This window comes from Giraffa tippelskirchi, chromosome 1 (genome assembly GCF_054371585.1).
Source record: "Giraffa tippelskirchi isolate mGirTip1 chromosome 1, T2T-mGirTip1v1.2.pri, whole genome shotgun sequence".
Classification (NCBI taxonomy): Eukaryota; Metazoa; Chordata; class Mammalia; order Artiodactyla; family Giraffidae; genus Giraffa; species Giraffa tippelskirchi.
This window is the reverse complement of record NC_137275.1, coordinates 175,836,806-175,908,894: the sequence shown is the minus strand read 5'-3', so window position 1 is coordinate 175,908,894 and position 72,089 is coordinate 175,836,806. Positions and strand designations below refer to the sequence as shown.

At 37.5% G+C, this 72,089-nt stretch overlaps 1 long non-coding RNA gene and 1 pseudogene across 2 annotated transcripts; both read left to right on the top strand.

Moving 5' to 3' along the window:
* Nucleotides 1-36,220: 36,220 nt before the first annotated feature.
* On the top strand, nucleotides 36,221-36,626 carry LOC145512857 (large ribosomal subunit protein eL36 pseudogene; annotated as a pseudogene). The gene has a single exon (XR_014058860.1). The product of XR_014058860.1 is annotated as a large ribosomal subunit protein eL36 pseudogene (transcript).
* Nucleotides 36,627-52,483: 15,857 nt separating this feature from the next.
* LOC145512887 (uncharacterized) lies at nucleotides 52,484-61,592 on the top strand. The gene is made up of 3 exons (XR_014058897.1): nucleotides 52,484-52,711; nucleotides 57,433-57,966; nucleotides 58,800-61,592. It is a non-coding gene; the product is annotated as an uncharacterized LOC145512887 (long non-coding RNA).
* The last annotated feature ends 10,497 nt before the right edge of the window (nucleotides 61,593-72,089 follow it).

The following is a 72,089-nucleotide window of genomic DNA, read 5'->3' as shown; positions in this document are numbered from 1 at the left end:
AGTCCTGAATATTCATTGGAAGAACTAATGCTGAAACTGAAACTCCAATACTTTGGCCACCTGATGAGAAGAGCTGACTCATTGGGAAAGACCTTGATGCTGGGAAAGATTGATGCAGGAGAAAGGGACGACAAAGGATGAGATGGGTGGATGGCATTACTGACTCCATGGACATGAGTTTGTGCAAGCTCTGGGAGTTGGTGATGAACAGGGAAGCCTTGTGTGCTGCAGTCCATGGGGTCACAAAGAGTCAGACATGACTGAGCAACTGAACTGAACTGGACAGCAGAAACTAACACAACATTGTAAATCAAAAGTGAAAGTGAAAGTCACTCAGTCATGTCCGATTCTTTGTGACCCCATGGACTGAATACTACAGTGGGTAGCCTTTCCTTTCTCCAGGGGATCTTCCCAACCCAAGGATCGAACCCAGGTCTCCTGCATTGCAGGCAGATTCTTTACCAGCTGAGCCACAAGGGAAACCCAAGAATGCTGGAGTGGGTAGCCTATCCCTTCTCCAGCAGATCTTCCCAACCCAGGAATCGAACCAGGGTCTCCTGCATTGCAGGTGGATTCTTTACCACCTGAGCTGTCAGGGAAGGGAAGTTGTAAATCAACTATAAATAATATAAAAACAAAAATTGATTTTAAAAAATATTCATTGCATCTCTATGAAAAAGGAATTTATTATCCCCATTTTACAGAGAAGAAAATGGAAACAGAGAAAGATTAAGTAACTTGTCCAATATCATATATCTAAAAAGCACTAGATCTGAAACTTGAACTCCTACAATATGGGTTCATAATATGTATTAGATCCCTTTAGCTCTATGTAAAAATTGGAAGCAGTGACAGATTTTATTTTCTTAGGCTCTAAAATCACTGCAGATGGTGACTGCAGCCATGAAATTAAAAGATGCTAGCTCCTTGGAAGGAAAATTATGACAAACCTAGACAGCATATTAAAAAGCAAAGACACTACTTTGCCAATAAAGGTCCATATAGTCAAAGCTATGGTTTTTCCAGTAGTTGTGTATAGATGTGAGAGTTGGACCATATAAAAGGCTGAGCACCAAAGAATTGATGCTCTCCAACTGTGGTGCCGGAGAAATCCCTTGAGAGTCCCTTGGACTGCAAGGAGATCAAATCAGTCAGTCCTAAAGGAAATCAACCCAGAATATTCGTTGGAAGTACTGATGTTGAAGCTCCCATACCTTGGCCACCTGATGTGAAGAGCTGACTCATTGGTAAAGACCCTGATGCTGGGAGAGACTGAAAGCAAAAGGAAAAGGGGGCAACAGAGGATGAAATGGTTACATAGCATCACTGACTCAATTGATATGAATTTGAGTAAACTCCACAAGATGGTAGAGGACAGAGGAGACCGGCATGCTGCAGTCCATGGGATCTTAAAGAGTCTGACACAACTTAGCAACTGAACAACAACAAGCTGTATGTAATATGATAGTTTCCCAAATACTGCAAGCCATACACACTGAATGTTGGTCTCCAGGCTTTCCTCTTTGGCTTTGTAAACCTGCTTCCCCACCATCTTTGTCTTTTAGTCTGATTAAGTCCCTTCTTGTTAAGTTCTTTCTCTGACATTATTTTCCAAATATGAGCTTATTTGTGTATATACTTATTTATGTATATACTTTACTTATTTGTGTATATACTATACTTTCCCATTACTCTAGATATTTATGTTAAGTTTCCCAATTTGTAAAATCCCAAATGAAAAAAATAAAACATGTCTATGGGCTGAATGTGCCTCATGGTCTGTGTGTATGCAAACTGTAATATAATGGAATCAATTTAACTTCACTTCATGAGATGTTATAGTGTCACAATTCATTTGACAGTAAATAAAAAAGGGGAAGTTATGCAATTAAAAAACAGTAATAATACTATTACTATCACTTCATAGAATGGGGCTATTTGAACAAACAAGAACTATCTAGAGAACACATTACTTGAAATATTGCCTCAGAAAACCCATGGAAAGCAGACAGTTAAGTGCCTTAAAAAGTGTAAGAAAGAATGGCAGAACAAACAGAAGGTAGATCATGTTGATAACCAACTCAAAATATTCCAGTGGCTTCCAAATATAGTTAGAATAAAATCCAAACTCCCAATCACAGTCTTTAAGATTGTGCAGGGTCTTCCTTCATATCATTCTTACTACTAATCTCTACACTATGGCCGGGCAGACTTCCTTTTTTATTTTAACATATTAAAATCCTATATATCATATATATAACATCAGGGCTTCCCTGATAGCTCAGTAAGTAAAGAATCTGCCTGCACTGCAGGAGACCCCGGTTCGATTCCTGGGTCGGGAAGATCCCCTGGAGAAGGCTACCCACTCCAGTATTCTGGCCTGGAAAATTCCATGGACCGTGTAGTAAATGGGGTCGCAAAAAGTCGGACATGTGACTGATCGACTTTCACTTTCACTTCAAAATCCTACTTCAGAATTTTGGGATTGTAATTCCCTTTGCCCCGGAAAATCTCTTCTTCTAAATCTTCAGCCTAAGTCACTTCCTTGAACAGGCTTTCCCTGACTACTCTATATAATTAGTTCTGCCAATCTCACTACCCACACTACAATACATACCCACTTCATTTTTTAGGACTTGTATGTACTAGCTATAAAATATCTTATTTATTTATTGGTTTACTTGTATATTTTCTATCTTCTCCGATTAAACAGTATACAAATAGCAGAAAACTTGTCTTCTATCCCCAACAATAATTGACACTTAGGAAGCACTTGGTTAATGTTTTCGAACAAATGTTGAAAGAATAAAGGACTCTAAAATATGTGCCAATTGTGCCACATCATTGAGGCATAGGTTCACATATGCATGGAGCCACCACAGAAAACTACCCTTCATCCCTCTAGGGATAATTTCTTTCTCCTTATTGCTCAAAGTAAGGTGGGTTATGGGTTACTGTAGCCAAAGTTCCTTGGAATGCTTGCCTAATTAGCTAGAGAGATGAGATATTGAGAGACAAGTTCTAATAGATACTCTGAGTGAACTCAGTTGAGAGCCTCTAGATGCATTATTGATTATGCATGCATTCAGACTCTTGCTGTTTGCACATCAGCACTTGCATCAGGGAATCAACTCTGGGTAGGTCTACCTAAAAATCATCTGAACAGAAATCATTTATTCAAGCAATTTAAAATAAGTATGGTCATGAGATTACTGCAAAAAGGGGATATTTACTTAGTACAGCACTGGCATTCCATTAAACTTTGTATTCATGAGATCACCCTTAGATATAAAACATTAGAAAACTAGGGGGCTTATTTCATTAGGAACTGATGTTTCTCTTGCATGTCAGTGCACAGTAGATAATTTGAATGAAAATATGTTGGCTAAAAAAACAGTGAGGTAATAGCAGCTTTTAATCTGGAAAATTTGCCAATCTTGATAGCATCAAATGTACATAGTATATTAGGTAAAGTTCTTATCTCTCTATTTAAATTCTTTATTAAAAACTTTCCCACACAATCTGAAGAGAAATCTGAACAAAGAAGTAAGATATTAAAATGTCTTCTCTGCTCTTAAACTCACAAACAGACCTCCTACCCTGCTGGATTAAGTTACTGTTCTGGCCATTTGACGATGCATGATCTCCTCTGAAAGTAAGTGTTTCTAAAATAACTCTACAGGGTATGAGCCCTAGATTTTACTCCTTTTCTAGAGTGTAATTTTTGAAAACATTTTATGACCTTGGATTTGCCCATACAAATGGAGATCCTCTACCATCAATCTATGAAACCCATTTCATGAAATGTCATCTGTTACTTCCTAATGATCAAATCCAGAAACCCTTATTTCATCCCCTTCTTTGTGTTCATAACCAACCCCCTCTCTGCTTTACCCTTCTGAGATCCAGTACATTCTAACTGACCCTTACTCCAAATCTTCACTCAACCTCCAGTGCTCATGTTTTGCTTCCATATCTGCTCTTTAACCTTGCAACCATTTTAATTAATATAATGTGGGTGAACAAATATAAAAAACAAGGAAATAATCATTCCCTTATACAGAAAAGCCTCTGTATCTATATTTGGGTTTTATGTCATTTATATTTCAGTGTGGTGCCCTAAATTTTACATAGCACAGCTGCATTTGTTAACTGATTTTATCCTACTGTCATAGTATCTAGACAGTTGCATAGTTTTATTAGTCAGAGTTCTCCAAAGAAATAGAACCAATATAGTGTGTGTGTGACTGTGTGTGTGTGTGTTGTGTATCTGTGTATGAGAGAGACTGATTAATTGATTCATTGATTGATTAATTGACTGAACGATTTTAAGGAACCAGTTCATTCAATTATGGACACTGGTAAGACAAAAATCTGCAGTGCAGGCCAGTAGGCTGAAGATCTGGCAAAGAGTTGATGCTACAGTCTCATGTCTAAGGCAATCAAGAGTTAGAATTTGTTCTTCTTTGGGGGACCTCAATCTTTTTTCTTAAGGCTTTCAGCTGACTAGATGAAGGCTATCCATACTATGAAGGGTAATATGCTTTACTCAGAGCCTACTGATTTTAAATGGTAATCACATCTAAAATATTAATATACCTCCACAGTAACATTTAGAATACTGTTTGACCAAAACCTGGGTACCATGGCCTAGCCAAGTTGACACATAAAATTAACCATCACAAAATTATTCACTATCATTCAGTGTTAAAAAGAAAAGAGCTATCAAGCCATTAAAATCATGAAAGAATCTTATTAGTAATTAACATTATTACTAAGCTTTATTGCTCCAACTTTACAGATAAGGAAATGGGCTTTTGTTAGTATTATTTAGCCAAAATTACTAGCTACCGTATGTTAGTGCTCACACTAGAAACCACATCTCATTACTCCTCATCACGTGTACATTCCAATAATCACACTGCCTCTAACATTATTGCAGTAGTTTTCAATTTTGTGGGAATAAGATTTACATTTCTTCCAATAAGAGATCTAGAATCCACACAATATTTAGCTCTCACTTCATGGCCAAAACTCCACAACTGCCCGATGTCAAGAGCGTAGAATTCCCTTTAAGGAGGTGAGAACTGATAGATATTATCATAATGTGAGCCTTCAAGGGTAAGCTAAAACATCAAGTTTGGAATGTCCCTCTAGAGGCTACACCAAAATTCACAAAAGTTATTTCACCTCTCAACAAGAATTTCCAGATTCCTGAAGTACTTTTCAGCACAAAGAGATAGACAACACTTTATCAAAAATAGACCTTAATGTGAAAGACAATGGCAAAAGAATGAGGAGACAAGCTACAGACTGGGAGGAATACTTACAAAAGACATATCTGAAAAAAAAACTGTTATCCAAAGTATACAAAGAACTCTTAAAACTCAGCAATAAGAAAACAAAGAATCTGATTAAAAAATGATCCAAAGACCTTACAGTCACCTCACCAAAAAAGATAGAGACATGGCAAATTGACATTTGAAAAGATGCCCAACATCATATGTCATTAGACAAATGCTAACCAAAACTATAATGAGATACCACTACATACCAACCAGAATGGCCAAAACCCAGAACACTGATAACACCAACTGGGAAGCATGTGGAGAAACTCTTAGTGGAAACACAAAATGTTACAGCCATTATGGAAGAGAGTTTGCAGTTTCTTATAAAACTAAACATACTTTCTTATAAAGCTAAACATCTCATCCAGTAATCATGCTCTTTGATATTTACCCAAAGGAATTTAAAATTTTACTTCAATTCAGTCACTCAGTCGTGTTCAACTCTTTCGACCCCATGGACTGCATATGCCAGGCTTCCCTGCCCTTTACTATCCCCCAAACTTTGCTCAAACTCATGTCCATTGAGGCAGTGGTGACATTGAACCATCTCATCCTCTGTCGTCCCCTTCTCCTCCTGCCCACAGCCTTTCCCAGCATCAGGGTCTTTTCCAATGAGTCAGTTCTTCACATCAGGTGGCCAAAGTGTTGGAGCTTCAGCTTCAGCATCACTCCTTCCACTGAGTATTCAGGATTGATTTCCTTTAGGATTGGCTGGTTTGATCTCTTTGCAGTCCAAGGGACTCTCAAGAGTCTTCTCCAACACCACAGTTCAAAAGCATTAAATCTTCAGTGCTCAGCTTTCTTTATGGTCCAACTTTCACATCCATACATGACTACTGGGAAAACCATAACTTTGACTAGACGGACCTTTGTCAGCAAAGTAATGTCACTGCTTTTTAATATGCTGTCTAGGTTTGTCATAGCTTTTCTTCCTAGGAACAAGCATCTTTTAATTTCACAGTTGCAGTCACCATCTGCAGTGATTTTGGAGCCCAAAATCTACACAAAAATCTTCACTTAGATGATTATAGCAGCTCATTCTAATTTCCAAAACTTAGATGCAACCGAGATGTCCCCTTCAGTGGGTGAATGGATAAATCAACTATGTACATCCAGACAATGGAATATTTCAGTGCTGAACAGAAATAGGCTATCAAGTCATGAAAAGACATGGAAGAAGCTTAAATGCATATTACTAAGTGTAAGAAGTCAATCCAAAAAGGCTACCTACTATATGATTTAAACCATATGACGTTCTGGAAAAAAACAAAGCTACAGTAAAAACATCACCAGCTGCCAGGGATTAGTGGGGGAAAAGAAATGAATAGGTGAAACACAGAGCACTTTTAGGGCAATGAAATACTTTTTAACGATACTATATACAGTTGAACAGATATAAGTACAATTAATAGAATGAAATACTTTAGACTTATAAAAATAATAATCCTTCCTGCACCTAGATCTACACAAAAATTGATCTAATATTGCTGAAAATTTAAGTCCAAATGGTTTCTAAAGTACTTCTTGTTTATCTAACCTGTATTTCTAGAAGGCTACCAAAACAACAAAGAAAACACCTCCGTGCCTTGCATGGGAAAAGTGACACAGGGAAAATGTATATGAAAACTCTCAGGGGGAGTCTAAGGGACACTCTGGCTGATGGTGAAGACACAGAGCTAGAGGTATTTACAGGAAAGAAAAGAAGGTGAGGACATGCAAATCACATCCCTGGGAGAATTCAATGTGAGTTCAATAAAACATAAGCTGGACTTGAGAGTAAACCAGGCAAATCTACCCAATGAGGAAGGGAATGAATTTCTAGGGGTTTGAACAGGGGAGAAAAAGAAGAGAACATTCTAAAAGAATTAGAATGAGAACAAGAAGACAGGCCATTGCTTCAAGGAAGTCTAAATGAAGGGTTCCCCATATTTAGAGCCATTAAGAACTACATTGGCAGACTTTCATGGAATCAAAAAATTGGCAGGATGGGAGAAGAAGGATTTGCCAGATTAATATACCAACCACTGACTAGAAATCTGTCTATGTTAATTAAGCATACTTATATACATGTATTGTAAGAGTGTCTGTCCAATATATCAGATAATCCTAGGACAGCTGGAAGAGGGAAATATAACAGACCTACCATATTCCATAATATAGTGATATCTGGATAGTATATCAGTCCACCAACATAAGTATTTCATTCCCATCCCAGTAGATGCTAAACCATAAATAACATCTTTGTTTTTAAGAGCTTTAGCTAAAAAGAACTAAAAGTATAGCAAATATAGATGCTACTACATAGAGAGCATACCTTCACAGCCTTGTCTAACTCAATGAAACTAAGCCATGCCGTGTGGGGCCACCCAAGACAGACGGGTCATGGTGGAGAGGTCTGACAGAATGTGGTCCACTGGAGAAGGGAATGGCAAACCACTTCAGTATTCTTGCCTTGGGAACCCCATGAACAGTATGAGAAGGCAAAAAGATAAGACATTGAAAGACGAACTCCTCAGGTCAGTAGGTGCCCAATATGCTACTGGAGATCAGTGGAGAAATAACTACAGAAAGAAGGAAGGGATGGACACAAAACAAAAACAACACCCTGTTGTGGAGGGGACTGGTGATAGAAGCAAGGTCCAATGCTGTAAAGAGCAATATTGCATAGGAACTTGGAATGTTAGGTCCATGAATCAAGGCAAATTGGAAGTGGTCAAACAGGAGATGACAAGAGTGAACATCGACAGTCTAGGAATCAGCAAACTAAGATGGACTGGAATGGGTGAATTTAACTCAGATGACCATTATATCTACTCCTGTGGGCAGGAATCCCTTAGACAAAATAGAGCAGCCATCATGGTCAACAAAAGAGTCCAAAATGCAGTACTTGGATGCAATCTCAAAAATGACAGAATGATCTCTGTTCATTTCCAAGGTAAACCATTCAATATCACAGTAATCCAAGTCTATGCCCCGACCAGTAACGCCAAAGAAGCTGAAGTTGAACGGTTCTATGAAGACCTACAAGACCTTCTAGAACTAACACCCAAAACAGATGTTCTTTTCATTACAGGAGACTGGAATGCAAAAGTAGGAAGTCAAGAAACATCTGAAGTAACAGGCAAATTTGGCCTTGGAGTACAGAATAACAGGGCAAAGGCTAATAGAGTTCTGCCAAGAAAATGCACTGGTCGTAGCAAACACCCTCTTCCAACAACACAAGTGAAGACTCTACACATGGACATCACCAGATGGTCAGCACCGTAATCAGACTGATTATATTCTTTGCAGCCAAAGATGGAGAAGTTCTATACAGTCAGCAAAAACAAGACTAGGAGCAGACTGTGGCTCAGATCATGAACTCCTTCTTGACAAATTCAGACTTCAATTGAAGAAAGTAGGGAAAACCACTAGACCATTCAGATATGACCTAAATCAAATCCCTTATGTTTATACAGTGGAAGTGAGAAATAGATTTAAGGGACTAGATCTGATGGACAGAGTGCCTGAAGAACTATGGACAGAGGTTCGTGACATTGTACAGGAGACAGGGATTAAGACCATACCCATGGAAAAAAAATGCAGAAAAGCAAAATGGCTGTCTGATGAGGCCTTACAGATAGCTGTGAAAAGAGGGGAAGCGAAAAGCAAAGGAGAAAAGGAAAGATATTCCCATGTGAATGCAGAGTTCCAAAGAATAGCAAGGAGAGATAAGAAAGCCTTTCTCAGTGATCAGTGCAAAGAAACAGAGGAAAACAATACAATGGGAAAGACTAGAGATCTCTTCAAGAAAATCAGAGATACTAAGGGAACATTTCATGCAAAGATAGGCTCGATAAAGGACAGAAATGGTATGGACCTAACAGAAGCAGAAGATATTAAGAAGAGGTGGCAAGAACACACAGCAAAACTGTACAAAAAAGATCTTCATGACCCAGATAATCATGATGGTGTGATGACTCACCTAGAGCCAGACATCCTGGAATGGGAAGTGAAGTGGGCCATAAAAACCATCACTATGAACAAAGCTAGTGGAGGTGATGGAATTCAAGTTGAGCTATTTCAAATCCTGAAAGATGATGCTGTGAAAGTGCTGCACTCAATATGCCAGCAAATTTGGAAAACTCAGTAGTGGCCACAGGACTGGAAAAGGTCAGTTTTCATTCCAATCCCAAAGAAAGGCAATGCCAAAGATTGCTCAAACTACCGCACAATTGCACTCATCTCACACGCTAGTAAAGTAATGCTCAAAACTCTCCAAACCTGGCTTCAGCAATATGTGAACCGTGAACTTCTAGATGTTCAAGCTGGATTTAGGAAAGGCAGAAGAACCAGACACCAAATTGCCAACATCCGCTGGATCATCAAAAAAGCAAGAGAGTTCCAGAAAAATATCTACTTCTGCTTTATTGACTATGCCAAATCCTTTGACTGTGTGGATCACAATAAACTGTGGAAAATTCTGAAAGAGATGGGAATACCAGACAACCTGACCTGCCTCTTGAGAAACCTGTATGCAGGTCAGGAAGGAACAGTTAGAACTGGACATGGAACAATAGACTGGTTCCAAATAGGAAAAGGAGTACGTCAAGGCTGTATATTGTCACCCTGCTGATTTAACTTATATGCAGAGTACATCATGAGAAATGCTGGGCTGGAAGAAGTACAAGCTGGAATCAAGATTGCCAGGAGAAATATCAACAACCTCAGATATGCAAATGACACTACTCTTATGGCAGAAAGTGAAGAAGAACTAAAGAGCCTCTTGATGAAAGTGAAAGAGGAGAGTGAAAAAGTTGGATTAAAGTTCAACATTGAGAAAACTAAGATCATGGCATCTGGTCCCATCACTTCATGGGAAATAGATGGGGAAACAGTGGAAACAGTGTCAGATTTTATTTTGGGGGGCTCCAAAATCACTGCAGATTGTGATTGCAGCCATGAAATTAAAAGACACTTACTCCTTGGAAGGAAAGTTATGACCAACCTAGACAGCATATTAAAAAGCAGAGACATTATTTTGCCAACAAATGTCTGTCTAATCAAGGCTATGGTTTTTCAGTGGTCATGTATGGATGTGAGAGTTGGACTGTAAAGAAAGCTGAGTGCTGAAGAATTGATGCTTTTGAACTGTGGTGTTGGAGAAGACTCTTGAGATTCCTTTGGACTGCAAGGAGATCCAACCAGTCCATCCTAAAGGAGATCAGTCCTGGGTGTTCATTGGAAGGACTGATGTTGAAGCTGAAACTCCAATACTTTGGCCACCTCATGCAAAGAGTTGACTCATTGGAAAAGACCCTGATGCTGAGGATTGGGGGCAGGAGGAGAAGGGGATGACAGAGGATGAGAAGGCTGGATGCAATCACCGACACGATGGACGTGAGTTTGGGTAAACTTCAGGAGTTGGTGATGGATAGGGAGGCCTGGCGTGCTGAGATTCATGGGGTCACAAAGAGTTGGACATGACTGAGTGACTGAACTGAACTGAACTGAACTGATATTCCTCCTAAGCAGAGTATATAAAGCTAGGATTTTTCTTTTTCGAAAAGTAAAAGAAGAAGAAGTGAAAGTTGCTCAGTCATGTCCAACTCTTTGCAACCCCATGGACTATACAGTCCATGGATTCTCCGAGCCAGAATACTGGAGTGAGTAGCCTTTCCCTTCTCCAGAGAATCTTCCCAACCCAGCGATCGAACCCAGGTCTCCCACATTGCAGGCGGATAAAGTAAGGTATGGAGAAAACTACTGAGTGAAGTATCCAACTGAGGTTACATGTTTCTTCCTCCTCCCTCTTGAGAATCTATTAAAATTATACTGAAGGAATATCAGAGGTATAAATCTATAATAGAAAATAAGAGGTTCTGGGGGAGTGAATTTCAACAAATACCTAAGATAGAGAAATAAAAGAATGTCACTAAGTGAAATAGGAAGGAGAAAGCTGCAAACTAAAAATATTTGTGGAAGGAATTTCAGTGTGGAAGGAGTCAACTCCTGGAATTATTGTGAAATAACAAATCAGTAGATAAGTGAATGAAACCTTAAAAAACTTTCACTTAAACCTTAAAGCGAAAATACTGGTTTAATGAAAGGTTTATACATGTGAATGGTCAACCCCTCATTCTTCTTTGACAGCTTCACACAGGGCCATAAACTTCCCATCTACTCATATGAGAGCTAAGCCTGCAGGTTTACAAGTATTCCCTGTATACACAAAGCTCACAGAGGACTCACCTATTCCCTTAATCACATGAGGAGAGTGAAAAAACTGGCTTGAAACTCAACATTCAAAAAACTAAGATCATGGCATCCAGTCCCATCATTTCAAGGCAAATAGATGGGGAAAAAGTGGAAACAGTGACAGATTTTATTTTCATGGGTTCCAAAATCACTGTGGATGGTGACTACAGCCATGAAATTAAAAGGCACTTACTCGCTCCTTGGAAGGAAAGCTAGTTGTTGTTGTTCAGTTGCCCAGTCATGTCCAACTCGTTGCGATCCCATGGAAAGCAGCACACCAGGCCTCTCTGTCCCTCACCACCTCCCAAAGTTTGCCCAAGTTCATGTCCATTGCATCAGTGATGCATCCAGTCATCTCATCCTCTGACGCTCTCTTCTCCCTCAGCCCTCAATCCTTCCCAATATCAGGGACTTTTCCAATGAGTCAGCTCTTCATATCAGATGACCAAAATACTGAAGCTGAAGCTTCAGCATCAGTCCTTTCAATGAGTATTCAGGGTTGATTTACCTTAAGATTGACTGGTTTGATCTCCTTGCTATCCAAGGGACTTTCAGGAGTCTTCTCCAGCACCACAGTTCAAATTCAGTTCAGGTCAGTCGCTCAGTTGTGTCTGACTCTCTGTGACGCCACGAACCGCGGCATGCCAGGCCTCCCTGTCCATCACCAACTCCCAGAGTTTACTCAAACTCATGTCCATCGTGTCGGTGATTCCATCCAGCCATCTCATCCTCTGTCATCCCCTTCTCCTCCTGCCCCCAATCCTCAGCATCAGGGTCTTTTCCAATGAGTCAACTCTTCACATGAGGTGGCCAAAGTATTGGAGTTTCAGCTTCAACATCAGTCCTTCCAATGAACACCCAGGACTGATCTCCTTTAGGATGGACTGGTTGGATCTCCTTGCAGTCCAAGGGACTCTCAAGAGTCTTCTCCAACACCATAGTTCAAAAGCATCAATTCTTCGGTGCTCAGCTTTCTTCACCATCCAACTCTCACATCCATACATGACCACTGAAAAACCATAGCCTTGACTAGATGGACCTTTGTTGGCAAAGTAATATCTCTGCTTTTTAATATGCTGTCTAAGTTGGTCATAATTTTCCTTCCAAGGAGTAAGTGTCTTTTAATTTCATGGCTGCAATCACCATCTGCAGTGATTATGGAGCCCACAATTAGAAGCACAATTAGAGCACCACAGTTAGAAGACATCAATTCTTTGGCACTTGGCCTTCTTTACAGTCCAGCTCTCACAATTGTACATACCACTGGGAGGACCATAGCCTTGACTATACAGACCTTTGTCAACAGAGTAATGTTTCTGCTTTTCAACACGCCGTGTAGAAATTAAAAAGCAGAGACATCACTTTGCCAAAAAAAAGATTCATATAGTCAAAGCCATGGTTTTTCCAGTAGTCCTGTATGAATGTGAAAGTTGGACCACAAAGAAGTCTGAGTGCTAAAGAAATGATGCTTTTGAACTGTGATGCTGGGAGAGACCAAAGGACAGAGGAGCCTGGCGTGCTGCAGTCCATAGGGTGGCAAATTCAGACACAATTTAGCAACTGAACAACAATAGGAATACATGAACCAACAATCAGAAATCAGAGGTCATCAGGAGAAAACTAACTACATGAAAAAGACCAAAGTAAAGAAACAGAAAAACTGAACCTAAAAGAAACTGATTTTTAAAAAATTTTAATTTGTCATAAATATATTCCAAAACGTTCAAGAAGATGTAATCTACAAAAGGACACAATGTGAATAAAAAGACTCAGAAAAAACACTTAAAAATTAAAAGCATTATTATTAAAAATTCAACTATAAATTTAAAAGATAAAGCTGAGGAAATCTTTAAGAATGTGGAACAAAAGCGAGTTGTTGTTGCTCAGTCATGTCCAACTCTTTGCAACCCCACAGACTGCACCACACCAGGTTTCCCTGTCCTTCACTGTCTCCCAGAGCTGGTTTAAACTCATGTCCATTGAGTAAGTGACGCTATCCAAACATCTTGTCCTCTGTCATCCCCTTCTCCTCCTGCTTTCAATCTTTCCCGGCATCAGGGTCTTTTCTAATGAGTTGGCTATTGATTTCAGCTCCAACAGTATTCACCAAAGTATGGGAGCTTCAGCTTCAGCAATAGTCCTTCTAATGAATATTCAGGATTGATTTCCTTTAGGATTGACTGGTTTGAGTCCAAGGGACTCTCAAGAGTCTTCTCCAACACCACAGTTCAAAAGCATCAATTCATCAGTGCTCAGCCTTCTTTATGGTCCAACTCTCATATCCATACATGACTACTGGAAAAACCATAGATTTGACTATACCGATCTTTGTTGGCAAAGTAATGTCTCTGCTTTTTAACAATGCTCTCTAGGTTTGTCATAGCTTTTCTGCCAAGGAGGAAGTGTCTTTTAATTTCATTGCTGCAATCACCATCTGCACTGATTTTGGAGCCCAAGAAAATAGTCTCTCACTGTTTGCATTGTTTCCCCATCTATTTGCCATGAAGTGATGGGACCGGATGCCATGATCTTCATTTTTTGAATGTTGTTTTAAGTCAGCTTTTTCACTCTCCTCTTTCACTTTCATCAAGAGGCTCTTTAGTTCTTCGCTTTCTGCCATAAGGGTGATGTCATTTGCAAATCTGAGGTTATTGATATTTCTCCCAGCAATCTTGATTCTGGCTTGTGCTTCATCCAGCCCAGCATTTTGCATGATGTATTCTGCATATAAGTTAAATAAGCAGGGTGACAATATAATATATAGCCTTGACGTACTCCTTTCCCTATTTGGAACCAGTCTGTTGTTCCATATCCGATTCTAATTGTTGTTTGTTGATCTGCCTACAGGTTTTACAGGAGGCGGGTAGAGAAGAGATTTAAAAAACACTTAGAGAGACTCAATCTAAGAAGTCAAACATTTTACCTACAGAAATTCTAAAGAGAACAGAAAAAAACAAAGGGACAACTATTGTAAAAAACTTCTGAGAGCTTGAAGTAAAAAATTTATATTTAAAATTTAAAGGGATCTCACAAATATTAACCAGAGAAGGCAATGGCACCCCACTCCAGTACTCTTGCCTGGAAAATCCCATGGACGGAGGAGCCTGGTAGGCTACAGTCCATGGGGTCGCTCAGAGTCGGACATGACTGAGCGACTTCACTTTCACTTTTCCCTTTCATGCACTGGAGAAGGAAATGGCAACCCACTCCAGTATTCTTGCCTGGAGAATCCCAGGGACGGCGGAGCCTGGTGGGCTGCCGTCTATGGGGTCGCACAGAGTCGGACACGACTGAAACGACTTAGCAGCAGCACAAATATTAATAGAAGATCCATGCTAAAACATATTTTTTGTGAAATTTCAGAACAAAAAGAACAGAGAAATCTAATATCTGAGAAGAAAAGGGAAAGAGAAAATAAAGAACCTATAATGGAACAAGAGAGTTGCTGCCACCACATTTCTCACTGGAAGTAATAGAAGCCAGAAGACAGTTGTGCAAGATTTTCAAAACACTGAAGGAAAATATTTTGATCTTGGAAAACTACACCCTGACAAATTCTCAGGTAAATGTAAAAGGAAAATAAATCCATTTTCTGACACATAAGGCCTCCGGAAATTTACTTGTATTCTGCAGAAGTAGTTTGAAGATAGCCCCTAACAAAACAAGAGTGAAAGCCAAGAAAGCTGTAAGATACAAAGAGTAAACAAAAACCCAAAAATACATGAAATGAAGTCCCAGAATGACAGCATACAAAGTGATATGTGAAAATTATAACCAGAATAATCTGGACCCAGAGACATCTTCAAGGGGAAAAAAAGGGCATGGATTATAAACATTAGAAAAAGTGAATAAAAAGCTATAAACTATTATAGATATAGTAAAGTAAGCATTTATTTCTTAAGGGGGAGATGGCAATCATAAGCCCCAGAAAAAACATACAAGAAAGAAAAGGTCTTGTATAAAACAAATTAAAACATAATATAATAATTGAGCAAATGATGGAGTCTAAGAAATGTCTCTTTTTATCAATTTCATTTTTTATGTTGAGTGATGACACTGGAATTCTAGAGAATGAAATATAATCATAGTACATATTGGCTCTCTAGTGAATAATATTTATATAATAAAGAGCAATATGTGTAATGGTCAAGAGAATTGTGATAGATTGTGAAAATGGCCACAATTAAATATGTTTCTCTGTAAGCACACTAGTTGTTTTGAGCAGCTCCCAACAATATATGGAGTCTATTCCCTTTCCCCTTGAATTTGGGCTGATTGTATGACTTCTTTCGCCAATAGAATGCAGCAGAAGTGACCGTGTGCCATTTCCAGGCCTAGGCCTTGCCTTCCTCTGTTTCCCTCTCTTTCTCTCTCTCCCTGAACACCACCAACTGTCATGTGAACAAGACCAGACTAGCCTGCTAAGTGATGAAACACACATAGCCTGATCCTTCTGGCCCTAACCTACATCCATCTAACTCCCAAAAGCAGGGCTACTGTACTGACCACAGATGCTGAAACGAAGAAGCCAAACACGAAACAACTGCAAGGTTAAGTGCACCACAAATCTTTGGCCCACAGAATCTTAAGGTAAAGAAATAGATGCTGTTTTAATTAAGTCACTAAAATTTTAGTGTGGTTTGGTATGTGGCAAAATCGAATTCTAGCAGAAATGTATTCTAACTCAAGAGTACATAAATGCAAATCCTGGCTCCACTACTTTTAGCTATGTGATTTTGAGCAAGTTAGTTAACCTCCTATTGCATCAGTTTCCATATCTGTAAAATATGTGTAAAGTATATTACCTCATGGTGTTGTTTGAGTATTAATATATGCAAATATATGTAAAGAATTTTGAATTATATGTAAAGCAATTTAGAATGGTACTTAGCACATTGTAAGTACTCAATTAATATTAGTTATTATACTTCTTTATTTTAATGGTGTTTATTCATTTTCAACATCTGGTATTACCCACAAAGTATAGATGATTTAATACTAGTTATAAAATGGTATAAAAATATTAATGGTCATGTCAAAATGGAGCTATCAGAAGCCAGGAGACAGAAAGAGGAAAGGACAAGTGGAAGGACAGGTAGGGGGTTAATATAATCATCATATAAAGCAAGAAGTCAAGAGATACTGTCTAAAATTAACAAAACGAAGAACTAAAACAAAAATAAACAGAGATCATATGAAAATGGGTGACTTTATACAGACAACAAAATGAGAAGCTTTGAATAATGATATAATTATCAAAAATTAAGAAAACATGGAAAAATGAAGGTGGGAGATGGAATAAGGGAGCTCAGTCATCATATATCATCTATTATCTGTCATACAAGAATAATACAGGTTAAATATAAAAACTGAAGAATTTATCATCAACACATGTTTACTTAGAAACGTAAAATGAAAAACAGAATGCTTCTGCAAGAGATGAAACACACAGCCTGATCCTTCTGGCCCAGGATAGGAAAAGGTAGAACAGCAAAAATAATTCCATCCTATTAATTTTCTTAGCTATGTACACATAGTTTTGAAATTTTTCTTTTTCATAATAGCAAACTACAAAGAAGATTCTCCAAGCCATCTGTACTTCTCAATTTTAGGTTACAGTGTGTTTTAAAAACAAACTCTGGTAAACTTTTACAATAAAAACCCAAAAGGATGAAAACTTTACTAAATCAACTTAAGAAATACCCGCATTAGTAAACAACTTAAACCTTTGCTTACTAAGAATTCAGAAAGTTAAAATTTTGGATTCTAAGTGTAGTGTGTTTCATGTCAAAAAAAAAAATAAAAGAAGGGAAAAATCTTCTCTACCTCATACTTATATTACCTCCACCTCATTTCTTGGAACCTGAGTGATTTCTCTTCTCCCATTGGCCTCTCTTACATCCCATGGATGCCTCTGTCCTCACCCCCAGATCTTCCTGTATGTTATAGTGAAAAGAGTATCAACTTGGAAAAGCTGTCTGAATTAAGTTCCAATTCTGCTACTTCTGCTTTGCATGGCTACTATCAGGCTATTTCTCCTAACGAAAAAGCTATACCATCCTCACTGGCTATCTTTCAAAATTAAATAAAATAGCGTATTTGGAATGAATGTTTATACAGAAGCACTACGTTGCACACACTAATTAAATACATAGGCATTCCCAATTGGGGAAGAACAACGAAGAGGGTGCAATAACACAAACAGAAAAAAATTGTTGAAACTCCAGCTTCTATCCTTTCCTTTACCTTCTAAGCCCTTTTAAGTCAGGAACTTAGGGAGATTCTGGAACGTTTCTTGCTGTAGTTGCCAGTGCCACTAGACACTGGCATCTGCAAACCCTTTCTAAACGTGTTTCATAGACAGCTTTATCTCTGCAACAAAGTTCATGCACAGAGATGAAAAAGGATGATTTTCTTCCAAAGTATTTTTGAAATTATTCATAAAAAAGATTAAAAGTACTAAGAGATATAACATTCACTCTAAAACAAAAGGTTCATGAGCAGAAATCCACTTTAATTCTAGTATAGTAAAAGAAATGGACAATAATCCCTTATGCAAGAGCAGTAAAACACTATTTGCCTAGCCTATTGGAATGGTGGTTGACAGCCTAAGTAGAGATGCTCAGGTTCATAATAACAGGAGTCCCTGAGGTATTGTGATTACAAAAATCACTATTTTCATTCTTTTATGTGGGAAAAATCCACAAATTTAGAATCACTAAAGTATCTAGAAGAAATACCATGTACATAATAAAAAAGCCTGGTGTTATAACTTGGATACTTCTAAGGCCCACTTCCAGGGCTGCTATGTAGAACCAGAAGCAATAAAGATGATTTTGAGGGATCATGCTATAGGGTCTTATAGAAGTTCCACACTCAAAATGAAATCAATAAAGAGATACTTTGAAAATCATTCCTCAGTGGTCTGTGTTTTCCCAAAGACCGTGGTTATCGTGGATAACCACCAGACTCTTGTCATACAGCTTATTCCCCCATATACCATTTAAATTTCAAATAATGTTACCAGTCACAATTTATCTTGCTTTCCCTAGCCATAACATGTTTTTATTTTCTTTTATCTCATACTAAAGTAGTGACAAGAAATTTCCACTAAAAGGATATCATTTTATTTGCACTTTTCAGTCTTTAGGGGAAAAAAATGATATCAGCTATCTTTCACAGAAAAGCACAGTATTATCACTTGCCATTAAAGAAACAATCTATTGCTCAGGATCAAATGATGCATACAGAGAGAAATAACTGTAGAATTGTCATATTTTCTCTCAAAAAGACTAAATATAGGTAAAGGAACACAAAGCACGCTATTTTGGCAAACACACATGCCTAAAGTGAGCTTCTCTTACCCACAACAGTAAAGGCAAATTTAAATTCTTTGGGTTCTATGTGTCAAAACATGTAAAAAATTACAATAAAAAGAAAAATCACTGGGAACCCAAAAAGTTATAATAAATTAAATATACAAGAATTATCATTTTGTCAGAATTACATGAATATTTGCACTTAAATGTAAATAAGAGAGGCAGGAATTGCAGAATGGTGAAGTAAGGAGCTCAAGAGACCCACTTCTCAGCAAGTTAACTAGTAAAAATTATAAAAAGCAATTATATGAAGGTTCTGAAAATTGTCCTCAGGGCATAAAGCAAATGGAGAAATAGTCATTTAAGAAAATATATTAAGTCTTACTAAGAACAGCAAGAGTCTATGGGGTCTGAGCCACAACTCACTCCATCATGCACTCACCCAACCCTTCACCTCCAGGTTACAAGGACCCCTCACCTCCTAGGCTGACTCTAGGCATGTCCTGCCAAGAAGACAGAGACATTCTCTCCCCCACCTCCTTGTCTGAGGCTACAGTTTTCATGCCAAGTAGGCTTCTGGTTATTCTCATGCCCCTCAGCCCTGTGTTGCAGAAGCTCTTTTTCAGGTGACACAGCCAAGAAAACCAGGTCATTCTTTCCACCAGCTCCCATCCTAAGGCTAGACTCTATTCTAGGCAGGCCAAGGATACTGGGACAAAAACTGCCCCACCCCAGTTCACTTGTATGATGGAGATTCCATTTAATAATACCAAAGGTTGCTATCCCTCCTCACCTGTAAAAGGGGTAAATGGAAGGAATCACTCTGGAGAGGCAAGTCCCCAGCTGTAACTCTAGTCCAGTAGCTCTGGGGTTCTGGCCAGGTGGAAAGGCCGACCATAAGGTTAAAGAGCCCTGCTTGAAGGAACTGACTTTATTTAAAAGAAAACACATCTCCATACCTAGGATGTGAATATTTTTCAATAAGACTTTATTCATAAAAACAAGTGGTAGTAGAAGTAAAACCCAATATTCAAACATATCTAGTACATTAGATGTACAAGTGTACAACTTGTACACTAATGTTTGTTCAGTTCAGTTCAGTTCACTCAGTCGTGTCTGACTCTTTGCGACCCCATGGACTCATGTCCATTGAGTCAGTGATACCATCCAACCATCTCATCCTCTGTCATCCCCTTCTCCCACCTTCAATCTTTCCCAGCATCAAGGTCTTTTCAAATGAGTCAGTTCTTCGCATCAGGTGGCCAAAGTATTGGAGTTTCAGCTTCAGCATCAATCCTTCCAATGAATATTCAGGACTGATTTCCTTTAGGATGGACTGGTGGATCTCCTTGCTATCCAAGGAACTCTCAAGAGTCTTCTTCAATACCACAGTTCAAAAGCATCAATTCTTCAGCACCCAGCTTTCTTTACAGTCCAACTCTCACATGCATACATGACTACTGGCAAAACCATAGCGTTGACTAGATGGACTTTGTCAGCCAAGTAATGTCTCCATTTTTTAATACACTGTCTAGGTTGGTCATAGCTTTTCTTCCAAGAAGCAAGCGTCTTTTAATTTCATAGCTGCAGTCATCATCTGCAGTGGTTTTGGAGCCCAAGAAAATAAACTTTCTGTTCCCATTGTTTCCCCATCTATTTGCCATGAAGTGATGGGACGGATGCCATGATCTTCGTTTTTTGAATGTTGAGTTTTAAGCCAGTCTTTTCACTCTCCTCTTTCACTTTCATCAAGAGGCTCTTTAGTTCTTCACTTTCTGCCATAAGGGTGGTGTCATCTGCATATCTGAGGTTATTGATATTTCTCCCGGCAATCTTGATTCCAGCTTGTGCTTCATCCAGCCCAGCACTTCACATGATGTACTCTGCATATAAGTTAAATAGCAGGGTGACAATATACAGCCTTGACGTACTCCTTTCCCAATGTGGAACCAGTCCATTGTTCCATGTCCTGTTCTGTTGCTTCTTCACCTGCATACAGATTTCTCAGGAGGCAGATAAGGTAGTCTGGTATTCCCATCACTTTAAGGATTTTCCGCAGTCTGTCGTGATCCACACAGTCAAAGGCTTTAGCGTAGTCAATAAAGCAGAAGTAGATGTTTTTCTGGAATCTCTTGTTTTTTCTATGATCTAATGGATGCTGGCAATTTGATGTCTGGTTCCTCTGCCTTTCCTAAATCCAGCTTGAACATCTGGAAGTTCTTGGATCACATACTGTTGAAGTCTGGCTTGGAGAATTTTGATCATTACTTTGCTAGTGTGTGAGATAACTGCAATTGTGTAGTAGTTTGAACATTCTTTGTTATTGCCTTTCTTTGGGATTGGAATGAAAACTGACCTTTTCCAGTCCTGTGGCCACTGCTAAGTTTTCCAAATTTGCTGGCATATGGAGTGCAACACTTTCACAGAGCCATTTTTAGGATTTGAAATACCTCAGCTGGAATTCTATCACCTCCACTAGCTTTGTTCACAGTGATGCTTCCTAAGGCCCACTTGACTTTGCACTCCTGGATATCTGGCTCTAGGTGAGTGATTATACCATCGTGATTATCTGGGTCATTAAGATCTCTTTTGAATAGTTCGTCTGTGTCATCTTGCCACCCCTTCTTAATATTTACCACGTAATTTCCTTTATATGAAAAATATATAATATGCCAATCTCTGTATTGAGACAGAGAGTATATTAATGGTTGCTTATATTAATGGTTGATTAAGGATGATAGGAGAAAGTATGAGAAAAAGGCAAGTGACTACCAATGAGTATAAGATTTCTTTAAGAGAAGATGGAAATATTCTCAAATTAGATTCTGGTAAGGGTTGCATAACCTGGTGAATATATTTTTTAAAAAAGTGAATTGTATACTTTGGGTAAATATCATTGTATATGAATTATATCTCAATAAAAATACTTTTAAAATTAATATATACTAGCTCAAGGTCATACTCTTATCACTCCTTTTTAAAGTATAATTGATAAACCTGTTTACTAGAGTTTTTGAAAGTACAGATTCAAGGAAGAAAAAATGTAATTGGGCAGAGTGGGGAAAGGTTAGGGCATGAGGTAGAGCATCTTCCTAAGAAAAGCCTGCAAAACTCCACCTTTCACTCCCACTGCTGCTGCTGCTCTTGGGCCCCACCCTCAGCTCAGTAAAACTTATAAATAATGGAACTGTACAAAGGAATACTGTCCATCTCTGTCAGCCCCTGACTGTCCAATACCCTTATATCTTTGTGTCCTGAAACAGTGACCTCTCCCAACATCCCAGAGCCCTTTACCTATCCCCAGAAGGTCATCTATTTTCTGTAAAATGCTTAGGCATGCTATTTTGCACAGGGCAAGTAGATATGGTTTCCCTAAGATCACTCCATATTAAGAAATATAAAAGCACTACACTTAAACTAAACTAGTTAATTTATGATTATTGACTATCATATGCATTGTGAAGCATTTATTAACATAATATTTTTACACTGAATATAAAATTTCTACATATAATATTAAATACATGTACCCTGTTTTGAACTTTCTGTATTTCATTTGCTTTGAGTCTGCACAGTGGCAGACTTTAAAAGAATCTTCTTCCAAAATCTGCATTTGTCATTAACAATAAGTTGCTCTTGAGGAAGTTTGATTATTCAACACATTAAGTAATGAATCTGAAAAAATTAGTGTTCATTGTGTTTAAAAATGAGAGAGATGAATAAATGTGTTAATATTTTTAATATCTAGTAAGGTCTGCTAGAATGATATATATTTCTCTAGGAATAATTTGTTCAAATATATTTCACCAAGGAATATTTCAAATATTCCAGTCCTGCATTTAACTAAGTATTTCTATGACTGTATCATTTAATCACTTAAATTTACATCACCCAAAAACACAGTTTGGCAAGAACCCTCTGATAACAAGTTGATTTTCATGCACTTGGATTAGTCTTAAAAACAGGAAGCCACATTTTATCATGAGCAAAAATCTCTGAACATAGGAAGACTGAGTTTTGGTTTCTGGTGTCAAGCTCTCTGTGTTTGAATGACTTTCAAACTTCACTAAATGTATTTTTTCATTCCTGCTATTTATTTTTACATCTCTTAAAGAGATCATATATTTGAAGAGACAGGAGAGTACTTAGAAATACCTGTTAATAAAAAAAAATTTAAAGTAGGCTTGCCAAGGGAGGGAAAAATGAAGTCCTGTCTAGACCCAATAAGATTTGCTTGACCTAGTTATAGTTAAATGAAATATCAATGGGAAATTCAAGGTAAGCAAACTAGCCAAAGTTCTGCAGGAGGTGGCTCTGATGACTTGAGAAGAATGACATCTGATCCTTCTAAAGAAAACAGATTTCTCATGGCTGTCAGCATACTCCCGAGGAAGAAAGGAAAATAAGTGAAAGCATAAATATTACTATTACTATTCCTAGAGGATGTCCTTCAATAAAGGAAGGCTTTGTCTTGGCTGTGTTTATATAAATCTTTGGAATATTTGACCAAAAAGAAAAATTTCACATAAATGCAAGTCACAGCCAATGAAGGAGAAATCAGTTCAGTGTGTCCAAACAAAAACTCCAGGCAACCACAGGAAAATATCATGTTCTCTTGGAGCCTCCATAGTAAATAAATAATGAAGATGACATTGCTAAGATTGTAAAACAGTGGTCAGGCTGCAAATGTGACTTACTTAATAGGCTGACTAAATCAAAACCCAAGAATGTGCTGGAAAAGAGCTGCTATGAGATGGGTTAGTACAGATTTGTTTGTGAAACAAATCAAGCACTTCTAGTGAGTGGAATTAAATACCCTAAATTGAATAAAGTTCATGAAGCTATGGAGTGTACTGAGGCCATCAGATTTATATTAATAGTTCCTCCCAAAAGGAAAGAGTTGAAGTAAATGATAATAAATACAATGGCCCTAACTCATGTCAGTTGGAAAAAGGCAAAATAACTTCCTTCCCTCAAACCCCAGGTATGTAAAGATATTAGTTAGATATGTGGTTTGCCTCAATAAACATTCTCAGGAATTAGAGAATATTTCTTGGAGCACACATAGCTTATCTCCTACATAGAAAATCAAAAGTTGACTATAACACAAGTACACTATATGGTGATATTCCCAAATATCTGTGTTATGCAAAGCGTGTGTCTTTAAGAAACAGTAAAGAGATGAAAGTACATCAAAATAATCTGAATTGATACCATTCTATGGTCAACCATTCTTTAAAAATCAACCCTCTCCCTCTCTCTATTTTTTTTCTCTTTGTCCCTGCCTCTTCTCCAAAATGCTTAGACAAATATTCATGAAGTCAGGCCTAGGGATCAATCTGCTGTAATCCTCATTCTCTCATTCCCTAGGCTTCCATCTCAAAAACATACTTTCTCAGTCTCTTCCAGCCAAAAAAGAAAGAAAGAAAGAAAAATAAAATTTTCATACTAACTGGCCCATCCAAATAGTCTCCTGGCAGGCTGCCCTACCAGTTCATTAGACATTCCCTAGACATATCTGAATCCCTACTTAGATTAATGTAAAGACCTCAGCTACACAAGGAAACTTAAGATGAAACAAATCACATCAGAGACCATCTGGTCTCAGATTTAAGTCCAAATGTGAAGCAGCTGTAGATTGAAGGGTGGGTATAAGACAACTCTATGAACAAAGCTATCCATACTAGATGGATTCCCTGGCTGGGAATATAAATGGTGCCTCCTGACCAAAAGACAGTGAGAGGACATTTATTAGGGACATTGTAAAGCCAGTAGCTATAAGAAGGAGGCAGAGGTCTTCTCTTTGTTGACAAAGGATGTTGAGCCCTAAGAAGAAAAGCATGTGGCCCATTCTCCATCTGTCAATCTGTCGTCATAAACCAGAGAAAATTATGACAGAACTTGAAAATGGTATGGGAAAGGAAAGAGGGTAACAGGAAACATGAAAGCATATTGGTCACCAAAATTCCTGTTTTCATCAAATTACATTTTTAGAACTCTTTTGGAAACAAGTAGTAAACACAATCCTGAAGGGATAAACTATATGTGACTACATAGTCTTGTGGAACTGAAATACCTTTTAGAATTTTGGTTATATCATTCTTAAAGAGGGAGAAAGGGTCCTACTTACAGACCATGCCTAATAAGCTTAACTGATTCCAGTCATACAGGGTCTTTGTTAGAACAAGGAAAAATGGTTTCTTTCCATCCACAGAAGGAAGCAAGGAAAATCTTTCTCCCACTGCTATCTGTTTCTTCTACCTGAAAGTTCTTATATAAGGGCTTAAAGATCCTGAGTATTCTAGGACAAGGGCTTCCCAGGTGGTGCTAGTGGTGAAGAACCCGCCTGCCAATGCAGGAGACATAAGAGATGTGGGTTCGACCCCTAGGTCAGGAAGATCCCCTGGAGGAGGGCATGGCAACCCACTCCAGTATTCTTGCCTGGAGAATCCCATGGATGGAAGAGGCTGGCAGGCTATAGTCCACAGGGTTGCAAAGAACCAGACATCACTGAAGCAACTTAGTATCCATGAATTCTAGGATAAAGCTCTGGAGAATGACTGGAAGACCTGGCAGAACTTAGGTCTTCTGGGTAAATTTCAAGAGAGGGAAGATTCTCCTTTGTTTAAAAAAAAAAAAAAAAAAAGAGAGAGAGAGAGAACATAATGTGACTGTTCTCCAAAGCCTTGTTCTTGGTTGGAGCATCATCAGATGAAAGAAGCAAGTCAGTCAATCAGTTTCCTGTTTAAAACTTTTAAAATTGCATTAGTGTCACTTACAACCAAAAGAGTTCTGATAAACACACTGCACAAGAAAATAGAAGTTAGGAATCATGAAAAATAGAATGGGTGCCCAGAAAGTAAACCAACCAACTAGCTGAGATTAATTTTATGACATTATAACATGATTGCAAATTCATTTCATAAAATTAGTAAACAGGAATATAGGAATGATAAATCATAATTCAGGGTCATATAAGGGTTTGTGCTCTGGCATCTAAGGTGAATTTACGATCCAGAAATCCTGAAGCCATTTTTCCTAGCCATTATGTATTAACAATGAGTCCTGATTCAAGAAATAAAAAAAGAGGAAGCTGATTATGGATATTTCACTCCCTTGACATGAAATATTTGAAACAGCCCACTGGTCCCTATTTTTAGATTAAAAACCAATCACTGGAAAAAGCCCATAACCAGTACAGTAATGAGCCCATGGCCATTTATTTATAGTTAACTCTAGCTGATTCATGAGCTGCAACTCAATGTCTGGTAAGTGTTATGTGACTTCTGGACTTTATCAACCTATTTATGTGTAGCCAAGACTTCTCTCATAGAACATGTATATATGCAAACACATTGCCTTGTATGTAGGTATAATGGAAGGAGAAAGAAATATATATTCACTAGTGTACAACCTGACTACATTTTATGAATCTGTCCAATCACATTTGGCTTTTCCATAACTTACTTAGATCATCCACACTGAATTTACTGCAAGCTGCATGCAAAACCAGCAGTGCAGGCAAGATGGTAATGAGAACCTAAGAGAGACACATGCATTTTCATATATATTAATGGTTTATATGGGGAAAAAAGCTGAAAGATAAAGGAGGCATCAAATATTGCCAGAATGACAGATGAAATGCTGAAATTATAGTCCTTTGAATTAGGCTCTGGGTAAACTAACTACACAGCACATGGCAAGAAATGTGTGGCAATAGTTGTGATGAAATTTGTCTTGATTAATGCCCCCATGTGAAAGGATAAATCTTGCTAAGTAAGTTCTGGAGGTTCAATGAATGGAAGCCACATATGCATGCTACCATCTGAGTTCAGAAAGAGAAAAGCCTAATACTAACCTTGCATTTGCACCATATACAAGTCTTCCCTGTAATGACTTAAAGAAATGTGCATTATGTATCCACTTTCTTTACGTTTTATGAATGACTGCTCTGAGTGTTGCCCATTTCATTCCTGAATTTAAAGTTTACAAACATGTTATACAATGCTTAATGTCTATTACCTATTATAGTGTGTTTATTACTATAATCAAAGTTATTTTTAGAAGATGTGATGAGAGGGAGAGAAAAAGTGGTTCTAGAATTATGTCAATGGATTGAAATTTTATCTAGAAGCCAATAAAAGCTGCAAACAACTGGGAATATATTTAACATTTCTATTAAAGAATGTATATGATAACAACTAGAACTCTATCATAATTAGACATTGTACCCAAGAGGTAAAGGATAACACTCTACTTTAAGGCCAGGTGTCCTAAAAGTGAGTTAGGTTGAAGGAACTTTAAACTCACTGGGCAAGTTTCCTCTACTCAGGAAAATTAAAAACACAATCTCCTTTCTTAGGGTCTCATCACAGTCAGTAAAATATAGATGGTAGTAAATACTTTTCATTTGTATAAGGGTTTACAGTTTTAAAAAAAATCCATTCTCATTAGCTGTTATGTTTGATCCTCTCTCTTGCTCTCATTTTACAGAAAACTAAATTTGGAGAAGTTGAGTTGTTTGTCCACAACTGTATACCTTATAAATGTGAGAGCTAAAGTTAAAATTCACCTTTCACATAGAACACTAAATGTTATACAGCATTAAGAGTGCTTTCTCATTAGCTCACATATTATAACTATTCTATAAAACAGGAATTATTATTTCCATTCATAGGTAACAAAACTGATGCTCTGAGTTTTATAAAACGTACCAAAGTCCCATAGGTATTTAAGTGCTGAGAAGGGATGAAAATCTAGCTGTGTCTGATATCAAAAACTAGATTTCTCCCATAAAAGACACAAATGCTTCTAAGGCATGTACAACTTTTATGCAATGACAGACAAGAACATAATTAAGGAGAATAATCCACTTTCTTTACATATAATTACTTCATCAGCAGATACTTATTAAGAGCTAATTAAGTGCTTAGCATTGTATTCAGAATTGTGGAAGAAATGAAGAAGCAGAAAACAGGCTTTCTTTTCCAAAGGAGGTTTCAAAACAACTTTAAAATGCCAAAAATATGTATAGTATTATACAATAACATTAAGGAGTATTAAATGCAAACAAAACAGGAGAAAAGTATTAGCAAAATAAATAAAAATGTGGTTTAATATGAACTAACATTTCACTGCAAATTCGAGGCAGGTACTAATTGAACTTTGGATTAGTTTTCCATACCCACCCCCTTGTGTTTTCTTTCTCATTGTAACTGAAAAGGAAAGGCTGAGGTAGCCAACAGTGGTGGTAGATGAAAAAGCACTATCTCTAGGACTATAGCAAATGTCTAAAAGCGTCTGTCTACAATGTGGGAGACCCAGGTTCGATGCCTGGGTGGGGAAGATCCCTGGAGAAGGAAATGCAACCCACTCCAGTACTCTTGCCTGGAAAATCCCATGGAAGGAGGAGCCTGATAGGCTACAGTCCATGGGGTCGCAAAGAGTCGGACACGACTGAGTGAATTCACTTCACTTCACTTCATCACTAACATCATTATATTTCTCATCCCATTTGTTTGTTTACTCTTCCCTAAAACACATGTATTGAGGGCCCACCACAGGCCAGGCATCAGACTAGGCACTGGGTTTACAGTGGTGATCAAGATAGCAATGGCTCTGGGCAAGATCATCCAGAGCGATGCTCCAACTTCACTAGAGTGAACCTGTAAAATCTGAGAGTGAAAACTCAGAATTGGGAACTGAAAGACCCGAGCTTAGTCCCTGATTCAGTATTTGCATGCCCTTGGATGATTATATATGACTCTGAGGCTCAACATCCTCATCTGTGAAGCCGGAATAAAACAATATCTATTCACACGTCTTGCAAAAGGAAGAATAGGGAAAGCATATGAAAACAACTGTAAAGAGCAAAATCTCACACAAGTGTAATGAATTCTTACTATGTTATGTGCCCAGTCTCATAATTCTGGCTCCTTTCTCACAGGAAAGTCATATATTTGTGCTGCTTCTACTCAAAAATATGTGCTCCTGCTTGGGTTAGAGCTCAGCTACCCTCTGAATTTGAGTAGCAGCTGCCCTCAATTACTCACTCCTCTTCCATTGCCCTCATCCCCCTTACTCCATGGCAGTTAGAGCTGTCATTACTACTTCCTCCTATATATATATTCTAATTTCTCTCTTTGTGTATAGTTATCTTTTTTATTTTCAAAAATTCATACCTTCCCCTAGGATCCTAACTCAGGTGACCTTACAAACAGTAGCCATGGAAACCTCAATCCAAAATGCTTCAGGATTATTATTTGTACTACATAGTTAGCTCCCATAAAACCCTAGCTGTATCTAAGCTATTTGGCATGACTACCTCTGTCACAGGCTTCCTTGGTGGCTCAAATGGTAAAGACTCTGCCTGCAATGCAGGAGACATGAGTTCGATCCCTGGGTTGGGAAGATCCCTTGGAGGAGGAAATGGCAACCACTCTAGTATTCTTGCCAGGATTATCCCATGGGCAGAGGAGCCTGGTGGGCTATAGACCATGAGGTCGCAAAGAGTCAGACACGACTGAGTGACTGAGTGCACACACACACACAAACACACACCCCCCCCACCCTCTGTCATAACCTTATGCTGGTAACAACAGCCTAGCAGTATGCTGCACAAGCAGCAAGAGTTTATTGCTTCTGGCTGACAGAGGGATGTCTAGGCACTCCCAAGTTAACATCCAGTGAAAGCCAAACCAAAGCACTATTCCCTAAGAGGTATTTTAACTTGTTTCCCAGTTTTCTGTCTAGAATCAATTTGCCTGCCCCATTCTTGGTCTGTCTTATTGGCCTGAAAACAACTGCCTTGGCTAATGCAATCCACTCAAACTTTCTCTGTACTGAGCATCTTCAAGTATGCGTCTCCATTTCCTCTTTGTAAGAGTTACAGCTGACAGATCTTTTTTAAAAATGCTCTAAATTAGCCTCATTCCTTCTTGGATTCTATGTTCAATGGTTAGTCTCCTTCTCTGGGGTTCCATTTTTACCCTCATTCTGTCTCGCATTCTTCCTGACTTTTCTCTAGTGCTGCTTTCCCCTGGCTCATGGCCTCTTCTCTCCCAGCAAGCCAAGCCACATGACTACAGTGTTTCCAACCTTTCGCCCGAAGCCAGCAATGACAGTTGCAGAGTAGGAGGAGGTGTGACTCACTCTTTTGAGAACTGGTTGCCACACATGTCAAAGCCCCAACACATTTCCATGCAACATATTCATGCAAGAGACACGTATAAGCTCTAGGACTCAGCCAACTCGAGTTAGTTTTTCCTGAAATGTGATGCCAACTAGCATCTGCCACAACTGATTATCATGATTTGCTTAAGGAAATTTCCCCAGGGTTAAGATCTTTATCTTCAGTGATATAATTTCACCTTGATGTCTGAAGGCTAAAGTATAAAACACAGAATCACTGTCTTAAAGTGCCCCTCACATGGTGTCATAGTAGTAAGATGATCAAAGATCTGACACTCTTAAAATCTGGGGTAAGACCCAGATCTACTGCATGACAACTTGGGACCATGGATGAATCCTTTAATTTTTCTAGCCTCACTCAAAAGGTGGGAGGGATTTTCCTAATTGATTACTAAGACACTCTCAGCTCTAATATTCTTTTCCAAGTTTTCTACAAAAGATAACTGTGGAGTTTAACAAATGAATACATATAAGATTATTTTAGACCCAATTTGTCCTTCCTCCTACTAAATTACAGAATAACTGTTTTCCTTTTTCAGTCATTAAAATATATAAAATTGAGTAATTCTCCATGGATTGTCGACTCATTCAATCAACAATTACTTATTAAGTGACAGGATTAGGAACAAGACACAGGAGAACAAAACATAGTCTCTGCCTTCTAATATGTACAGTCTAGTAGGAAAACAGGTCCCTAGAGGTAAATAACTATCTAAACAAAGCAGGCCCTCTCTCATTTATCAACGTGTCTTCAGAGTCTTTCAGAAATGCCTGGTACTAGGTACACAAAAATAGCTATTTTTAATGGGAAACTGACTAAATGAATAAACAAACAAATGAATACAAGAAATCTACATCATAGAAACTCCGGAGTTTGTTCAAGTTGCAAGAATAAATTTAAGGCAAAACCTTATGATCTAATTCTTCAATGTCATTAACGTCCTAGTAAAAAATAACATTAGGTACATAAACATTTGTCAAGAAGTGACTTAACCTGATCATTGTAAAATGAGTCTTTGGACAAGAAAAGAAAAAATGTCATAGGAAATGATGTCCAGGTGAATAACAACACCTTGAAAGCAAAGAGAATAGGGATTTAAATGTGTACATGAGTGAACATGAGTAGCAGAGAAGGGGGGTGAATGCATCTTCACTTACACTGGTTATACTACTTAAAATATTCAATCTCCCAGTGGCATGTATGGTACAGTAGGAGATTATAATCTCAATTGGTTTACGTAAATACAATCTATAATTTATAGTCCATGGGGCTTTAGTAAATTACAAAGATATAACTAGGACTTTAGTTTTTAAAAAAGATGGATGAAAAATGGTGGATAAATGTTTATTTATTATATATTTACTGAATTTATGAATACATTGGACATACTATTTTGAAATTTGTTTCAAAAGTCAAAGTTGCTTAAGATGATTTCTAAAGCACATATGGCAAAACATTTGAAACACATAATGCTAAGACCCCTTTTGGCATAGTCTTGTGGTTTGCTATCCAAAAAATAGGTAGTCATCTTTCATAGCTCTTGGTATAAATCACACACAGTTGTGTAAATCAAATATATTTTATAAATGAGCTTAATGGGTTATAATTTTTGCAGTAACTTGCTCATTTGCACAGGGTCATAGAAAACATTCTGAAGTCTTAGGGTTATAGAAAGGTGAGATGATTATTAAACCATAAAAGAAATTTGATTTTCTTTATGAAAAGGTATGTTCCAATGTACTTCCAAATTATTTGCTCTTGAGAATACTCCAAGAATTTTATATCTATGGCTTTTAAATCATCATCACACTTCTTAATCTCATCATGCTTATGATTCTACTAGGTGCTAAGGTATTCATGGAAAGTGAATATTACTCAGAACTAGACCTCAAAGCATTTATGCTCTGTAGATTTTACCGGTTTATAATAGCCATTTGAATTCTCAGTACAGCTGACAATAAAAAAAAGTCAAAAAATTGTAGCATAAAAGTGTATTTAATGAAAGGGCAGACATTTCCAATACGGCAATTCTCAGAGGATGGCTGAAAAATCTTGACATTTGGCTTATGATGAGGTAATTGGGTCTTATCCTGATACTTTAATTAGAAAAGAAATGCATTTGATGTTCACCTTCAGGACTAAGTTCCAGCCAAAACATCTGCCACCATAACTGCTACCATAACCACTGCCATGGCTTTTCCAGTAACAAATATTTATCAAGCACAGTTTACACGAAAAGTATGAATTGGTGCAAACAGCATGGGTTTTAGAGGTGGGTTGATAAAAATAACTTACCATGGGCCAGGAACTGTTCTGAGTGCTTTACCTATATTCACATGTATAATACTGTCAACAGCCTGTGAAGTAAGGGAATTAATGCAAAAAGATGCACATTTTGTCCTCATTTCATAGATAAGAAAACTGAGGTTCAGTGGGTCAAGTAATGGCCCCCAAATCAAAGATAATAGTAAACGTAGGATTTTGACCCTCTTCTACTGTATCTGATCAAAAATCTATCCTCTTAACCAATGAACTAGACTACTTGAATACTCATATTTGATTAAAAAAAAACATAATCCATTTCTAATTCCTTTTGTTTTTTGTATAAAAAAGGAAAGGTAGTGAAAACAATCATAGAATCCTTTACAGAAGAAGAACTAAATTTTGAATGATACATAAGAATTCAACAGTGAGACTGGAGATGGAGAGACTTTGCAAGTAGAGGGAACAGTATTTTTGAGGGCCTAAGAGGCATAAAACAACAGAGCATGATTAAGAGATTAAAAACAATTAGGTTATATACTAAAACTTCTAAAATATTGTGGAAAGATAGTAAAAAAAAAAAAAAAATCTAGGTAAGTGGAGAAAATACCCCATCTTCATGAATAGGAAGATTTAACGTTGTTAAGATGGTAATATTCCCCAACTTCATTTACAGGTTCAGTGCAACCCCTATCAGAATCCCAGCTGACTTGTTTGTAAATTGACAAGCTGATTCTAAAATTCACATGGAATTGCAAGAGAACCAGGATAGCCAAAATAATCTTAAGTAAGAACAAAGTAGGACTTTCAAAACTTATTACAAAACAACAGTAAATAAGATATTTTCACATTGGCATAAGAATAAACATACAGATCAACAGAAAAGAATTGAGAATATAGAAATGAACCCTTATATTTATGGTCAACTGATTTTCAGCCACAGTGCCAAGACCACTAAATGGGGAGAGAATAGTCCTTTCGAACAAAGGGTGTTGGTCAACTGGATAACCACATGCAAAAGAATGAAACTGAACCTTTACTTCACATCATATAAAAAAACTCAAAATGGATCAAAGACCAAAAGGTAGGAATTAAAACTATAAAACTCTTAGAAGAAATTATTAGCAGTAGTTTCTCAGTCATGTCCAATTCTTTGTGACCCCCTGCCAGGTTTCTCTGTCCATGGAATTCTGCAGGCAAGATTTCTAGAGTGGGTAGCCATTCCCTTCTCCAGGGGATATGCCCAACCAGGAATCTAACCCAAGTCTCCTGCATTGCAGGCAGATTCTTTACCATCTGAGCCACCAGGGAAGCCCTTACATTTATGGTCAACTGATTTTCATCAACAGTGCCAAGACCACTGAATAGGGAAGAATAGTCTTTTCAAACAAAGGGTGCTGGACAACTGGATAACCATAGGCAAAAGAATGAAACTGAACCCTTACTTCACATCACATAAAAAATTAACTCAAAATGGATCAAAGACCTAAATGTAGGAGCTAAATCTATAAAACTCTTAGAAGAAAACATTAGGAGTAAAATCTTTATGACTTTGGATTTGGCAAAGGATTCTTAGATATGACACCAGAAGCATGAGCAATAAAAGAAAAAAATTGACTAGACTTCATCAAAATTAAAAATAATTACACCGTAAAGCACGCCACTCTGGAAAAAGAAAGCCACAGAAAGAAAGAAAGTATATTCTATTCTCATTATTCACAGTAATTATGTTCTATAAAGTCACACAGTTACTAAATTGGTAAATATTGAACCATTCTCCCTAAGGGAAATACAAGATTGGGTTCCTGCAAGCTTCCAGTCACATTTTTGTCAACCAACCAATACATAACCTTGTTTTATGTGTGTTACTATTTAAAAACAACTTACTTAATACATACTGTATTGTTGATTCACTAATGTTGAACTCGTGACCAACAGAACTATAACTTAAGCCTGAATGAAGCTTACCTAACATACATATTTTCTCCATAAGGCACATCACAGCCTTCTTGTGATTAAAGACACTAGATAGCATTTCAACACAATGCTTGGGAAGATTTTAACAGCAGAATGACCAACGAAAAACACAAATAAAAGAGCATTCTATCCTACCCATAGCTCTAGTTTTCAATCCTTAGCATAACCACATGAAACTCCCTTTATAACACATTTCCCCCTCTGTGTCCACTTCAGTGATTTTTTTTCCCCCCACTGGTGTGTGTTCTGTCTGACAAACAGATTCATTTTTGTTTTTTTAAGTTCTTTTTATCTTTATTATTTGGCAATCCTTAGCCATGCTCTTGGGGCCCCATTCCTCTCATTTCTTATCACATTTGCCTTCTTCTTGCATCTTCATTCCTACTTTTAACCCACTCCTAGAATTCACAAGGGCTTCCCAGGTGGTGCTAATAGTAAAGAATCTGCCTGCCAGTGCAGGAGACATAAGAGACACGGGTTCAATCCCTGGGTTGGGAAGATCCCCTGGAGGAGGGCGTGACTACCCCCTCCAGTATTCTTGCCAGGAGAACCCCATGGACAGAGGAGTACAGTCCATGACAGGCTGTACAGTCCATAGAGTTGCAAAGAGTCAGATATAACTGAAGCAACTTAGCACACAGCACACAAACAGAATTCCCAAACATGGCATCTCAGTACTGGTATCATCACAAGCCATAGTTCCCTTTCTTTTGACTTGTTAAAGAGTCTCCTCTTTAACAATACCTTTAACAATACCTTCACCTGCTAAACTCTATTCACATCCATCCCTGTGTCTGGAATATCTTCCTATCTCACATTTGTATCTTCACCTGTTGAAATCCACCCAGTACTTAGTAGCTCACTTTAAATTGCCTGGTAAAGCACTGCCTCACAAAGAAGCCCTTCCCAAAAGCCCTGGTTCTCTGAACTCTTTTTAACATCTTTGCTTGTAATTTTCTCATGTCATTTGTCACTTTCCATCAGGAGCTGCAGCTATTCATATTATTCAAATAATATTCATATAAGATGAAAAGATCTATGAAATTCAGGATATTTATGAGCAAAAGATACGTGGTCATAGTCATCCCAGAGAAAACTTTGGTTACATTTGGCCTTTGAGTTCTTCTACTTTCTGCATTATATATATAATGTAGCTTCTCATTTAGTCCTCAGAAGAATTCTGAAAGACAATTATTTTTACTAGCTCTATTTTACAAATGAAGATACTTAGAGTTAAGGGGCCTGATGAATGTCTTACAATGATAACTAGCTAATCCAGTGTGTAAATTCTACTCATTACTTTCTGCTTATGGCATTGTCACTAAAAACTGGGGGCACTCTATAGGATACCTTACTATAGTGAAAGTGAAAGTCGCTCAGTCGTGTCTGACTGTTTGTGATCCCATGGACTATACAGTCCATGGAATTTTCCAGGCCAGAATACTGGAATGGGTTGCCCTTCCCTTCTCCAGGGAATCTTCCCAACCCAGGAATCAAACCTATGTCTCCCACATTGCAGGCGGATTCTTTACCAGCTGAGCCATGAGGGAAGCCCAACCTTACTAAAGCGGTTGGCAAAGCCATGCACTCAGTATTTCTTCTTCATTGTGCTACAGAATTAGACATTATAATCTTCAGCACCCTGGATTTCCTTATCTATTAACAAACCACCTAGTAATATGCTGCAGTCTTGTTTCCTCACCTTCCTCAAATTGACATTTATTAATTTATTACTCAAAGAAAGGGAGGTTTATTATCAAGATTCAAAGATAGCGCATGGAAACTCAGACCAGGAAACAGAGCCAGGCCCCAAGAAGGAACTTCCAGGTTAGGGAAAATAATGAACCAATTCTCAGGATCTGGATCTCTCAGTTAAAACTCTCAAAGGGGGCCCTTCCGCCGCGGCAGCCATTGTAGGACAACAGCCATGGCTCTGCGCTACCCCATGGCTGTGGGCCTCAACAAGGGTCACAAGGTGACCAAGAACGTGGGCAAGCCGAGGCACAGCCGCCGCCGCGGGCGTCTCACCAAACACACCAAGTTCGTGCGAGACATGATCCGGGAGGTGTGTGGCTTCGCCCCTTACGAGCGACTAGCCATGGAGCTGCTCAAGGTCTCCAAGGACAAGTGGGCCCTCAAGTTCATCAAGAAAAGGGTGGGGACACACATCCGCGCGAAGAGGAAGAGAGAGGAGCTGAGCAACGTGTTGGCCGCCATGAGGAAAGCGGCAGCCAAGAAGGACTGAGCCCTTCTCCTCTGTTCACAATAAATCTTGCCAAAAAAAAAAAAAAACTCTCAAAGGTGAAGATCTAAGTTGACATTTAATTCTACATAATTCTAGTGAATTGTCTAGTCTATTGATGACTCCATCTCAAAGTCACAGGATGCTGAGAACAAAGAAGATATAGAAGGCAATCTCCAAAAACAAACACCGCTATTTCAGAGGCAAAGGTCACGCCAGGCTGAAAATTCCTTGATAATATCACATCTGATAATGATAGGAAGAAACAAATTAGGAAGACAGGGCAAAACACTATGACAAAACAGATTTTTCCTCTAATTTATGAAAACCTATTTAAAATGTGTCATTCTAAGGATCTTGAAAACACATATGGCCTCATTTCTATGAGTCCAGCCTGGAATCATTGAATCAACAAATCAACTCTGAAATTCTTAACCCAGATAGGCCTTTATCTTTTTATAAATTGCTCTAAGATTCTGGAATGCAAGTTCCATAAATAGGGCCCTGGCAAGAACAATACCTCCAATTTAAGAAATTCTGCTCTTCTCAACTACATTTTAAGTTTCCTGTGGTTGAGGACCAGTTTGTAAATCTACCAATATCTCTCCTTAGCATCTCTCTGCCTTGCAAAGACAAAATGTTCCTTGCCTTGAATTAGATTAATTCAAAGAGAAACGGTGACAAAGAAGATAATTCTACATTCAGCACAGACATGACAATGTACTTATCAATAAGTTAGGTCTAAACAGTGCTCTGTATTTGAGAGGGAAAATTTGATTTTTGTTCTGATCCCTTCATCTATTCCTGTGTATTTGCAGGTAGCAGATTAATACAAATCCTTTTCACATATGAGAAAATAGATGCACATGATTTAATATAAAAAATTCATAGAGAAAAAGATTTAATAGCTTATCAGAATATTAGTTATCCTATACATGATACATTTAGACTACTTGCTTAATTTGTTACTCTTTGTGACAAAGAGTTTTTAAATAAGAATTATTCATACATACTTTTAAAAATGAAATGTTATGTTTTCCTTCTGGGATTTTTTAAAATTATTTGATTTACTAAACAATAAAATGCCCTAACATTTTAAGCCAAACGCTCTTCTTTGGCTCCCAAATGTTTTCAGAAATAACTTTTTCCTTGTTAATTTCCAAATCTTGGCTGCATTTCCCACTAATTTCAAACATATGTCATATACGAAATATGTTATTTTTCCAAGCCTAATTTTGGCAGGAGTGGATTTTTGGAACCAGCATAGAAAGATTCAGGGACAAACAAACAGGACAGCTTGAAGCTGCCACAACTCCATAACAATTTTATCTTTTCCATCTATCTTCAGATTCATAAAGGCAAGGGCAATAATGAGGGATGAGTGGGCTCTGACAAAACTTCAACATGAGGTAAATCATACCTTGAAGTTTTATACCTTACCCTATAATCTGCTTTCCAAAAAGAATCACTCACTCATAGTAATAATTTTTCTAGAATATAAGATGTGAAGTGAACTCAAGACCCTGATAACTAGAGTAATACAATCCTGATATCATCACTCTGGTTCCCTGAGACTTACAGTCAAAAGGAATAAACAGGTAAAGCAATGTAAAAAGTTCTCTTAACCTGCAAAAGATTCACTATACTAACATCATTTGGAAAGCAATAGACATTCTTATTGCATAAAATCTATTTACTCTAAAATTGATTTTGTAAAGAACTACTAAGAACTCAATAGATAAAAAGAATGTGAATTCATCACAACTGTCTAGATCAGTACTTGAGGACTGACATACCTTAAGACACAAATGTTTTTCCCCTTATAAGCCCCGATTCATCGTACACCAGGTTAGTAGGAAGAAAGTTAGCATAACAAAAAGAAACCTAGTCTGGAGGCATGATACAGGGTCCTAGTTCCATTTCCATCCTTTTCTAAAAGAGTGGATTGAGTGCAATGGCCATAATTATTCACCCCTCCCTATATCTACATATTAAATGCTACATTGTGGTTCATCAACAGAGACAGTCTATTTTGTCAACCCTTGTGAGTTGCTTAGCTAATAAAATGCAAAGGAAGAGACATTTTTGCCAGTTCAAAATCAAGGCCTTCAGAGATATGGTACACTTTCTGTGCCCTGTTCCCCCACACTCCCATCACAAGAATGTACCTAAACTAGTCTACTGGAGGATGTGACACATGGAACAGAGGTAAAACAGTCCAGTGACCCAGGTAGGCCCCAGAAATGTGAGAGAGCAGGGCCAAGATTAGCAAAGTCAAACAGCCAATTCACAGCTGACCATAGACACAAGCCTCACCAAGCCCAGTTCAAATCATCAGAAACCACAAGCTGAGTTATGAACAGCTGTTCTAAGCTTCCAGTTGCTGTTATAAACTTCTAACTTTGAATTTCTTTAAATGTAGTGAAACTGGTGTGTGTGTGTGTGTGTGTGTGTGTGTGTGTGTGTAGTTGCTTAGTCATGTCCGACTCTTTTAACTGGTGTGTGTGTGTGTGTGTGTGTGTGTGTAGTTGCTTAGTCATGTCCGACTCTTTTAACTGGTGTGTGTGTGTGTGTGTAGTTGCTTAGTCATGTCCGACTCTTTTAACTGGTGTGTGTGTGTGTGTGTAGTTGCTTAGTCATGTCCGACTCTTTTAACTGGTGTGTGTGTGTGTGTGTGTGTGTGTGTGTGTGTGTGTGTGTGTGTGTGTGTGTATGTGTAGTTGCTTAGTCATGTCCGACTCTTTTAACTGGTGTGTGTGTGTGTGTGTGTGTGTGTTTAGTTGTTTAGTCATGTCCGACTCTTTGTGACCCCATGGACTGTAACCTGCCAGGCTCCTCTGTCCATGGGATTCTCCAGGCAAGAACACTGGAGTGGGTAGCCATTCCCTTCTCCAGGGGACCTTCCCAACCCAGGGATCGAACCCAGGTCTCCTGCATTGTAGACAGATTGTTTACCATCTGAGCCACCAAGAAAGGCCAGTACTTCTCACCTACTCAAGTTACCTCCTTGTTAAACTGATAGAATAGTTTAAGTAACTAATAGCAGGTATCTTTGAGAAAGTAACCTATGTGCGATCCCATGGACTACACTGCAAGCAGATTCTTTACCACCTGAGCCACCAGGGAAGCTCCATGTAAATTGCTACAAATAAATAAATCTAAGTTTTAGGAAAGTATTAAAATAAAATCTACAAATGATTTTTTTAATGAAGACCTGCATGCTTCTCTATCAGAATTAAGTTTTAAATTTAGGTCCAAATGCAAAAACTGGCTCAGTTACAGATCAGCAGATGGCACCTATTCAAGTACCAAGAGGATGCTAATTTAAAGAGTTAAAAAGATTTAAAAACTCAAACAATAAAATTGTTTATGTATGTCACTGATTTTTTAAATGAAGAGATTATTTTAGCAACTTAATTGTTCAATTCAATTTTTAAAAACCTGCTTTCACTTTGACTTATTTTTAAATTTCCCTTAAGATTTTAGTCTGGAAGATTTTAGTTTTAAATGGCATCTGGCTGGGTGCTGCTCCCTTCTCCAAAAATACCTAAGAGTACCCAGAAAAAAAAAAGATTAAAAACAGCAACACTAAAAACTGACTATTGTCTAAAGTTGGAGGGAATTTCCCTTAAGTATTAAACCGATGGAGCTGAAATGAGCAAAGCAGGCAATGACTGATCCATGAATGGCTCTGAAAACAAGGATGGCCCTCCTAAAGGGTGAAGAATTTTCTTTCTCATTCACTCTCTGACCCTCTGACTTGGAGAGATACGCTTACATTCAACCAGAAAAAAATGATTATTTCTCAACTGAGGGAAAGGAGATATGATACAATCATACCACTGTTTCCACTTTCCCTCCTCAGTCTCCCCAATGCCTTTTTACATACTGCAACACTCAAAAATATGAAGATAAAAAAGGAGAGTACATGAGGACCAGAAGTCATACATTATATCCTAGGTGGTGTGACCCCTCTAAGTTTTATCTGGTAGGGAGAAGAGCCTACAAGACCTTTTCAAAGTATTTAGGAGACTAGTATATACTTTATTTTTTTTATTTTTATTTTGTTAATCCCTTCTGTCACTGCTTCAGCACTGAAGGCTCTTGACACCCATTTACACCCTCTGAGTTTTAGAACAGCTTTTGGAAATGGGCAGAAGTAAGTGCAGTGTTTCTCTGTAATCTTTACATGTAATCACAAAACCATTTGAAGTATATACTTTATTAACTCTGACTGCCAGGGAATCATACTTGGGGCTAAGAGGTGATACAACCATGGTTTAGTCAGAACCAATTTGGTAAATGCCTACAATCTAGACACTAGAATTTATGCCAGAAACTAAGCATATCTAGATATCTTGCAATTAAATGTGTCAGTCAACTCCCAAGTAGACAATTAAAAAAAATCTATCCTTACACATACTATGTGAGCAGATATTAGACTAAATATTATATTTCAAGAAGAAATTTTTTAAAAGTGAATAATTATTGAAATAAAGCCAGTAGACTTCCACTTTGACTTCCTATTAGACCTCCCTATTCCATATTTAGGGAATATGGAATACGTGTGTATTTTCACCTTTTTTCCTGCTAATAAGTACAAGTAAAAAAAAATCAGGATATGTTTTATACAAAGCGAATATAAAAGCACTCTTAAAGAGAAGTGAAAATAAGACAGACCAGATAGGGACCCCAGGATTGAAGGAAAGACCTGACAGTGAGTTCCCTTGGTTTTCCTATTGCTTCATATATTCCAAACTTGGAGCTGAAGAATCTGAAAGCCAGAAAATGCCAAAGAAATCCCTACCAAGACAAAACATAGTTAAACTTCTGGAAACTAAAGACAAAACAAAAATCTTCAAAGCAGCTGGGAAATGATACCTTAACTATAGGAGGTAGACAATTCAAATGACAGTACATTTCTTATCAGAAATCATGGAGACCACAAGGAAGTGGCACTTTTTTTAAGAATCAAGATAGTAGTTCTGAAATCAGAATCCTGTGTTCACTGAAAATATCTTTCAGGAATGAAGAGAAAATCAAATATATTCTCAAAGGAAAGAAAACTAAAAGAATCTGTTGTCACCAGATAGATACAACCTTTAAAAATGGCTAAAAAGACATTAAATGGATTACAATGATTAAAGTAGGAGTCATGAAACAGCAGGAATGTCTTCTTGAAAGAAGACCATAAGACAAAACATTGATAAACAGAATTGACTTTCTTTCTCCTCAAGTCTCCTAAAATATGACTGATGGTTGAAACAAAATTATAACCCTATCTAATGTGGTTTTAAATGTATGCATAAGAAATATTTAAGCCAACTTTGTTTTAAATGGTAAAGGCAAGAGGAGGTAAAGCGAGAAAAGGTTTCTACACTTTCATGAAAACTAGATAAATAAGCACATCAATAGACTGATAATTATGTATAGGTGGTGTAATAATTAGAACAAGCATTAATAAGCTATGTAAATAGACATACTCAAAACCACTATAAATATCATGTTCATAGCACCAAAAAATAAAACAAAAACACCATAAATAGATCAAAATTAAATTCTCAAAAGATTTTAAGAAGACAGGAAAAAGGAAAAGGAGATGGAAAAAAAAGAGCAATAGAAAAAAAGTAAAATATCCACACTTAAGTCCTAATATATCAAAATTATATTAATATGAATGGTCTAAATATAGCAATTAAAAGATAGAGACTAGGACAGTAGATTAAGAAACATGACCTAACTATATGCTATCTACAAGAAACTCACTTCAAATATAGCAAGATAGGCAGGTGAAAGGATGAAAAAAGATAAAACAGGTAAATATTAATCTGAAGAAAACAAGAGGTGGCTGCATTAATATCAGACAAAATAAACTTCAGACAAAGGAAATTACCAGAACAGGGAGGAACATTATATAAGGATCAATCCACCAAGATTAGCAATCTTAAATGTGTATATACCAAACAGAGCTGCCATATATATAAAGTAAAAACTGTTAGAACTGGAAAAAAAAATAGAAAAATGTACATTTATAATTGAAGACTTCAACACTCCTCTCTCAATAATTGATAGAAAAACTAGACAGAAAAGCTGAAAGGTTACAAAAGAACTCACCAATGTCATCAACCAAGAAGACCTGATCAATATTTATGGAACATTCCACCTGACCAGAGCAGAATATTCATTCTTTTCAAGTACTCACAGAAAATATACCAAGAAAAGCTATGTCCAGGACCATAAAATAAACTGCAACAAATTTAAAATAACTGAAATCACACAGAGTGTGTTCTCTGACCACAAGAGAATCAAATAGAAATAAATAACAAAAAGATAACAGGAAAATCTCTAAACACTTGGAATCTAAATACTACACTTCTAAATAAACTATTGGTAAAATAAGAAGTCTGAAAGAGAATAATAAAAAATAAACTGAATGAAAGAAAACAAAAATGTCTCAAAATGTATGAGACAAAATTAAAGCATTGTTATGAGGGAAATGTATAGAACTAAACACATATTAGAAAAGAGACAAGTCCAAATCAATAATCTAAGTTCCCAACCCAAGAATCTAGAAAAGAAGAACAAAATAAACCTCAAAGCAATCATAAGAAGTAAACAATAAAAATATGAGCAAAATCAATGAAATATAAACAGAAAAAAATAGAGAAAATCAGTGAAACAAAGAGATGGCCCTTTGAAAAGATCAATAACATTGACAATGCTCTAACAGGAATGATACAGAAAAAGAAAAGAAAGATGACACAAAATTTAATATCATTAATGAAACAGAAGACATAAGTACAGATCCTATAGATACCAAACAGAAAATAAGGAAATACTATGAAGAGCTCTAAGCATATAAATATGACAATTTGACAATTTAGATGAAATGGACCAGTTCCTCAAAAATTATTATAACTCATTCAATATAAAATATTATATGAATAATTCTATAACTACTAGGGAACTTGAATTATAACATTTAAATTCCCATAAAAGAAATCTTCAGGCCAAGACAGTTGTTCTGGAGAACTCAATAAAATACGTAAAGAATTAATACCAATTCTACACAAACTTTTCCAGAAAACAGAAGAGGAGAGAGTACTTCTCAGTTCATTTTATGAAGCTAGAATTAACGTAATACAAAACCAGACAGATGAAGCACACACACACACACACACACACACACACACAAAAAACACTACAGAATAACCATTCAAGAGTATAGGAGAAAAATCCTTAAGAAAATATTAACAGAAAGAATTCAGCAGTAAAAAATAAAAAGAATTGTACATGATGACTAAGTGAAAATTATGTCAGGAATGAAAGGCTGGCTTGACATTAAAAAGTCTATCAACGGTTTAATATCTAATATATCAATATACAATTTATCAATATAATCTAACAGGTTAATAAAAAACACAGTATCAGATCAATTAATGCAGAAAAACGTTTGACAAAATTCACATCCATTCATGTTTAAAAAAAAAAAAACCCTCAGAAAAACAAACAAAGGAGGAAACTTCCTTAACTTGATAAAGTGCATCTACCAAAAACTGCTAACATAATGCTTATGGTGAAAGACTAAGATTAGAAATAAAGGATTTTCACATACCTTACTCTTACTCAACATAATAAAGGAAAGTCCAACCAATGCAGGAAGCAAAAACAGTAAGTAGATATCAAAAAGGAAGAAATAAATTATCTATATTTGCAGATGATATGATTATATACACAAAATCCCAAGGAACCAAAAGAAAACCCCTGGAATGAATAAATGAGTTCAGCAAGATCACAGGACACAAAATAAACATTTTTTGGTATTTTTACATGAGAGAAATGAATATATGCATCTCAAAATTAAAAAGAATTTTATTTACAATTTCTCAAGGAAAAATACAGGAGTTGTACGCTGAAACTTACAAAACAAGAACATCTGAATAAATGAAAAGAATAACATATTCATGGATAGGAAGTTCACTGTATAGTAAACATGTTATTTCCCTCTGACTTGATACACTAGCATTAACACAATTCCTATCAAAATCCTAGCAAGATTTATAATAGGCAATATTATTCTAAAATATATATGGAAAGGTAAAAGAACTAGAATAGCTAAAGCAATTTTGAAAAAGAATAAAGTGGTAGGGACAGTCTAAATGATAGTAAATTTTGTTACACACTTTTAAAACTAACCCTTAAACAAGTGGGGTTAAGGTTGCCAATCCCCATGCAGTTGAAAGTCTGTCTATAATTTGACAGCTGGTCCTCTGTGTCTTTGGCTTCTTATTTTCAGATCTGCAGATCATGTAGTACTGTACTACATATTTATTGGAAAAAAAATCCATGTTTAAGTGGGCTGGTACAATTCAAACTTGTGTTGTTCAAGGGTCAACTGTACATATGCATGTATGTATAGAGGGCGACAGAGGATGAGATGGTTGGATGGTATTACCGATTCAATGGACATGAACTTGGGCAAACTCCAGGATATAGTGTGGGACAGGAAGGGCTGGTGTGCTGCAGTCCATGGGGTTGCAAAGAGTCGGACATGACTTGGCGAATGACCAACAATACATATATGTGTATGTATAAACATATATGAATATATATATACATATATATAAAAACATATACAACATTCAAGACTGTGTGTGGCATTAGTGGCGAAAAGACACATAGATCAATGGTAAAGAATAAAGAACCCAGAAATAGACTCACACAGATTGTCCAATTGATTTTGACAAAATATAAGAACAATTCAGTGGAGTAAAAACAGCCTTTCAACAACAAAATTGTGCCAGAGCAAGTAGATATTCATGAGTACAAAGCAAAAACAAAATAAACAAAGCAAAAAAACAGAACCTCAACCTAAGTCTCATCTTCATATAAAACTTAAAAATAGATCACAGACTTAAATGTAAAATATAAAACTATCAAACTTTGAGGAAACAAAAACATAGGAGAATGTCTTTGGAATCTAAAGATAGGCAAGGAGTTCATACACTTGATATGAAGGGCATGGTCCATAACCAAAAAGAATATCTTGAACTTCCATCAAAATTCAAAATTTATGCTCTGCAAAAGAACCTATTGCAAGGATGAAAAAACCAGGTATAGATAGGATGAAAATATCTGCAAACTACATATGTAACACAGGATTAGTATCTAAAATATACGAAGAACTCAGAAAACTCAACAGTAAAAAATTAAATAATACAATTAGAACATGGGCAAAAGACATGAAGAAACATTTCATAAAAGAGATATACAGATGGTAAATAAACAAATGAAAAAATGTCCAACATATTAGTCATTCAAGAAATTAAAATTAAAATCACAATGAGAGATTATATCAGAGAAAACAGTGACAACACCAAGCACTGACAAGGATGCAGAAGAGCTAGACTAATGCGTTCCTGATAGAAATGTAAAATGGTACAAACACGTTGAAAAAAATTACACATAATGACCATACAACCTAGCAACTGCACGTCCGGAGATTTATTCTAGAGAAATGAAGATTATGTTCACACAAAAACTTATACACAAATGTTCATAGCAGCTTTAGGCTCAAATCTGGACACAACCCAAATGTCTTTCAAAAGGTGAACAGTTAAGCAAACTGTGGTTTATTTACAGTGGAATACTACTCAGCAATACAAAGGAACAAACTACTGATACACACAACATCTTGGATGAATCTCCACAGACTTAAGACAAGTGGGGGAAAAAAAATCCCCAAGTTATATATTATATAACTCCGTTTATGTAACATTCTTTTAATGACAAAATTACAGAAATTATAATACTTGCTAGGAGCAAAGGGTGCTAACCCAGAAGGAAGTGGATATGTATATAAAAGGGCAACCTGAGAGATTCTAGTGGTGATTAAAATGTTCTATATACTGAATGTATCAGTGTCAATATCCTGGCTATGATGCTGTATTATAGTTTTCCAAGATATTATCACTGGGTCAAACTTGGCAAAGTATACATGGGAGATCTCTTCATATTATTTCTTACAACTACAGGTGAATCTATAATTACCTCCAAACTTTAAAGTTTAATTAAAATAAAACAAGATTAAAATTTTGGGAAAAAAAATCTGTGGTGTTTCAGAACATTTCATAGTTGTGAAGACTTTTATTACTAAATAAGAAGAAAAGTGTTGGTTAATAAGTCATTTCATTCAAAATTTTTAGCTCCGTGCAACGGTAGTATTGTAGCTACCAAAGGTTTATCTGAGGCACAGTTATTGGTAATTGAAAAGAATGTTAGGGTAATATAACAGTAAAACAAACTTAAGAAATAGAACACATTTAAAAATAAGCATAAAAATAATAAGTAGTTACTTATTAGGACTTGTAGGAACTCTTGAATTAACTTTTTTAGATCTAAGGGAAGAAAAATGATAGGAAAATTGACAAATTTCATTAGGAAACATTACTAAAAATACAAAGTTAAAACTTAGAAATGAGAAAATGGATTTTTAAGAAAACAGAGAATCAAAATAGATAATATATAAGATCACATTTCAACAAAAATTTGAAAAAGGTGATACACAAAATTCTCTGGAAAATATAAGCTAAACTAACACATGAAACAAAAATTCTAAATGGATTTTTCAGCTATAAGTGGTGCACAGTAAAAGATTAACGTTGCCCTAAAAATAGTCTTGCCCTTTTGCCCCCAACTCCTAGAAGGTAACCTCCCAACCCCTGGCATATCCTGTCTGACAAGAGTGTCTTTGTTTACCTGGGGTTCTTGGGTCATGCCACACGTTTGTTGTTGTTGTTTAGTCGATCAGTCATGTCACACTCTTTGTGACCCCATGGACTGTAGCCTGCCAGGGTCCTCTGTCCATGAGATTTCCCAGGCAAGACTACTGGAGCAGGTTGCCATTTCCTTCTCCAGAGGATCTTCCTGACCCAAGGATTGAACCCACATCTCCTGTGTCTCCTGCATTGGCAGATGAATTCTTGACCATTAGCACCACCTGGGAAGCCCTGGTGCCACACAGCCTGTGCTAATAATATGATTTATGGTTGGCGGAGGGTGGTTTGGGCCACATGACAGCAGCTAAGGAGCTCTGGAGGAACTACAGACTAAGATCAGTCACATAGGTGGTCAACCATATCTACATGAGTGAGTGAAGTCGCTCAGTCGTGTCTGACTCTTTGCGATCCCATGGACTGTAACCTACCAGGCTCCTCTGTCCATGGGATTTTCCAGGCAAGAATACTGGAGTGGGTTGCCATTTCCTTCTCCAGGAGATCTTCCCCACCCAGGGATTGAATCCGGGTCTCCCGCATTGTAGACAGACGCTTTACCGTCTGAGCCACCAGGGAAGTCTACATGACCAAGGCCAAATGAAAACTGGACACAAGGCTTGGGTGAGCTTCTTTGGTTGCAATATTCCATTTATATTGCCACATATCTTTACTGGGAGAAGTAAGCACTGTCCACATGACTCTATCTGAAAAGGACAACTGGAAGCTCTGTAGTTGTGTCTTCCTGTACCCTGCCCCACACGTCTCTTCCTTTGGTTGATTTTAACTTATTGCTTTTCATTGTAATAAACTGTATCTGTGAGTGAGTATACCAGCTTTGCTTAGTGCTATGAATCCTTCTAGTGAATTACTAAATCTGAAGGTGGTCGTGGGAGCCCTCAGAACATGCAATTAGTGTCAGAAGCAAAGACGGTCTTAGGGACTTGCTGAACTTTTCAGAAAAAGAAAAGAGCTTAACAGAAAACTACTACAAAACCAGATGACTTTACTGTAAATTATTTGAAATTTCCAAGCAATGAATAATCCCCTTGTTGTAGAAATTATACACAAATATTTTTAAATGCCAAATGAAACAATTAATCTTATAAAATTAACATTAAAATGATATAAAATACTAATTTTTAAAAATAGCAAGGCATTCGCAACATGTTAAGAAAAGAAGCCAGTCACAAGGGCCTATATATTATATAATTCCATTTACATGAAAGGTCCAGAACAGGAAAATATGAAAAAGTAGATATTAAATTGGTGATTGGTGGGTGTGAAAGGAGATGGTAGAGTAGAAAAACATCTCTTCTCACAGGCACACCAAAATTACTATTTACAGAGTAACTATTGATGAGAAAGACTGGAATCTACCAGAAAAGTTATTCAACAACTAAAGATATAAAGAAGGAACCACAAGATAGGCAGGAGGGGTGGAGACACCCATGCTCCCAAGTGGGCAACCCCAAAATAGGAGAATAATTACATTTGAAGAGGTTCTACCAAAGGAGTAAGGGGTCTGAGCTCCACACTGGGCTCCCCAGCCAAGGGGTCCTGCACCAGGAACACAAGTCCCCAAAACATTTGGCTTTGAAGGACAGTGAGGCTTACTTCCCACCTAGAAAGCTGTGGGAAATAGACTTCACTCTTAAAGGGCACACAACAGTATCTCACCTACTCCAAGATCCAGGGTAGAAGAAGTAATTTGAAAGGAACCTAGTTCAGAACCACCCCAGCCACTGATGTTGGAGAGTGTCATGAAACTCTTAAATATTCCTGTATTTTTAGCCACTAATTTCACTTCAAGAATACATCTTAATGAAATAAGCATGGTTTAGACAAATGTATGTGAGCAAAACTAATCATCACAGTGTGGTAATTTAAAAAAATAATTTTGAGGTATGTAAATATGACTTACAATGTTAGTAGTCATTAAAAACTAATGCTTTTGAAGACTGTTAAATAACAAAAAGTAGGATTAAAGATAAAAAGTTTAAGAAATATAGCAGAATCCAAGATTCCATGCAGAACATTATTTCAACTGCATTATACATACACACACACATCCCACTCAAGCATATATGTTGGAAATACACTAAAATGTTAACCTTGTTTTTTCAGAGAGTAGGATTGATAATTTTCTTTTATACCACAAAATTTAATCTCCATGACAGCAAAAATACATCTGTCTTGTTCATTGCAATCTTTTGAGAATGTCTCATATATAATAGGTGCTAAAGACATGTGTCTTGAATGAATGGATATTTTTATTTTTTCCTTTTTCTAAAATAAGTATTTATTGCTTTATAATAGGAAAAATTTGATAATTATTTAAATGTGTGTGTGTATATATATATATAATCTGTACTTGAATAAATTCTATACAACTTTGTAAACAGACTAATTTCTGTATATGGAAATTTACATACCATATAATTTTAATCAAAAGAATTTGCTCCAAACCTAAGTTCATGCACCTAACACCAATTTTTTATTATTTATTTCCTCTTATTAGTTATATACCCAACAAAGAATATTTTTAAAATATATGTATTTCCAGAATCTTTCTGACTCTACAAATTCCCCCTACTCTCAATTTCCATACCAAAAATTGTGGTTAGATAACATAATTCAGGTCATTCATTAATAAATGTTTTCACACAGGTAAGACTTCTTCCTTAATGAAATAAAAGTTAAAAGTATGTTTAAAACGAAGTTCTAAGTGATTATCAGGGATTCATGAAAATTAGGAAATTCTTTATCAAAATTTCATTCAGCAATACCTGTGGAGCTTTGTGACCCTCCAGGAAAAACACTGGATCTTAAGCACAAGTATTTGACATACTCTTAGATTGTAATGGTGGAAGCCAGTTCAAACTAGTTTAAGCAAAAAGGAAATTTAAAGATTTACTGAACCAGGAAGTCATGGATATATATGGCATCTGGCACAGTGAAACCAGTGAGCTCAAGCAACATTACCAGAATGTTCTTTTTTCATTTCAGAATTCTAACACTACCTAGTTACATTCTACATGCAGGCGATCATCACATGGAAGACAACACTGCCAGCAGCAAGACAATTACATCTTTCCTTAACATCCCTAGCTTAACATTTCTAGAAAGAGAACTTCCCTACCTGTCCACATACTAATTCTATGCAATATTCTTCTTGACCCTTACCCAAAACCAAAAACTGGTCAAACTCAAGATTAAGGGTATAGTCCTCCAGACTGCCAAGCATGCCCAATACTTCTGACACCAAGTGCAAAATCAGAGGGAACAGACACCAGACACGAGTTCAGGAATTCCAAAAGGACATCTTCACTTTAGACCAGCTAGCTACAAATTCAGGGTAGTTCTCATGACCACCCACAAGTTCAATGGCTCACTAGAACAACTCATAGTACTCAGGAAAACATTAGACATCATTATAGTTTTATTAAGGGTTTCTCTGGTGGCTCAGATGGTCTGCCTGCAATGCGGGAGACCTAGGTTCGATTCCTGGATCGGAAAGATCCCCTGGAGAACAACCCACTAGAGTTTTCTTTCCCCAAATCCCATGGACCGAGGAGCTTGGCAGGCTACAGTCCATGGGGTCACAAAGAGTCAGACACAACTGAGCCAACTTCACAGAGAACAGAGCATAGTTTTATTATAGCAAAAAGATACAAATTAGAGTCAACCAAAGGAAAACATGCACAGGGCAAAGTCTACAAGGGTTCCAGATGCAAAGCTTTCAGCATCCTCAGGTCTACATTACTCTTCTAGCACTTATATATGACAATACTCTAAGAGTACTCCCAGCTAAGGAAGCTCACCCAAGCTTCCACGTCCATAGCTTTTTATAAGGGCTTAATATGTAGGCATGACTGACTGAATAATTACCTACATGGTTTAGTTCAATCTCTAGCCAAACTTTTTGGAAATCAGTCTGACATCACATGGTCTAAGGAGCCTATCATGACTAATAAAGACACCCCTGGCATGAAATTACATGGGTTTAGAGGTTGCCTCCTAGAAGTGAGAGATGAAGATCAGATATGTCTTTGAGCTGAGGTCAAATTCTTTATTACACAGATCTACTTGTCCATCCCTAAAAAGAACTGAGCACTAATGCTTAGTGAATGAAACAATCTGATAGGTCAAACTAGATCTGTTTATATCCCAGGAGCAGGAATGAAACATGCTGGAGAGAAAGTTTCCAGAAGGAACAATAAGCATAAAGCAAAAATAATACATATATTGAATAGACTTAGCCACAGATGCCCACTAAAACTAGTCACAAATATTATTTCATTATCTAAAAATATTCAAACTTTAAAAACTAATTGGAGTCATAGGGAACATATGAAGAAGCGATTCTAAAAACCCTATGATTATAAACTAATCAAATAGAAATCTAAGTAAAACATTAAAAATTAATATAAGAAAGCTATTTGAAGAAAATGGTTTCATTCTATAGTAAAAGCTTTAAAATCACAATGCATTTTTCTATTCTTTTTTCCTTTGAACTGCAATGCCTATTTTAAGTACAACCGTTTTTTGGTTTGTTTCATTTTATCTTTTTAATTGAAATATGTTAATTTACAATGTTGTCTTAGTTTCTAGTATATAGCAAAGTAATTCGGTTATCCATATACATATTCTTTATGTATTCTTTTCCATTAGAGTTTATTATAAAATATTGAATATAATTCCCTAAGCTATACAGCAGGACCTTGTTAATTTATTTTATATAAAGTAGTTTGTATCTGCTAATCCCAAACTCTTAATTTATCCCTCTCCCCCTTTCCCCTTTGGTAACCGTAAGTTTATTTCCTATGTCTGTGAGTCTATTTTTGTTTTGTAAATAAAAATGTTACCATATTATCCAGCAATTCCATTTCTGGGATATAGCCAGAGAAAACTCTAATTCTAAAAGATACATACACTCAAATATTCACAGCAGCACTATTTACAATAGCCAAGACATGGGAGTAACCTAAGCATCTCTCAACAGATGAATAGATAAAGATGTGTGTGTGCATATATATATATATAGTTGTTGTTGAGTCACTAAGTCATGCCTGACTCTCTTGTGACCCCACAGGCTGTAGCCCGCCATGCTCCTGTGTCCATGGGGTTTTCCAGGTAAGAATACTGGAGTGGGTTGCCATATCCTTCTCCAGATGATCTTCCCAACTCAGGGACTGAACCCACATTTTCTGCATTGGCAGGCGGATTCTTTACCACTGAGCCACCAGGGAAGCCCATATATATACATACATACATATATGTATATATATATCCACAAAAAAAGAATGAAATAAAAGCCACTTGTAGCAACATGGATGGACCCAGAGATCATAATAAGTGAAGTAAGTCAAACAGAGAAAGAAAAATATCATATGATATCACTTATATGTGAAATCTAAAATATGATGCAACCATTTTGTTAAAGAATAACACCATTTTAAGTTTCAGTTTTTTTATTTGCAAAATGAGGTTATAACTGCATATTACATAATGTTATTAAGAAGATTAGAGCAAACATTTGCAAAATTTCAAGCATAGTGTCTGTCATTTAACAGATAATATCAAACTGATAGTTGTCATTGCCACTGTTGCTTCCCAAAATTTAAAAGCCACAGCTCATATGTAGTAAGTGAGATATCCAAATATGAATGTTCACAACCTAGGAAAAGCAGAACACCAAAGAATCACTTTGTAACGCTTTAGAATAAGAAAGCAATGCACAACGGAAAGACACTTGAGTTGGGAACGAAAGACCTGATTTCATGCTTCTTTCCCACCACTTTATGTCCTAAGCAACTATGGGCAAGTCACTTTACTCCTATTAGACCTAACTTTAACATCTGTAAAGTAGGGACAACAGTCCCTTTTTTCACCATCTTACTGGATTCTTTATGTGATGTGCTGAGAAAGTATTATACAAAATGAATGGCACTAGTAGTTATATCACTTTTTTGTGTATATACAAAGCAAAATATCCATATGTAGTTTTTGTATATATAAAGAAATATTATACAATTAAGACAAAATATGTAAACTTCAATTGCTTACATAATTATTGTATCAAAAGAGAAAAGTTTTTTCTAATACTCCACAAATATGAGAAAGGCCTTACCACATTATAAAAAGCATAAAATGTTTAAGATATATCTAGTTATATGTCATGGAGAAGGCAATGGCAACCCACTCCAGTACTCTTGCCTGGAAAATCCCATGGATGGAGGAGCCTGGTGGGCTGCAGTCCGTGGGGTTGCGAAGAGTCGGACACGACTGAGCAACTTCACTTTCACTTTTCACTTTCATGCATTGGAGAAGGAAATGGTAACCCATTCCAGTGTTCTTGCCTGGAGAATCCCAGGGATGGTGGAGCCTGGTGGGCTGCCATCTATGGGGTCGCACAGAGTAGGACACAACTGATGCGACTTAGCAGCAGCAGCAGCAGCAGCAGCAGTTATATGTCATATCAAAGGTTACAATTTATTACTAAGATATAAGAAAAGATAGATGGCTATAAACCTGTATATTTAGCAGTATTAATAGCAGAAGTAACTGGTGCCAATCCTGTCAACTGGAATATCGAATAACTAACAGAATATGACAGAATTGTGAACATCATTTCTGAACACCCAAGTTCCAAGTTCCATGGGAACAAATTCCTCAGGCCTCAAAAGATATATTTACTTTCATTATATTATGCATCATATGATCTAAACAATCACTTTTAGTCTAAAAGAGTTAGTAGAATGTCTTAAGTTGTAACCAAAGAATAATAGGAGGACAATCTTCCTTATTAATAAGAAGCACCTTCTCTTCTCCAGAAAATGTCAAAGGGCTATGCTAATATAATTTTCCACAGTGTGAGCATCACAGTACTTCAAAGAACACTGCTTCAAAGCCAGGCTCCTGGCCTGGAAATCTTCAAACCACTTTGACTCCTTCATCTCTACATTTAATCAGTTATTAAATTTCCTCGATTTTTCCTTAAAATTTCTCCCAAATTTGTTACTTTAATCTCCATTTTCTCTGCCACCACCACAGTCCATAACCTCAACTTTTGTTAAAACTCTGCCTCTTCCAGTTTTTCTCCCTCGAATACAGCCTATAAAACTCTGCCTCTTTATTTCCATAAAAATACTACTTACATCCTGCCACCTCCTTGTCCAGAAGTCTGTAATCCAGTTAATCCTTTGATTCCAAGGGAGGAACTTTTTAAAAAAACACTGATGCCTAAGTTCTACCTGATGAGGTTCTGATTTAATTCATCTGAGTCAGAGAAAGTCATTAATTTTTCTTTAGAAGTTCCTCTGGTGTTTCTAAAATGCAGCCAGATTTGAGAACCACTGCTATGAATCTCTATCACCTATTAATCCAATCTAGAACTCCTGTAGCAGACACTTCAGGTGCTCTCCCCAGAGGCTTTCCCATCCTTTTGACCTTTCAGTGTGTACATTCTTTGGCTTTGGGATGATTTGCTTTGAATAGTTATCAGCACATCTCTTCCAGTGACTGCCCTGGAGCTACTAGAGCTAGTTTGTCCCTGCTCCTCCAGAGAAAACACAAAGGGCCTAGGAGTTTACATCCCTGAGGTAACCAGCAGTTGATGCCTAAATAATGTGGGAGTGTGACCGCCTAGCACCTTTGCTTGGATTCAGACATATTCTGAGGTGTAATTTACACTTCAGAACTCCCTGGCAGGATCAGGCTAAAACTGGGACTTTGCCTAAAAATCACACACATTTACCTGGCTTCTTCCCGTTTCCTTCACACCCTTACTAATTTCTCCTAGGAGTACTTCTCCAGAAATCACTTGCACATGAATTCTCATCATGAGGTCTGTTTATGGAGAATCCAACCCAAGGCAACATCTTGGTCAAAACAGTTCATAACCTCTCACCATTTTTCTGCAATTACCCAACATCCACCAGCAAGGCTATTTTTCTCATCCACTGTGCTTATTCCACACCACTCTTTAAGTTTGCTATTTCCCTTCACCCCAGATGCCTCTTCCCTGCCTTTGTGAGCATCAAAACTTCCCATCTTTCAAAATTAAGCTCTAGATATTTTCCCCATCCTACACAGAGCTAAAGGCCCTACCTATGAAAAGTGACGGTGAAAGTGAAGTCGCTCAGTCATGTCTGACTCTTTGCGACCCTCTGGACTGTAGCCTACCAGGCTCCTCCATCCATGGAACTTTCCAGGCAAGAGTACTGGAGTGGGTTGCCATTTCCTTCTCCAGGGGATCTTCCTGACTCAGGGATCGAACCCGGGTCTCCCGCGTTGCAGGCAGACACTTTACCATCTGAGCCACCTGGGAAGCCCATAAAATTTATTTATTTTTTATTAAAGGATAATTGCTTTACAGAATTTTGTTGTTTTCTGTCAAACCTCAACATGAATCAGTCATAGGTATACATATGGTGGTGGTTTAGTCGCTAAGTCATGTCCAACTCTTGCAATCCCGTGGACTATAGCCTGCCAGGCTTCTTTGTCCGTGGGATTCTCCAGGCAAGAGTACTGGAGTGGGCTGTCATTTCCTTCTCCAAGGGATCTTCCCGATCCAGGAATCGAACCTGGGTCTCCTGCATTGCAGGCAGATGACTTACCAACTAAGCTATGAGGGAAGCCTTATGATAAGTGGACAATAAGTGTAGATTGAATTGGTGCTGCCTCCTCCATCAAACTCACCCTGACAATTCCAGCACATGTAAACCTAGCTATCTTCTCTAACTTGTATATTTAATATCACATTCACAATCAGTTGTTGATTCATTCAACCAATATTTGTGTGATTACTATGTACTGTGCCCATAACAGGGAGTGAAATAGTGAGTGAGGCTATATCTGCAAGCATGGAGCTTACAGTCAAGTTAAGGATGCAGACATTAAGCAAATAATTACACAAATAAATGTTAATCTATAACTGCGAATATCTAAGATGAGATAAGTGGTGCTGTGAGAGAATATATGAGTAGTAATGTCCTTATCTAGGATTTCTCTGAATAAATAATGAAGAAAGAACAAGCTAAAATTACTGTCCTGTTCTTTATTACAGGGTTTCTTAGACTCCCTTCCTCTGTAAAAATGCCTACAATTTTATGTAACTAAGTATTGTCTATTAAGAGATTTTAAGAGTCCATGACCTGGAATTTTGCACAAGGTCAATCCTATAGAAAACAATGCCATGTTTATGTTTATTAACTGACTCTTACATGTGCCTTATCTATCGGTCATTGTTTAAAGAAATATTAGCATTTTTTTATAACTCATATAATTTAATGTTAGACACAGGCTCATCACTTAACAAATATTTGTTTTCTACCCCCTGTTTTCAGCCTATTTCTACAGAACTCAGATCCTCAAAAACAAATTTTTAAAAAGTATATTTATTTTCTTTATTGAATAAGAGCCCATTGTGAGCAGTTGTAAGTGGAATGAAAATTATTATCTGGGTTTTATTTGGATAGCAATAAAATAAGAGCAATAAAACAGGATTTGCATGTTAAAACCTGCTTGTGCTCTGCTAGTGCCAAACAACTGTCACAACATTTCTTCAGAGTTCTCTTTCTTCAGGGAGTTAGCACTTTCAATCTGGGAACTCCCTGCTGCTTCCCCATCCCCAAACCTCAGCTACCCTAAAAGTATGTTACCAGGTAAAAGCAGAAAATAAAATGTTCATTTCATACACAAAAAGTTGAAAGCTTATTACTTAATCAACTATACTGATCAATTTAAAAGAAAAATAGAATGAAAAATTAAGATTTCATTTCAAATGCCACTGGAAAATATCTGTGACTATGAACACACACACTGAAAACAAATGTTATATATGTATAAACTAAACAATATGTGTTTATACACACTAGAAATAAGTATGCTTTCAATATATATATTTACAAATGCATTTGTATATGTTACAGATAAATAAACATATATAAAGGCCATGATTTTTAACTGACATTAATAAATACCCCAACATAAAATAAAATAAGATTATGCCAGACTCCAATATATTTCTAAGGTATTGTTAAAAATGCAATAATGTCAATGACTTGTACTTGAATCGCAGGTCCAAAAGATCTGAAATAATGGTGAAAAGCATGAAAGATACAGAAACCACAGAAAATATTAAAACAATACAAAAATTAAATTGTTTAATCAAAGGACAAAAGAGCTTCAAATTTATTGTACTCAATACCTAGCAAAGAAGGCTGAGAGCTGAAAAATTGAAGCTTATGAATTATGGTGCTGAAGAAGACTCTTAGGAGTCCTTTGGACTGCAAGGAGATCAAATCAGTCAATCCTAAAGCAAATCAACCATGAATATTCATTGGAAGGACTGTTGCTGAAGCTGAAGCTCCAATACTTTGACCACCTGATGTGAAGAGCCAACTCATTAGAAAAGACCCTGATGCTGGGGAAGATTGAAGGCAAAAGGAGAGGAGGTTGGCAGAGGATGAGATGGTTAGAGAGCATCACCAACTCAATGGACATGAATTGCACAAACCCCAAGAAGACAGTGGAGGACAGAGAAGCCTGGCATGCTGTAGTCCATGAGGTCGCAAAGAGTCAGACACAACTTAGTGACTGAACAACCACAAAGGTAACCTATCAAAGATTGAAAGAAAAACATATAATTCCATACTTTGAACCCATGCTTTTCTTAAATTTCTAGCTCTGAGTCTCAAAGACAGGTTACTACTGGGATACTCTGAAGAGATGACACCATATGCACACATCAATGTTTTAACAGAACTGCCATTCTTAAATGGTCAAGAGACCAAACACCAAATTCTTTAAATTTATTTTCTTTTCCCATAGGTTGATAACACTTATGCCCCTGTGCTCCTCCTTAGCACTTTCATGATAAATATGCAGATAAAGGAAGAGGAAGTTAGATGTAAATAATGTTGGTGCTTAATAACAATTCAGGTATAAAGTTTGATATAGTAATTGAAATCCAAAGATCATTCTCAAAGCAAGATTGGACTTAAGGTTTCGAAGTAATCATTTTCCTTTCTTGTTAGTATATGTAATCAATGTAGTCTATGTAGTTATACATTAGGAGGGGCTTCCCAGGAGGCCCTAGTGGTAAAGAACTTCCTTGCCAATGCAGGAGACCTAAGAGACATGGGTTCAATCCCTGGATCAGGAAGATCCCCTGGAGGAGGGCATGGCAACCCACTCCAGTATTCTTTCCTGGAGAATTCCATGGACAGAGGAGCCTGGCGGGCTACAGCCCATGGGGTCGCAAAGAGGTGGACTGAAGCAACTTAGCACAACACAGTACAGCAGACACGTTAGAAACCAAGTCTCAAAGGTGACTTTGGGAAGGTAGCGTCAGGTACAAAATTACTTTTCCATACAAGGAATGATGACAAGGAATGAAAGAGTATAGGGCAATCTAATTTGCCATCTATTTCTTCTACTTTCTAGGGCTCTGAAACCAAGATTGGTGTTCCCTAACATTTTGTCCTCCCAGGAATGTTGTACTCCCATAGACACTGTCAACAATTCTTCAGGCTAACTAAACACTTTCTTCTGCTGCTTCAATGCAAGTAAAGAAAAGCTTATTTTATTGTAAATAAGGATAGTTTTGATTTAGTTCCCATTTTAAAAGTAAATTTATTCTTAAATGTCAGCATTTTAATTATTAATGGCAAATTATCCACTCCCCACTTCAAGAGTAATGAATAATGATCAATATGTTGGTATATCAAAGTAGGTAGTACCTAACTATAGATAATTAACACTAACTTGCCTATTCTAATCAAAGTACTAAAGAACTGTGAGAAATCTAATGTGGCATTCTAAACTGAAAAAAGAAATACAGTCATTTAGTCCAATATTTTGCATCTGCTCTGTCAGGAACTCTCATATGTAGTGAAAGACTACCATAATTTTTCTTTCCATCCCTACTAAGACTTTTAGCCAGGATGAAGGAAATGAAAGTGAGAGTAACTATAGTAGAAAGGAGACAGGCTGATAAACATGATAGAGGAGGTTTCACATCTGTATTATACATATAATGTGATTGTGGATGAGTGTTATGGAAGAAACAATGCCTAGAGGCCAGGAAAATGGCAGCCCTGTTGTGCCCCAAGAAGGTTCACTGGGTTGGAAAAAGTGTTAGTCACTCAGTTGTGCTCGACTCTTTGTGACCCCACGAATTGTAGCCTGCCAGGCTCCTCTGTCCATGGAATTCTCCAGGCAAGAATACTGGAGTGGGTAGCCATTCCCTTCTCCAGAGGATCTTCCCAATCCAGGGATTTTACCCAGGTCTCCTGCATTGCAGGCAGAGTTTTTATCGTCTGAGTCACTGACCAAGAAAGATTCGCTAAAAGCAATGGGGTAGGACTTAAATGTTTTTACTTCACTTCATAGTCAGCCAAGCACTGCATTTTTCAATTTGGATTTATACTTGGGTTGCTTTCACTATGTAAATAAAACAACCAGACTTTTTAATAACAATTGATTTTTAATTGGCATATTAAATCCCTCCCCCCAATGCCACCCCCCCAACCCACCACTACCACTAACTTTAAGCCAAGGCACTCCTCCAACGACTTTGATTAAGCCTTTTGTAGAATTATGAATTTGGAGTTTTTTAAAGGAGAAAGGGATTGAACGCCAGGTGGGATTTAGCCAAAGCTGTCACAGCTCTGGTTGTTACCCCTCATAATCCATCTTGCTGAATCAAAAAGCAAACTGTGAACAAACAGCTTAGGCAGCTTGTTTGAAGATACACTCCTGTCTTTCTAGGAGGGATTAAGTCATGGCTACAGTTTGTTTGGAAAATGATTATCCACATGAAAATTATTAAATTCATGTGCCATCTCTTTGAGCTGAATGCTTTATAACTTTTCACCTCTGGGTCATAGTGACAATGATGCTGTAATTTTTCTACTAAAACAAAGACTCCACAGTCTTTCAAAACATTGTCCTTTTTTTTCGCAATTTCCATAAGAATACAGCGATCGACTTTCAAACTTTTAAATAACAAGGATTCAAGCTCTACCTTTAAAAGGAATCACAGCAATACCAGATGTAGAGAGAAGAAGATTATTTTCAGCATTTATTCCAACACTGGGTTCTATAAAAGCCACATTCATACCCTGCTGCAACAGGGGAGACAGATTAGATGGCTGAGACCTTGAGCAAGAAAGGAGGAATAAAGGTAACCTGGTGATACATCCAAAGTAAAGTGTTTTCCCATAGAGTGTAGAATGGAGTGGCGTTAAATTTTCATTATGGTAAATGAATCTAAACCTTGGAATAGAATATAATCTCTTTAAATCTTGAAGCAATAAGCCTCTTTTATATCATAAAATATTTCAACCTTGATTGCAATATTTTGCAATCAAGGTATTTTGGTAAATTTTTGAATCTAGGTGAAGAGCAAGAGAGGTTGGTAGAGGGGTTTGCTATTCAACAAGCACTAAATGGTTGCTATGTTTCAAGAACCATGGTGGGTCTTAGATAAACAAGCTTAATACAACACTGGCCCACACTATGGAGAACAGTGTGGAGATTCCTTTAAAAACTGGAAATAGACCTGCCATACGACACAGCAATCCCACTGCTGGGCATACACACTGAGGAAACCAGAATTGAAAGAGACACACGTACCCCAGTGCTCATCGTGGCACTGTTTACAATAGCCAGGACATGGAAGCAACCTAAATGTCCATCGGCAGATGAATGGATAAGAAAGCTGTGGTACATATACACAATGGGATATTACTCAGCCATTAAAAAGAACGCATTTGAATCAGTTCTAATGAAGTGGATGAAACTGGAGCCTATTATACAGAGTGAAGTAAGTCAGAAAGAAAAACAGCAATACAGTATACTAACACATATATATGGAATTTAGAAAGACAGTAACGATGACCATATGTGCGAGACAGTAAAAGAGACACAGATGTATAGAACAGTCTTTTGGACTCTGTGGGAGAAGTGAGGGTGGGATGATTTGAGAGAATAGCACTGAAACATGTATATTATCGTATGTGAAACAGATTGCCAGTCCAGATGCATAAGACAGGGTGCTAAGGGCTGGTGCAATGGGATGACCCAGAGGGATAGGATGAGGAGGGAAGTGGGAGGGGGTTTCAGGATGGGGAACACATGTATACCCATGGCTGATTCATGTCAATGTATGGCAAAACCACTACAATGTTTAAAGTAATTAGCCTCCAATTAAAATAAATTAATTAAAAAAAAAAACACTGGCCCTATCTTCTTGCACTCATAGTCTAGTAAGGGAGACAGACATGTAAACAACAGATTACTAACCATTGTGTTAAAGAGCATAATAGAAAGGTAACTTGTGTTGATTAAGCAGAATTCCATAGGATTCAGACCAAAAAACAAACAAACAATTTCATTTATCATTCCCCTTACACTAGGTCATTTCTAACCAATCTGCAGATTCATTTTTTTCTCTTCTCCTCTGAAGAAAATGTTGGGTAAGGGAAGGTCCCATAATTTTCTTAGACAATCTTCTTTTAAGATATCTATAGTACCAAGAATAATCTACCTCAGTCCAGTTTATTAATCAAAACACCAACTTCATTTAAAGTTAAAACTTCTTCCCTTTATAAATTTGTAGTAGTTTCAGGCTGAGAGACTTAAAATGGAACAGGAGGGTATAGTCTTCTTTTTCCCTATTTCCTCCCTTACATTTTTTTAACCCATCCAACTCCCATCTCTACACACAGAATCACTTCTGTTTCCAACAGGGATGGAACTAGGCAAAGAGAGAAGTGTCAGGAAATGTCTTAACCTGACTGGCACTACTAGAATCTGAACAAAGTAAATTCTTTCTCTATATAGTAAATTTACTTATTTACTTATCCCATAAATATTAATGAAACACCAATTACATTTAAAGAACTATTAAAAAACACTGAAGACACATAGTAAAAAAATCAAAGTCGCTGATTCCATGTACTTTATAGTCTAGTGGGGCCTCTAAGTCAACATAAATTATACTAAATAATTACAATGTAATTTAAACAGGTAGATTGTATATAAAATAAAATGTTAACTATATATAAAATATGTTAGATGGTGACAAATGCTATGGAAAAAATTAAATAGGAAAGGGGAAGGAGGACCATGACAAGGTAGGTTTATTTTACTTAGGGAAGTCAGGAAAGCTTTTTCTGATGAGGTGATATTAATATTTGAGCAAGATGTCTAAAAAAACTGAAGAGTTTAAGCAAAGAAAATATCAAAGTAAAGAGCATTCCAGCCTGAGAGAATAATAACTGCAAAGGCTGTGAGGTAGGCAAACGATCAGTATGTTCAAAAAACAAGAAGGCCAGTAGTGTGGCTAGAACAGAACAAGTAAAGCAAAGAATGTTGGAGATGAAGCCAAGGAAGCAGAAAAACTTTGATCAAATGTAAGGTATACAGAGGCCTTAGGGTTTCTTTCTGAGTTAAAAAGAGAAGCTCTTGGAAGTTTTGAGCAGAGAGGTAAAATGGTTATTTGTTTTTAAATATCAGTCTGGCTTCAAGGAGAATAGATAGTAAGGCAAACACGGAAGCAAAAAGACAATTCAGAGGCTACCAAAAGAATGTAGGCAAGAGATAATGGTAGCTTGAATCACTAAGATTGAGTAGTAAGAAGCAGGTAAGGGAACATTAGACAGATTCTGGATATACTATAAAAGATTTAATGATGGACCAATTATGAGTATGAGAGCAAGAAAAGGTTAACCAACTGCAAAGTTTATGACCTCAGAAACTTAAGAAAGGATGTTGCTACTTACAGATATAGTGGTGATCATTTTGTAACACACAAAAATGTCAAAACACTATGTTGTATACTAGGAACTTACATAGTGTTACAGATCAAATATACTTCAAAAACAAACAAACTTAGAAAAAGAGATCAGATTTTATGGTTACCAGAGGCAGAAGTGGAAGGAGGTGGAATTGGATAAAAGTGGTCAAAAGATACAAACTTTCAATTATAAAATAAATAAGTACTAGGGATGTAAGGTACAGCATGATTAATATAATTAACATTGTTATATTTTGAGAAATTGTTAAGAAAGTAAGTCCTAAAAGTTCTCATCACAAGGGAAAAAATGCCTTTTATTTTGTATCTATATGTGATGATGTTCACTAAGCTTACCATGGTAATGATTTCATGATGTAGGTAAATCAAATCATTTTGCTATATACCTCAAATTTATACAGTGCTGTATATCATTTATATCTCAATAAAACTACAAGGAGAACAAAAACAAGGGTTTTATTTTATTAATGTTGAGTTTAAGCTTCCTATTTCACAGCTAAAATGAATCTCCAAGACTGAAGATAAGAGAAGCCCAGCCTACTCAGCATATAACACAATATTTAAAGACATTAAAAGGGAACTGTGTGGGTGGAAAAGAGAACTCAGACCAAAGATCTGAGAAAGAATAGTGGATATGACATTTAAGATACCTGTAATTATTAGAAGAAATATATAACCATTAGTGGATTAAATATCACCTTTAATTAAAGATTCCTTAATTTTAAAACATGTAAATGTGAAAAAGTATAACATTTTATACCTGATTCTAATATTAACCATGAATGTTAGAAAATAAATTGGCAGTTGGCAGGTTAGAAAATTATCAAAAAGCTTTTCTAACTAAAGAGAAATATTTGTAAATAAATGCTTTAAATAATTTCAGATATTTGCTCATAGCTACAACTTAGAATTAGTTGTTTTATCACCATTAAAGATATAAAGTCAATAAGTTTTTATAAAGACAATTTCATGTCATATAATTCATTTCCCTCATTTGAAGTAAAACAGTATGATTATCTCCTGGAGATATCAAATTAAGATTTTGCTTCTCTTTACAATGATAACATACTATAAATACCTACAAATGTAAAATTAGAGATTCTACTCCATTTGATACTTTCAAAGATTAAACTATCTAACAAAGCTCTACTATCCATGTTTTCGTGTTGCATGATTACTGTCCTATGTACACTCTAAGTTAAGAGAGGAAGAATTAATACTCGTCTACCAAACATCACAAGTGTTTCCTATATTAAGAATAATGGGAGACAGATTTCTCACTACTAGAGAAGGAAGTTACAGAGAGCAGGGAGGAAGAAAACTAAAATGAATTCTACAGAGTTGGGCATTTAACTGGAATTGGAGGTATTAGTGTGAACTCATAGTTTTATCTTGTATATAGATACCAAAAAATAGATGCATATTATATGCACATTATATATTATACACGCTATATATATACACATATATATGTGTGTTCATTGAGAAGACATGAAAACAGTAACACACCAACAGCAGTGAACACACTTACCACACTGAGAACTTACATAATAGCTTCTAAATACCATACTCCAGCAAATTAAACCAGGGCATTTTGGAGAAATGGATGATTCTAGGATTGGTTGCCAGAAAATACAAGATGCTCCTGATACATGTTGCATGATAAAGAAAATATTCAAAGAACGATAGAGATATGTTGTAAGGATCCAGAAACCAATTTGAAGGGGCTCCCACTGTCTAAACCTGTGACAATATAAACATCAAAATAAATATGACTACATAGAGATTCCCTGGTGGTCCAGTGGTTAGGACCCCATGTTTTCACTGCAGGGGGGCTGGGTTTGAATCATGCTCAGGAAACTAAGATCCCACAAGCCACTCGGTGCAGACAAAAAGAAAAATAAATAAATATTGATTACAGACCATAATTAACCAAATAAAATAGAAAACCATGAGCTCAGTCTGGGCTGGCCCACACATACCTGCTGTTGGGCACTAAAAACGGCCTCCACCAGGACTGGCCGTTTTGTGCTGGTGGTGGGAGCTAGGAAAGGTTCCCAGTAGGGCCAGATCCCTTGTGTCCATGGCTACCGGCTTTCCCACACACCTCATCACTGACAGGACCAGATCTCTCACAGCCACTGATTGCCCCATGCACCTGTCACCACCGGGGCTCCCACAACTGGCAGCCGTGCCACCTCCATGCTCTGTCCTCTCTGGGGCAGACCCCAGTGCTCCAGGCCAGCCTTGGGAGCAGGCCCCTGTCGGTGGTCCACATGCAGAGCTGGGGCTAAAACCACAGATCAGCCCCACGGGCCATACAACTAAGGAATAAAATCTGAACTCTCTCCTCACTGCTGCTCAAACCATAAACTGACACTGCCACAACCAGCCTGGTAAAACGTCAGCACCTACAAAACATCTGAATGGACAAGTGCTCTCACAGCCAAGGCAGACCTAGCTTTAGCTGCTGTAGCCTTTGTGGGCCCATACATGGGCGTTGGGCCAGGCTAAAGTCTGAGCTGCCCCCATAACACCCACAACAGATCCATGAGTACTACAATCCTGGGACTTGACTTCAGTGGATCTACTCTGGTGACTGGTGAAAGCAACATCTGAGACACACTAGGGCCAACTGCTAGCATCCCCACAGTTATGGTGGAGCCAAGAGCAGTGCCAACATCAGCATAATCTGAGAGCTTGTACAACAGGTAAAAGGTGACACAACAGAGCACATGAACACAGGTGAACACCTCCAAAGGAGAAATACTCAGTAGTTTCCCTCCCAGTGGGAGTTCTCCAACCCTGCCTACCTCACACCACAGATGAGAAACACAGCTAAGAAGCAGATCTGGGGGCCCTTACTCCAACAACTAGGGAGCAGACTCTGTCACTGACAGGACAGTGTTAACCACAGGGCAAAGAGAAGGCCCCACTCAATATCCAGAGCAGAGCTCTGGTCACCACAACACTAGTCAAACTGCCTATCACATCTCTGACTTTAGTAGCTGTGGGTTCTGTGGGCACATACACGTTGGGGTAGGGCCAGACCAGAGTTTGAGCTGCCTACATAGCTCCCACAGCAGGTCCAGGTGCATGATTACTATAAGTCCCCTACATAGGAACCTTCAAGTTGCAAACTTTAAAAGATGCGATTATGTGTTCACATGTCCAATTACATTAAGTTAGTTCACGTGTCTGGCATACACTGTCACATGCATGCATCCTCCACAAGTGGCTGTGTTTCTGTGTACTTTACTGTACAGTATTCATAGAGTATAGTACAATATCTTTATTTCAAGCCCAGGATGTCTGTCTGGAAACAAGCACAAAAGCTGGGGTGATGTAGCTGGCACTGCTAAGAAGTGCCAAGCAACAATGATGGAAACAAAAGTGAAAATAATTTAGAGAGTGTAGCAACCAGAGGAAGAAGTAACTGAAGGCCTGAAGAGATTCACAATGCAGGAAATGGCAAGGGGATTTCCTTTATTTGAGGAGGCACTGTTAGGTTTTGCAGCACAGAAGCCAAACCTAGAACAGTACATGAAGGTTGCAGCAACCATTCAGAAGGCAAGCCAGTGCTGCGGTGTCATCTATGCTGAGAAACAAAAAGTGAATACCCAGACATCACTGGATTGTTCTTTCAAGAGGGTAGATATAATTGAATCCAGCAAGGAACCAGAACCTGTGCCATCAATGTTAGGCATGAGTGAAATTGCAGTTTGCCCCCTGTCTCCTATTGCTGATGATCCTTCAGCTATAATCTTCCACCTCCTCTCCCTCCTCTAATCAGTAACTCTTCTTGCCTGCTCACTCAATGCCAGCCCCGTATGCTAGCTGTTGACTGTACTACCCTACTTTTCAAGGAACTTTACTATAAGATTTTAAATGTTTATTTTTGTGTTTGTTTTTTATGTCCTATTTGTGTGAAAAGTGTTATAAACTTATTACAATACAGTACTATACAACCGATTGTGTTGGATACCTAGGCTAACTCTGTTGGACTTATAAACAAATTGGACTTACAAACTCATTCCCAGAATGGAACACAGAATGAAAACCAATGGACAGATCATCCAGAAAATTAATAAGAAAACACAAGCCTTAAACGAAACATTAGACCAGAGAGACTTAACTGATATTTATAGGACATTTCATCCAAAAGCAGCAGGATACACTTTCTTCTTCTCAAGTTCACAACAGAAAATTCTCCAGGATAGATCACACCTTGGGTCACAAATCAAGCCTTGGTAAATTTAAGAAAACTGAAATTGTATCAAGCATCCTTTCTGACCACAATGCCATGTGATTAGAAATCAATTACAGAAAAGAAAAACTATAAAAAAACACAAACATAGGGAAACTAAACAATATGCTACCAATAACCAATTGATTACTAAAGAAACCAAAGACAAAATTAAAAAATACCTAGGAACAAATGACAACAAAAACATGATGACCCAAAATGTATGGGATGCAGCAAAAGCAGTTCTAAGTTCCCACCTCAGGGAACAAGAAAAATCTCAAATAAACAACCTAAACATACGCCTAAAACAACTAGTAAAAAAAAAACAATAACAACAACAAGAAAAAGTTAGTAGAAGAAAAGAAATCATGAAGATCAGAGCAGAAATAAATGAAATAGAAATAAAGAAAACAATAGCAAAGATCAAGGAAATAAAAGCTGGTTCTTTGAAAGATAAACAAAATTGATAAACCTTTAGCCAGACTCATCAATAAAAAGAGAGAGGATTCAAATCAATAAAATTAGAAATGAGAAAGGAGAAGTTACAACCGACACTACAGAAATACAAAGGATCATTAGGAGACTACCACAAGAAACTATATGCCAATAAAATGGACAACCTGGAAGAAATGGACAAATTCTTAGAAAGGTACAACCTTCCTAGACTGAACTGGAAGAAATTGAAAACGTGAACAGACCAGTCACAAGCACTGAAATTGAAACCATGATTTAAAATCTTCCAACAAACAAAAGTTCAGGATTTGACAGATTCACAAGTAAATCCTATCAATTCTTCTTTAGCGAACAGCTAACACCTATCCTCAAACTCTTCCAAAAAGTTGCAGAGGGGAAGAACAGTCTCAACTCACTCTATGAGGCTACCATTAGCCAAAACCAGACAAAGCTATCACACAAAACAAGAAAATTAGAGGCCAATAGCACTAGTGAACATAGACACAAAAATCTTCAACAAAATACTAGCAAACAGAATCCAATAATACATCAAAATGATCATACACCATGATCAAATGGGATTTATCCCAGGGATGCAAAGATTCTTCAATATATGCAAATTAATCAATGTGATACACCATATTAACAAATTAAAGAACAAAACCATATGATCATCTCAACAGATGCAGAGAAAGTTTTTTGACAAAATTCAATACCCATTTATGATGAAACTTTCCCGAAAGTGGGCATAGAGAGAACCTACCTCAACATAATAAAGGTCATATATGACAAACCCACAGCAAACATCATCCTCAGTGGTGAAAAATTGAAAGCATTTCCTCTAAGATCAGGAACAAGAAAAGGATGTCCATTCTCACCACTGTTATTCAACATAGTTTTGGAAGTCCTAGCCACAGCAATCAGAGAAGAAAATGAAATAAAAGGAGTCCAAATAGAAAAGTAAAACTGTCACTGTTTGCAAATGACATGATACCATACATAGAAAATTCTAAAAGGGCCACCAGAAAACCACTAGAGCTTATCAATGAATTTGGTAAAGTTGCCAGAATCAAAATTAATACACAGGAATCTCATGCATTCCTATACACTGACAATAAAAGATCAGAAAATTAAGGCAAGAATCCCATCTACCATTGCAACAAAAAAGAATAAAATACCTAAGAATGAAACTATATAAGGAGACAAAAGACCTCTAACTCAGAAAAAGGTATAGGATACTGATGAAAGAAACCAAAGATGACATAGACATGGAGAGACATACCATGTTTTTGGATTGAAAGAAATCAATACTGTGAAAATGACTATATTACCCAAAGCAATCTACAGATTCAATGCAATCCCTATCAAATTACTAGTGGCAGTTTTCACAGAATTAGAACAAAAAATTTTATAATTTGTATAGAAACACAAAAGACCCCAAATAGTCCAAGCAATCTTGAAAAAGAAAAACAGAGCTAGAGAAATCAGCTTCCCTGACTTCAGAATATACTACAAAGCTAAAGTCAAGACAGAATGGTACTGTCACAAAAAACAAAATATAGATCAATGGAACAGGATAGAAAGCCCAGGGATAAATCCATGTACCTATGGTCACCTAATCTATGACAAATGAGGCAAGTATATATAATGGAGAAAAGATGGTCTCGTCAATAAGTGGTGCTAGAAAAATTGGACATCTACATGTAAATGAAAGAAATTAGAACAATCCTTAATGCCATACACAAAAATAGACACAAAATGGATTAAAGACCTAAATATAAGACCAGAAACTATAAAACTACTAGAAGAAATCACAGGCAGAATACTCTGAAAAAATCCAAGAAAAATCTTTTTGGTCTGCCTCCTAGAAGAACAAAAGTGAAAAATAGACAAACAGGATCTAATTAAACTTAAAAGATTTTGCACAGCAAAGAAAACCATAAACAAAATGAAAATAGAACCTACTGAATGGGAGAATATATTTGCAAATAATATGACCAATAAGGGATTAACATCCAACACATATACAGTTCATACAATTCAACCTGAAAAGAACAAACAGGACTTCCCTGGTGGTCCAATGGTTAACAATCAGCCTGCCAATGCAGGGGACACAGGTTCAATCCCTGGTCTAGGAAGATTCCATATATCATGTGGCAAATAAGCCCATGTGCCACAACTACTGATGCCCATGTGCTCTAGGGTTTGTGTGCCTTGACTAGAGAATAGTCCCCACTCACTGCAACTAGAGAATAGCCCCAGCTCGCCACAGTTAAGAGAGTCTGTGCACAGCAACAAAGACCCAGTACAGCTATAAAGTAATTAAATTTTTTTTAAAAAAAAGAACAAACAATCCAATTTAAAAATGGGCAGAAGTGAAGAGACATTTTTCCAAAGTAGAAATGCAGATGGCCAACAAGCACATGAAAAGATGTTCAACATCACTAATCATCAAAGGAATATAAATCAAAACTACAATGACAAATCACCTCACACCGGTTAGAGCAGCTATCATCAAAAAGAATACAAAGAGAGAAGAACAAGATGGCACAGGAACAGGTGGATGTGGAGTACATGTCTCTCCATGGATACACCAGGAATACACCTTCAGACACAGAAGTGCATGCAGAACACAAGCTGAGAGTGGACAGGAGTACCTGACCAGTGGAAAAGAATATATAGAACCACACAAAACTCAGTAGGACGAAGGATCTAGGGGGAAAAACAGGAGTGTTAGTAGGACTGGACCTGCCCTCAGTGGGTGGGGGAACGGAAGCAAGGGTCTGATCCCCATAGCGGGGCAACTCTCTGAGTCAGAGAGGAAACATTTAACGCTGAGAGTGGGAAACAGCTAATCTGTGGCAGCCTAAATGGAATGAGCATTGGAGAAGGAAATGGCAACCCACTCCAGTATTCTTGCCTAGAGAATCCCAGGGACGGCAGAGCCTGGTGGGCTGCTGTCTATGGGGTCTCAGAGAGTCGGACACGAGTGAAGCGACTTAGCAGCAGCAGCAGCAAATGGAATGAGAATCAGACAGTCCTTGTCACAGTCATACATACCCCAGACAGGAACACTGGCCTCCTGGAAGGCGCAGCAGCTGGGAGCTGGAGTTTAGGGATTGTGGAGCAATCCCAGGGCGAAGGCTGCTGTTGACTGCGGAGAGATGGATTGAGGGGACGTGAGGGAGGAGATCATGGTGGAAAATGCTGGTGGAGGAAAGCCAGGCAGCCAAAGAAGCAAGGTGACACTGCTGAGTCATTTGTAGGGGGTGGAGCCATCACCATAGCCTCTCTCCCCACAAGCCAGCATTGGCACCTGAACAACAGAGAGGCTGGTCCATCAAATGCCTGACGCACTGAAATACAGAGTAGGATCACACCCAGGGTGCACCTTTTAGTGACTGATGCACTGAACTACAGAGTAGGACCCCAGCCAGGGGGCCCCTCTATGTGCCTGACATGTGGAACAACAGATAAGCACCCCAGGCAAGGGAGCCCTCTAAGTGCCTGGATGGGCTGAGCTACGGAGAAAGACTGGCCAAAGAGGCCTTCTGATCACCAGCTACAAGAGGCTGGAAAAAAGACTGTGATAGGGCCATAACTCCGGTGAAGGCAGTCTGTGTCCCTGCACAATTGGCACTGCCAGGGTCCCCGCAAGCCAAGCAGCTGCTCCATCTTCATGCTCAACTCTCACCGGGGCAGAGCTACCACAGGCAAAAAAAGTCTTGCGTCTATGCACACAGGGTCACTTCGGTCATGTCCGACTCTTTGTGACCCTGTAGACTGTGGCTTGCTAGGCTTCTCTGTCAGAGAGGGGGTTCTCCAGGCAAGACAACTGGAGTGTATTGGACAATACTGGTTGCCATACCCTTCTAGAGCACTATATTTCCTGCTGCCCTAGCTACCAACTCCCCTGAATACCTGGTGCTGCCAGAACCCCTGCAACCCAAGCAGCTGCATCACCTTCACACCTGGCCCTCACAGGGGCAAACCCAAGCCCTCCAGGGCAGCCTCAGGAGCTAAACCCCAGTGGATGACCCACATGTAGAGGTGGAAATAAAACCACAATTGAAACCCAGGGGCAGTGTGGCTAAGGAAGAAGACCCCCAAACCTTCCTACCAGCTGTACAAGCTGCAGATTAAATCTACATGATCAACTAAGCAGAGTCTGTGTCAATGGAATATACAAAAGGCCATTGAGAGCTCCCACAAAAGA